Source organism: Scyliorhinus torazame, chromosome 5 (genome assembly GCF_047496885.1).
Source record: "Scyliorhinus torazame isolate Kashiwa2021f chromosome 5, sScyTor2.1, whole genome shotgun sequence".
Classification (NCBI taxonomy): domain Eukaryota; kingdom Metazoa; phylum Chordata; class Chondrichthyes; order Carcharhiniformes; family Scyliorhinidae; genus Scyliorhinus; species Scyliorhinus torazame.
The window spans coordinates 303745082-303817170 of NC_092711.1; positions in this window are offsets into that span (position 1 = coordinate 303745082).

The window sequence follows — 72089 nt, forward strand, 5'->3', positions numbered from 1 at the left end:
GAGCGTGTGTGAGTGTGTGTACGTGGACTTCGAGCGTGTGTGAGTGTGTGTACATGGACTTTAAGCATGTGTGAGTGTGTGTACGTGGACTTTGAGCATGTGTGAGTGTGTGTACGTGGACGTTGAGCATGTGTGTGTGTGTATGTGGACTTTGAGCGTGTGTGAGTGTGTGTACGTGGACTTTGAGTGTGTGAGTGTGTGTACGTGGACTTTGAGCGTGTGTGTGTGTGTATGTGGACTTTGAGCGTGTGTGAGTGTGTGTACGTGGACTTTGAGCGTGTGAGTGTGTGTACGTGGACTTTGAGCGTGTGTGCGTGTACGTGGACTTTGAGTGTGTGAGTGTGTGTACGTGGACTTTGAGCTTGTGTGAGTGTGTGTATGTGGACTTTGAGCGTGTGTGTGTGTGTACGTGGACTTTGAGCGTGTGTGAGTGTGTGTACGTGGACTGTGAGCATCTGTGATTGTGTGTACGTGGACTTTGAGCATGTGTGTGTGTGTATGTGGACTTTGAGCGTGTGTGAGTGTGTGTACGTGGCCTTTGAGTGTGTGAGTGTGTGTACGTGGACTTTGAGCGTGTGTGCGTGTACGTGGACTTTGAGTGTGTGAGTGTGTGTACGTGGACTTTGAGCGGGTGTGAGTGTGTGTACGTGGACTATGAGTGTGTGTGTGTGTATGTGGACTTTGAGCGTGTGTGTGAGTGTGTACATGGACTTTGAGCGTGTGTGTGAGTGTGTACCTGGATTTTGAGCGTGTGTGTGCGTGTGTACGTGGACTGTGAGCATCTGTGAGTGTGTGTACGTGGACTTTGAGCATGTGTGTATGTGGACTTTGAGCGTGTGTGAGTGTGTGTACGTGGCCTTTGAGTGTGTGAGTGTGTGTACGTGCACCTTGAGCGTGTTTGAGTGTGTGTACGTGGACTGTGAGCATCTGTGAGTGTGTGTACGTGGACTTTGAGCATGTGTGTGTGTATGTGGACTTTGACCGTGTGTGAGTGTGTGTACGTGGCCTTTGACTGTGTGAGTGTGTGTACGTGGACTTTGAGCGTGTGTGCGTGTACGTGGACTTTGAGTGTGTGAGTGTGTGTACGTGGACTTTGAGCGTGTGTGTGTGTGTACGTGGACTTTTAGTGTGTTTGTGTGTGTGTACGTGGACTTTGAGCGTGTGAGTGTGTGTACGTGGACTTTGTGCGTGTGAGTGTGTGTATGTGGACTTTGAGCATGTGAGTGTGTGTATGTGGACTTTGAGCGTGTGTGCGTGTACGTGGACTTTGAGTGTGTGAGTGTGTGTATGTGGACTTTGAGCGTGTGTGAGTGTGTGTACGTGGACTTTGAGCGTGTGTGTGAGTGTGTATGTGGATTTTGAGCGTGTGTGTGAGTGTGTGTGTGGACTTTGAGCGTGTGTGAGCGTGTGTACGTGGACTTTGAGCGTGTGTGTGTGTACGTGGACTTTGAGCGTGTGTGAGTGTGTATACATGGACTTTGAGCGTGTGAGTGTGTGTATGTGGACTTTGAGTGTGAGTGTGTGGATGTGGAATTTTAGCATGTGAGTGTGTGCATGTGGACTTTGAGCGTGTGTGTGTGTGTGTGTATGTGGACTTTGAGCGTGTGTGAGTGTGTGTATGTGGACTTTGAGCGTGTGTGCGTGTACGTGGACTTTGAGTGTGTGAGTGTGTGTATGTGGAATTTGAGAGTGTGTGTGTGTGCATGTGGACTTTGAGCGTGTGTGAGTGTGTGTACGTGGACTTTGAGCGTGTGTGTGTGTGTATGTGGGCTTTGAGTGTGTGTGTGTACGTGGAATTTGAGTGTGTATGTGGACTTTGATATCGTGTGTGAGTGTGTGTACGTGGACTTTGAGCGTGTGTGAGTGTGTGTACGTGGACCTTGAGCGTGTGAGTGTGTGTACGTGGACTTTGAGCGTGTGTGTGTGTACGTGGAATTTGAGTGTGTATGTGGACTTTGAGCGTGTGTGAGTGTGTGTACGTGGACCTTGAGCGCGTGAGTGTGTGTACGTGGACTTTGAGCGTGTGTGTGTGTGTATGTGGGCTTTGAGTGTGTGTGTGTGTACGTGGAATTTGAGTGTGTATGTGGACTTTGAGCGTGTGTGAGTGTGTGTACGTGGACTTTGAGCGTTTGTGAGTGTGTGTACGTGGACTTTGAGTGTGTGTGAGGGTGTACGTGGACTTTGAGCGTGTGTGTGAGTGTGTATGTGGACTTTGAGCATGTGTGTGTGTGTGTACGTAGATTTTGAGCGTGTGTGTGAGTGTGTGTGTGGACTTTGAGCGTGTGTGAGCGTGTGTACGTGGACTTTGAGCGTGTGTGTGTGTACGTGGACTTTGAGCATGTGAGTGTGTGTACGGGGACTTTGAGCGTGTGTGAGTGTGTATACATGGACTTTGAGCGTGTGTGTGAGGGTGTGTATGTGGACTTTGAGCGTGTGTGAGTGTGTACGTGGACTTTGAGCGTGGGTGAGGGTGTACGTGGACGTTGAGCGTGTGTGTGAGTGTGTATGTGGACTTTGAGCATGTGTGTGTGTGTGTACGTGGATTTTGAGCGTGTGTGTGTGTGTGTGTGGACTTTGAGCGTGTGTGAGCGTGTGTACGTGGACTTTGAGCGTGTGTGTGTGTACGTGGACTTTGAGCGTGTGTGAGTGTGTGTACGTGGACTTTGAGCGTGTGTGAGTGTGTGTACATGGACTTTGGATGTGTGTGCGTACGTGGACTTTGAGCGTGTGAGTGTGTGTACGTGGACTTTGAGTGTGTGTGTGTGTATGTGGACTTTGAGTGTGAGTGTGTGTATGTGGACTTTTAGCATGTGAGTGTGTGCATGTGGACTTTGAGCGTGTGTGAGTGTGTGTATGGGGACTTTGAGCCTGTGTGCGTGTGGACTTTGAGCGTGTGTGAGTGTGTGTACGTGGACTTTGAGCGTGTGTGAGTGTGTGTACGTGGACTTTGAGCGTGTGAGTATGTGTACGTGGACTTTGAGTGTGTGTGAGTGTGTGTACGTGGACTTTGAGCATGTGTGAGTGTGTGTACGTGGACTTTGAGCATGTGTGTGTGTGTATGTGGACTTTGAGCGTGTGTGAGTGTGTGTACGTGGACTTTAAGTGTGTGAGTGTGTGTACGTGGACTTTGAGCGTGTGTGCGTGTACGTGGACTTTGAGTCTGTGAGTGTGTGTACGGGGACTTTGAGCGTGTGTGCGTGTACGTGGACTTTGAGTGTGTGAGTGTGTGTACGGGGACTTTGAGCGTGTGTGTGTGTGTATGTGGAATTTGAGCGTGTGTGTATGTGGACTTTGAGCGTGTGTGAGTGTGTGTACGTGGACTTTGAGCGTGTGTGAGTGTGTGTACGTGGACTTTGAGCGTGTGAGTGTGTGTACGTGGACTTTGAGCATGTGTGAGTGTGTGTACGTGGACTTTGAGCATGTGTGAGTGTGTGTATGTGGACTTTGAGTGAGTGTGAGTGTGTACCTGGACTTTGAGCGTGTGTGAGTGTGTGTACGTGGACTTTGAGCGTGTGTGAGTGTGTGTACGTGGACTTTGAGTGTGTGAGTGTCTGGACGTGGACTTTGAGCATGTGTGAGTGTGTGTACGTGGACTTTGAGCATGTGTGTGTGTGTATGTGGACTTTGAGCGTGTGTGAGTGTGTGTACGTGGACTTTGAGCGTGTATGTGAGTGTGTGTATGTGGACTTTGTGCGTGTGTGAGTGTGTACGTGGACTTTGAGCGTGTGTGTGTGGACTTTGAGCGTGTGTGTGTGTGTACGTGGACTTTGAGCGTGTGTGAGTGTGTGTGGACTTTGAGCGTGTGTGAGTGTGTGTACGTGGACTTTGAGCGTGTGTGTGAGTGTGTACGTGGACTTTGAGTGTGTGTGTGAGTGTGTACGTGGACTTTGAATGTGAGTGCGTGCGAATGTCAGTGCAGATTTTGTGATTTTACTTACGTCAGCTTAATGTCAAAGTTAAACACAAGGATACCTGTCCAATTTATTCATTCATGATCACAGCATGTAAACAGTTAAGTACTCACTGAATTGGGAAATATCCTTTTTAAATAACCAAACTGTTGCAGTCAAATGGGGAGAGGGGAAAGAGGAGAGACATTCGACCCCTCTTCACCCGGTGCTAACCCCTGCTACAACCTCTGTGCTATTATTATTAAATTACTCAGTCACTTTACAGGACTGCTGAATTGGAGGATAAACATTTATAAACACAGTCACTACAGCACAATTTGGATTAATGCAACACAGGTGCTGTGCAACACAGTGCAATGGAAAGAAAACTCAACTCAAGTAAAAAAAAACGGTAAACACTACTGCATTATCTTTCCATCAGCTCAGAACCCTTTTGATAAGTTCCTAATAAATTTAATCAATACATATTTGTGTAATGTTTTGTCAGGAGCTAAGCTTCCCTCTCATTTACTGCTTTGGCAAACAAATGGTTTTGAAAATGAAGTCCACACAATTTAAATTCAAATTACCTGCATGTAAGCGTTTCGAAGTGCTAAATTAATGTGTCAGAGTAATCCACTAAATATATTTGGATTATCCTAGTTAAGGGTACTCATCCATATCTGATTATGTTTGATCCACTGTAAAGATAAGTCGACATAAATTCAAATTGACATATCTGGCACATGTAAACACAGCCTTTTAAAATGTACTCACTGATTTGTACCAAATTCTGTTGCAGCTTTGCTCTAATTTATGAAATTGAAACAGAGTAGGCACATTGGTAATCATATCTCTCCTTCATTGCGATGTGGCTTCTAATTATAAAATTAGTCCATCTGTGCTCACCATCTTACTGCTGTACTCACAATACATAGCACAGTGTACATGAATGCTAGGGGGAGAGTTTTTTTGTACATCTTTTGATTTGATTTGATTTGATTTATTATTGTCACATGTATTAGTATACAGTGAAATGTATTGTATCTTGCATGCTGTACAGACAATGCATACCGTACATAGGGAAGGAAGGAGAGACTGCAGAATATAATGTTACAGTTATAGCAAGGTGTAGAGAAAAGATCAACTGAATACGAGGTAGGTCCATTCAAAAGCCTGATGGCAGTAGGGAAGAAGCTGTTCTTGAGTCGGTTGGTACGTGACCTCAAACTTTGGTATCTTTTTCCTGACGGAAGAAGGTGGAAGAGAATATGTCCGGGGTGCGTGGGGTCCTTAATTATGCTGGCTGCCATTCGGGCAGCACAGTGGCACAGTGGTTAGCACTGCAGTCTCACGACACCGAGGTCCCAAGTTCTATCCCGGCTCTGGGTCACTGTCCGTGTGGAGTTTGCACATTCTCTCCGTGTTTGCGTGGGTTTCTCCCCCACAACCCAAAGATGTGCAAAGTAGGTGGATTGAACACACTAAATTTCCCCTTAATTGGAAAAAATGAATTGGGTACTCTAAATTTTTATTTTTTTTAAATTCTGGCTGCCTTTCTGAGGCAGCGGGAAGTATAGACAGAGTCAATGGATGGAAGGCTGGTTTGCAAGATGGCCTGGGCTACATTCACAACCTTTTGTAGTTTCCTGTGGTCTTGGGCAGTGCAGGCTCCATACAACCAGAAAGAATGCTTTCTATGGTGCATCTGTAGAAGTTGGTGAGAGTCGTAGCTGACATGCCAAATTTCCTTAGTCTTCTGAGAAAGTAGAGTCGTTGGTGGGCTTTCTTAACTATAGTGTCGGCATGGGGGACCAGGACAGGCTGTTGGTGACCTGTACACCTAAAAACTTGAAGATCTCGACCCTTTCTACTTCGTTCCCATTGATGCAGACAGGGGCATGTTCTCCACTACGCTTCCTGAAGTCGATGACAATCTCCTTCGATTTGTTCACATTGAGGGAGAGATTATTGTCGTCGCACCAGTTCACCAGATTCTCTATCTCATTCCTGTACTCTGTCTCATCATTGTTTGAAATCCGACCCACTACGGTGGTGTCATCAGCAAATTTGAAAATCGAGTTGGAGACAAATTTGGCCACAGTCATAGATGTATAAGGATTATAGTAGGGGGCTGAGGACACAGCCTTGTGGGGCACCGGTGTTGAGGATGATCGTGGAGGAGGTGTTGTTGCCTATTTTTACTGATTGTGGCCAGTGGGTTAGAAAGTTCAGGATCCAGTCGCAGAGGCAGGAGCCGAGGCCAAGGCCATGTTGTTTGGAGATGAGTTTCGTAGGAATGATGGTGTTGACGGCTGAGCTGTAGTTGATAAATAGGAGTCTGACGTAGGTGTCTTTGTTATCTAAGTGTTCCAGGGTAGAGTGCAGGTCATGGAGATGGCGTCTGCTGTGGACCTGTTGCAGCAGTAGGCAAACTGTAGTGGACCAAGGCAATCCGGGAGGCTGGAGTTGATTCGTGCCATAACTAACCTTTCGAAGCACTTCATGATGATGGATGTCAGAGCCACTGGACGATAGTCATTAAGGCACGATTCTTGACTTTTTTTGGTACAGGGATGATGGTCGTCTTCTTGAAGCAGATGGGGACCTCAGATTGTTGTAAAGAGAGGTTGAAGATGTCTGCGAATACCCCTGCCAGCTGATCCGTGCAAGACCTGAGTGCTCGTCCGGGTACCCCATCCTGGCCAGTGGCTTTCCGTGGGTTGACCTTCGAGAAGGCTGCTCTCACGTCTGCAATGGTGATCTCAGATACAAGTTCATCCACGGCTTCTGGGGTGGAGGGCTCGCTCTCACTGACCTCTTGCTCAAAGCGCGCATAGAATGCGTTGAGCTCATCAGGGAGGGGTGCGTTGGAGCCGACGATTTTACATGCCTTCATCTTGTAGCCCATTTTGTCTTGCAGACCTTGCCATAGACGGCGGGGGTCCGTGTGGCGAGCCTGGGACTCGAGCTTGGTCCGGGACTGTCTTTTGGCATTTTGGATGGATCTCCTTAGATCATATCTGGCTTTCTTGTAGAGGTCAGGGTCGCCTGGCTTGAACGCTTCAGTCCTAGACTTCAGCAAGCAGTGAATATCCCTGTTCATCCAGGGTTTCCGGTTGGGAAACACACAGATTTGCTTCTTTGGCACACAGTCTTCTACACACTTACTAATGAAGTCAGTTACTGTAGTAACGTACTCGTTCAGGCTGGTCGCAGAGTTTTTAAATACTGACCAGTCCACTGACTCGAAGCAGTCCCGTAGGAGATCATCCGATTGCTCAGTTTGCTCAGGAGACAATCGTCCCAGTGCTATTTTTAAAAATTCATTTACGGGGTGTGGGCATCGCTGGTTAGACCAGCATTTATCGCCCATCCCTAGTTGCCCATCAGAAGGTGCTGGTGAGTTGAATTCTTGAACCGCTGCAGTCTTTCAGGTGCAGGTACACCCACTGTGCTGTTAGGGAGGGAGTTCCAGGATGTTGCCGCAGCGACAGCGAAGGAGCGGCGGCGATATATTTCCAAGTCAGGGTGGTGAGAGACTTGGAGGGGAATCTCCAGCTGGCGGGTTTCCCATCTGTCGACTGCTCTTGTCCTTCTAGATGGCAGTGTATGTCCTGCTTTTGGAAAACAGGAACATTTATGTGGTGAATGTATTCACCAAAGTATGAACTGTCTGCATAGTGCTGTGACCTATGTCCTGGAAATGATGATACGGTCTACTTCCAGGTACTGTACTGCAACCCCGGTGGGCTCCGCCTCTGGCTCCGCCCTCACCGGTGCAATATATAGACCGGCCACCTGTGGGTGGCACTCATTTGTACAGCCGACACTGGCAGGCGAGTTCATGGATAATAAAACCTAATGTTCACTCGTTCTGACGGTCTCACAGTGAATTGACGGTATAACAATTTAGCAAGAGGATTTTCAGAACACTGTTGCTTCACAGTGCCAGAGACCCGGGTTCGATTCCCGGATTGGGTCATTGTCTGTTCTCCCCGTGTCTGCGTGGGTTTCCTCCGGGTGCTCCGGTTTCGTCCCACAGTCCAAAGACGTGCGGGTTAGGTGGATTGGTCATGTTAAATTGCCCCACAGTGCCCAAACATTAGGTGGGGTTGCTGGGTTGCGGGGACGGGGTGGGGGTGTGGGCTTGGGTAGGGTGCTCTTTCGGGGGCCGGTGTAGACTCGATGGGCCGGGTGGCCTCCTTCTGCACTGTAAAGTCTATGATTCTATGATAACTCCTGCATCCATCTGGAGTAATTTTGTAAATCATGTGAATCTCTTTAATTGGGATTTTGGTGATTAATGTTGTACCTAGCATCTGAACCAACCCATGAATTAGAAGTAAGTAATGGTTTCCAGGGATGGTCGCCTTGGCTGAAAATTTGGAAAATTCTGATGAGGCGACATACTCTTGGGGGCATATTTTCCCATCCCAAATTGGAATGGAATGGGGGCAGGATGGTCCAAAAACTAAATGGTGCAGGCGGCCTGCCGGTCCGCCACCTCCGTCCCTGACTCTGCCGACGTCCATGAGCGGGCAGTGGGAGGAAGAGCTTGGGGGCGAGGCAGGAAAGTGAAGTCACCCGTCACGCTAATTCGGCGCCTTCAGGTCACTCGGGAATTTGTTAAAACAAGATTTAGGAGCAGGGATCGACCATTTGGCCCGTCAAGCCGGCTCTGCCATTCAGTCCCGTCGTGGGCTCCAGCTCCATTTTAACACCCGCTCCCCATATCCCCTCATTCCCCCAGTCACCAACAATCTGCCTGTCTCACAGCTTCAACCGTATTCAACACGGGAGCAGCCCCAATCCTCTGGGATAGAGAATTCCAAAGATACACAACACTTTGAGTGAAGTAATTTCTCCCAAATGATTGGCCCCTTATCCGGAGACAGAGGGCGGGATTCCCCGGCATTCTCCATCTCGCCAGCCGGCCAATGGGGCTTCCCATTGTGGACAGCCCCATGCCGTCGGGAAACCCCAAGGTGGGGGGGGGGTGGGGGGGGGGGGGGGGTTGTTTTGAACTTCGTGAAGCCAATCAGCTCCAGCCCAGCACCACTGCAGGTTTTATTTGAGTTTTTAAAATTACAGAGGGACCCACCTTTCCCTATCCTATCCTGAGTTCCAGCTCCAAAGAAGATGATCCTATTTTCTTCTCCCCCCCCCCCCCCCCCCTCAAAAGACCAGGCGGCGACCACAGCAATGGCGAGAACGTGATCCGCCAATCCCTGGTGTCCGACCTCCGGCCCTGTACCCCCAGCCACGAGTCGGGCCCCCCGACTCTGTGACAATCCCACTCCCCGGGCAGGCTGTAAACAGGGGCGGAAACGCAATACGGGATCGATCTCTTCTCCCGGTTCCCATCAACAATGTGAAACTCCGGCCTCGCATAACTGCTCTCGGGTTACTGCTCATTGTATTTTGCACCAATTTTCCTCATGTGACAATCAATCAATCAGCCGAGCAGACAGCACGGTCGGAAACTGACGTCACCAAATCGCATTTGCCAGAGGAGAAGGCTGAAGTGAGATTTGAGTCTAATCAGTTTCCCGGGGTGGGGGAGGTGTCTCGTAGAAACCGTAGCAACGTTATGCTGCCGAAAGATGCCAATCAGCCCATCATGGCCGCGACAACCAAAAGGAGAAAGAAAAAAGAAACGAGCCGCTCATTTTAATCCCACATTCCTGGCTTGACGTCTTGCAGGTTACAACGTTTCAGATGCAGGTCCAGGTACCTTTCAAATGAGTTGAACGTTTCTGCCTCGACCAACCAACTGAGTGAATTCCAGACACCCCCCACCCTCTGGGTGAGAAGGTTGTTTCTCCCGTCCTCTCTAATCTTTCTAACAATCACCTTAAATCGATGCCCCTGGTAATTTACCCCTCACCTAGGGGAAACAAGTCTTTCCTGTCCTACCCAGTCTAGCCCCCTTATAAAAAACACTACGAGGGCGATTCTCCCAAATGGAGCCCAAGTGTTCGCGCCGTCGTGAACGCCTTCGCGTTTCACGACGGCGCGAAACGGACACGGGGACGAGGGCCAGCACGGCGCTGGAGCGGTTCACGCCGCTCCAGCGTCCATTCCCGGCGCCAAATGGGCACTGTGCCAACCCGCGGATGCGCAGTTGGGCCGCGCCAACCTGCGCATGCGCGGGGGACGGCTTCAGCGCACCGGCCCCAACTCAACATGGCGTAACGGTATTCAGGAGTTGGGCGAGCCAGAAAGTAGGCCCGGGGGGGGGGGGAGGCCGGCCCGCCGATCGGTGGGCCCCGATCGCGGGCCAGACCCCATCGAGGCCCCCCCCCCCCCCCCGGTGAACGACCGCTTTTCCTCCCCCCCAGAGGCCACCCCCCGACCCTTCGCGCAGAGTTCCAGCCGGCAGCGACTAGGGGTGAATGTCACCGGCAGGACTCTGTCGTATCGACGCAGCCGCTCGGCCCATCCGGGCCAGAGAATTGGCGGCCCCGCCGATTCCAGCGGCCGGCGCCGCGTCAAACGCGCCGGTGCAAATGGCGCCGATTCTCCGCACCCCGGAGAATCCCGCGCCGGCGTCGTGGCATGGTTGTGCCGATTTCCGGCCCGGCGCGGGACTCAGAGAATCGCCCCGTAGTTGTCTTACTTTAATATCCTACAATGGATTGGATTCACATTGCGACGACCATTAATTTGTGCCCTTCGTCTCCTGGAGGTTGGAGAAAGGTAGAGAAAGAAAAGGGCTAGCCTCCTGCCCCTCCTAACTCCCTCACTTACCCAGCCCACAGTAATTACACTCCGAACCAGCTGCACGCCAAATAATTAAAATAGAAATTGTCCAGTAGAACAATTAAAGTAAATGTTTGCTGCAAAAGGTAAATAAAGAAAATGGTGAGGTGCTTAAACACTGCCACTTGATATTGTTACAGTCACCTCTGTATTTGGACAGTGAGCCAAAAGACATCCAGTAAAAGGGAGAGGTGACCTCATTAATGTCAACCAAAATCATTGAGCGCTGAATTGGCAACATCAAAATCTATCGTTATGTCTTTCAAATTCGGCTAAGGCAGGATGTGGCCTTAAACCCGATCCAAATTAATGGGACAAATGTCTTGCTCCGACCATAAAAAAGTGTCAAATGAGCTTAGGTGGTTTCAAGCCAATTCCAAATGGGCAGAGGTGCAGTAAAATGGCCAATTACTCAGCACCAATTGGCATTAAATTGGCTTTCCTTTCAGAAAGGCTACGGCAGACTGCCATTGGAAATGGAAAAAGAACATTGCACTGTTGCTGCAACGGGTGGAGTTCGAGGTTTGGGTTAAAACACATTCATTTTGTGCTGAATCCAATCCATTCTTATGTCGAACGCAGCAAGTGTTTTGGTCCCTGGTGCTTACACCCCACAATTTAAACACAGAAAGATCTATTGACTTCGACATTAATAGCACCAATATTGACTGCAAGTGCGTGTGTGTTTCTTGTTTGTTTTATCTACCATTAATTGATCAGAGGACTTCATCTGTGGCTGTTAAAGACCAACCTCACATGATAATTTAAGGAGAGAGCCAAGAAGATTAAATGACCAACAGCTGAGTAAAAGTATATTTGTGCATTGGATTAAACAGGATTACAGGGGAGAATGATTAGAACGAAGAGGAGTGCCGATGTCTACAGATACCTCAGCAGGCTGACGAGAATTTCGCTAATCCCTAGCTCTGCCAGCCCCTCACCATGCCCCCCCCGCCCAGCCTTTCCAGGACCACAGGTGGCCCTTCCTTCACTCCCCGCCCCATGCAAATGACAACGGGTTGCAGTCCTGATGGATTTGCCTCATGTTAAGGCTGCCAACTCCTTTACCCTGGGTCGTTATGCATGTTCAAGGTGGATTTTTAATCAGGGAATCAAGGGTTATGGGGATAAGGTGGGAAAGTGCAGTCGAGGGCTATCATATCAGATCAGGCATGATCTCATTCAGATGGGCTGAATGGCCTACCTCTGCTCATAGGTTTTATTTCATAGAATTCCTACAGTGTAGAAGGAGACCATTTGGCCCATTGAGTCTGCACTCACCCTCTGAAAGAGCACCCCACCGAGGCACAATCCCCCGCCCTATGCCAACCTAACCTTTGGACACGAGGGTGCAATTTAGCAAGGCCAGTCCCCCTAAGTTGCACATTTTTGCACTGTGGGAGGAAACCGGAGCACACGGAGGAAACCCACGCAGACATGGGAGGAAGTGCAAACACCACACAGTCACTGAGATTGATATTGAACCCGGGTCCTTGCTGCTGCGAAGCAGTGCTAACCACTGTGCAACTGTGCCACCCTTATGGGCTTCAGGAAATGAAGATTAATCCCCAGGGTATCTCGGAGAGCAATTTAGGAAAAGGTTGCCACCCTTCAAAAAGATTAATCGTGTTTTTAATTTTCTTTCAGCACTTTAGTTTATTTGTTATAGAAATGTTGGAGATGGAGAATCGGTTGTTGGGCTGAGCATTGAGGCCAATTGGAGGTTGAAAGTCAGGCGACAAAACCTCGTGGAGTACCCCCAACAAGAGTTGGCAACCCTATTGCCAGGAGGACTGTTATAGTCGGCCGAAAGAGGTGACATTAACAGACCCGAGCTGTCCCCGTCAAGGAAACCGCCCTTCCCTCTATTCTACCCCACCCTGTGAATGTCCCTGCCAAGGACAAGTGTGCAAAGCTCTTCTGTAGCAGTAGCATGTATTATCTAAAGAAAGTACTATAGCAGCACATTACTACATCAATATCTCTTCCTTCCGTGACCTCTACCTATAAGAAGCACAAGCAGCGATGTTTTGGGAACACATTCACCTTTCATTTCCCCATCAAGTCACGCAGCATCATCACCTGGGACATGCATCACCATTCCTTCAGCTATATCTTGCAATTCCCTACCTAACACCACCGTGAAGCTATATACAGTACCGAGAGTGTCCCTGTACTTTCAAAGGCAACATTCCTTCTAATCTCTTTACCTAGTGCGCAGGTCATTTCTTTAAGTCCATGCCTCCCCTTGGGCGGCACGGTGGCGCAGTGGTTAGCACTGCTGCCTACGGCGCTGAGGTCCCAGGTTCGTTTCCGGCCCCGGGTCACTGTCTGTGTGGAGTTTGCACATTCTCACCGTGTCTGCGTGGGTCTCACCCCCACAAAACCCAAAGATGTGCAGGGTGGGTGGATTGGCCACGTTAAATTACCCCTTAATTGGGAAAAAAAATAATTGGGTACTCTAAATTTTTTTTAACGTGACATTTTTTTGGGCAATGGCCGTGCGTGTGTGGTCATTTAAAGTTGCTTGCTACGTGTATGTGGCATGTGTGGAAACTTTCAGGTATCTGCATGTCCGCATGGCCCCACAGCTTAAAGGGAAGATTGGTCGGAGGAAACGTGGAACAGAGACCCATCTGATCTCTCAGGTGGACATGAAAGTTACCATGGCACTACTTAAAATAAGGCCAAGGGATGTTCGCCCTCACGTCCTGGTCAATATTTATCCATCGACTAACATCACGAAAGCAGAGTACATGGTCATTATCACATTGTGAAAGCTTGTGCACAAATTGGCTGCTGTGTCTCCCACATTACAGCAATGACTACACATCATAAATACTTCATTTGTTGTAAAGCACTTTGGGATGTCCTGAGATCATGAAATGCTTTCTTTATTTCTTTCTTATGTGGAAACACCAACACTAGAAGGATTGCACTTGTTCGAGAAAGTGGCCTACCATCGCCTTATCAGCAAAATTAAAGATGGACAATAAATATTGGGTTTTCCAAGAATAATTTTTTTAGAAGTTAATACACTTTGAATATGGCTTTGTTTTTACCAGTACTAAAAGGACTGAAAATTGAGTATTGCTGAATAAAGAGACAGGCTGTCAAAGCTTTTCATCTTGCACTCATCACGACAGATACACAAGAATACCAAATCTCAAAGGGAGCAACAATTTACCAATTCCTGTCTTCAATAAGGACACGGGTAGTGCGCACCGAGTAAAATGAAGAAGTTTGATTTATTTACAACACCGATGTATACAATAACTTTACAATAACAATATATACACTACCCGGTTGACCCTTTCTGGTCAGTGCCTTACTGGCCGACCTTTTATACAATGCTAATTGGAGATCCCCTGCCCATGAACAGGGGAGCTCGTAATCTGTGAGAACCACGGGGAAGATAATCATTTCCACCCGTGGGATATTACATTATCCAATCTCTGTATGTTTCAGTTTCCTCTGGACAAACAGTAAGGCAATAGTTCTGAAGGATCCCCTTTCAAATGGATTAGTCATTTTGCATTGTTCGTCTAAACTATAAATTTATACAATATTCATAACACCTGAGCAAACTTGTACTTTTCCATCTTTCCTGAGAGTTTGAGTAGGAGGAACCACCTAAGTATTTCGCACTAAATCGCTGGCTTTGAAAGCAGACCGAGGCAGGCCAGCAGCACGGTTCGATTCCCGTACCAGCCTCCCCGAACAGGCGCCGGAATGTGGCGACTAGGGGCTTTTCGCAGTAACTTCATTTGAAGCCTACTTGTGACAATAAACGATTTTCATTTCACCTGTTTCTTGTACAAGGCTGAAACCTTCTGGTGCCCAGCACAAGCCTTGGTAACTGTGGATTGACCTGGGACCTTTGTTTAATTCTTGACCTTCCTCCATGCACGCTCTGAGGTGAGACAGGTAAACCCACTCTGCGTTATGCATGTACTTCCCTCACTCCTTTCCTAGCTCTCCGTTCATGTCACGCCCACCTCCAGTTGCACTGTTCTCAACCACATCACCGACCCCTGGAAAGTCTCCTCAGACGGCCAGGATCGGCAGACCCCAGATTAAGGAACAGCACAGCAAGGGATTTGTTGACAACTCTGCGCGAATCAACAATAAATACAACCTGGATTTCTATAGTGCGTTTAACCTAGCAAAGCATCCCCAAGCTGAGGATACTAAAACTGACTGTTGCAAAGTTGGGATTCTACCTTGTGGTGGGTTCTCCCGAAGCAGAACCCTGAATGAAATCATGTTCACGTTCAATTTGAAGATGGTCTGGGACCAAGTACTTGACGTTAAAGGTTATGTTTCACCTTAAGTAAGCTGATTGTAGCAATTCATATGTTTTCAAACGATTTGTAGAACTAACAAAGAACCAAAGTGAGAGCACAAAGATAATGTATGAACCACAGCAGGTAGTTGTGACTCTCAGTTTCCACGAGCCCTACATTCATACTAACATACGAGGTAGGAGCAGGAGTAGACCACTCGGCCCCTCGAGCCTGCTCCGCCATTCAATAAGATCATGCTGACCTGTTTGTGTTTCGAATTCCACACTTCCATCCAACCCCCTGATGACCTTTGATTCCCTTGCCGAACAAGAATCTATCTTCCTCCACCTCAAAAATATTTGCCTCTACCCCCTTATGAGACAGAGTTCCAAAGTCACAAACCGTCTGAGAGAAAAAAATAATCTCCTCCTTTATGTCTGAAAAGGGCAACCCCTAATTTTAAAACTGTGCCCCCTTGTTTTGGACTCACCCACAAGAGGAAACATCCAGATCCACCTTGTTGAGACCTTTCAAAGTCACCCCTCTGTGATGAATGATAACTGTATAATTGTACCTTTAATGTGATGATCCCTTTAAGACCGGGTTTGGAACCCAGGGGGACTCCGCCTTTGGCTCCACCCCCCCAGGGAACTATATAAGGTAATGTTCAGTGGACAGCGTGCAGTGAGCACACTTCTCGGCAGTTATCTGGGGCGAAATTCTCCGGAAACGGCGCGATGTCCGCCGACTGGCAGCCAAAACGGCGCAAATCAGACGGACATTGCGCCGCCCCAAAGGTGCGGAATGCTTCGCATCTTTGGGAGCCGAGCCCCAACATTGAGGGGCTAGGTCGGCGGCGGAGGAATTTCCGCCCCGCCAGCTGGTGGAAAAGGCCTTTGGTGCCCCGCCAGCTGGCGCGGAAATGACATCTCCGGGCGGCGCATGCGCGGGAGCGTCAGCGGCCGCTGACAGTTTTCCACGCATGCGCAGTGGAGGGAGTCTCTTCCGCCTCCGCCATGGTGGAGACCATGGCGGAGGCGGAAGGGAAAGAGTGCCTCCACGGCACAGGCCCGCCCACGGATCAGTGGGCCCCGATCGCGGGTCAGGCCACCGTGGGGGCACCCCCCGGGCCAGATCGCCCCGTGCCCCCCCCAGGACCCCGGAGCCCGCCCGCGCTGCCTTGTCCTGCCGGTAAGGTAGGTGGTTCAATTTACGCCGGCGGGACAGGCATTTTAGCGGCGGGACTTCGGCCCATCCGGGCCGGAGAATCGAGCGGGGGGGCCCGCCAACCGGCGCGGCGTGATTCTCCGGTGCCGGAGACTTTGGCAACCGGCGGGGGTGGGATTCACGCCAAGCCCCGGCGATTCTCCGACCCGGCGGGGGGTCGGAGAATTTCGCCCCTGGTTCTCTGCTAATTAAAGCCTTTGAATTATCAATCATCTCTCTCGAGTCGTAATTGAGGGTATCTCACCCTCACTCTCCTGAAAGAAGCCCAGTCTGTCCAGCTTTTCCTCGTAATTGGGAACTGCCTGTGGTCCCAGCATTGGCCAAGCTTCCTGCCTGGCTACCAGGAATACAGAGCTGCGGGTCATTTGATTGGCCAGCAGCTTGCTGAGGCGGGACTTGCCGGCCTGGGATGGGGGGGTGGGGGGAGGGCATAAATCCGCCTCCAGCCTATTAACGACTAATTGACTGTTTAACGATTAGGCCTGTTGTTCTTCAGATGGGAGGACACACAGGAAACCTTTAAGGCAAGACGGATAGAGGGGACAGCACTCAGGCAATTTGATCACTCCAGGTATCAATCTAACAACCCTCCTGTAAATTGCCGCCGATTGATTCACATCCTTCATTAACTAAGGTGACTCAAACTACATGAATTTCATAGCATTTACAGTGCAGAAGGAGGCCATTCGGCCCATCGAGTCTGCACCGGCTCTTGGAAAGAGCACCCTACCCAAGGTCAACACCTCCACCCTGTCCCCATAACCCAGCAACCCCACCCAACACTAAGGGCAATTTTGGACACTAAGGGGCAATTTATCATGGCCAATCCACCTAACCTGCACATCTTTGGAATGTGCGAGGAAACCGGAGCACCCGGAGGAATCCCACGCACACACGGGGAGGATGTGCAGACTCCGCACAGACAGTGACCCAAGCCTGTTTTTGTTTTTAAAAACAAAAATTTGTTTTTATTGTTCATATTGCAACAACCTGCATTTACATGGAGCCCCTCATGAGCAGGGGACTGAAGCATTTTCCAATAAAGGTGAAGCAGATGATCAGGAAACACGGCGAGAGGCAGGGGAAATGGGGCGATGAGGAGGGCCAATCTGAAGGGGCTTTTGAAAGCAGAGAGCATCGCTCACAGGGTAAAGGCAAGCAACAAACTGCAGACGCTGGAACGCTGAAATAAAACCAGAAAATGCTGGCAGAGCACAGGAGATCCGACAGCATCGGACTTGAGGGGTTAACTCTGTTTCTCGCTCCAGGGAGGCTGCCAGCTCTTGGGTTTTGCCGACGTTTCGTTTTTGGGAACTGGGTTGTGAGTTGCGGAGGGTAGAGTTGGAGGGTGCTGAATGGTCCGAAAAGAAAGAGCGAGATAGTCAAATCAAAGATGGCGTTGGGGAGCGAAAGGTTGGACAAAATCGTTGATCCAGCAGAGCTTGAGCAGGATCATGAAGCAATTTGGAAACCAGGATGAGGCTTTCACCTCAGCGAGGGGAGCCGATGGAGGTTGGGAGGGGCTGCTGTGGTCATTGGGGGGGGGGGGTGCATGGGGGAGGGGGGGAGGAGTCTAGGCATTAAAGTGGGCAAGGATCCAGACTGCAGGGTTTAGGATGCGTGGCGGGTTGGGAGCTTTTTTGGCAAATTTGAGGCCTGACACAAAAGCATGATGAGAATGTAGACAGCAGAAGGGAATAGATAAGGGAAGAGTTGGGAAATAGTCCTGCCACATTCAGCCGTGAATAGTGGTGGATAATTAAACAACTCACTGGAGGGGTTGACAGGCGGTCGTCCCGCCTCAGGCTAGGGGGCCTCTCCATCAAGAGTTACACCACACCCACCCAAGGCAGACACAGATGAAGATGTTGGCGCGCAGTTACGCCTGGTGGCCAGGAATAGACAAAGCCATTGAAAAGCTGATACAACAGTGCCACCCTTGCCAAATTGTTGCTGCCTTCCACCACACTTCACCCTTGGGAATGGCCAGGTCACCCGGGACGAGGGTCCCCGTGGCTTATGCGGGTCTGTTTTAGGGCAAGGTGTTTGTGGTGCTGGTGGATGTCACCCACAGTGGCTAACGGTCCAAGAGATGGGGACCACTACCTCTTGGCCAAGGTAAAGGCTTTGCGCCATGTTTGCCATTCATAGGAAGCCAAGGCAATCTTTTTGGACAATGGCAACTGGCGATAGTTTCCAGCGTTTTGTAAGAGCAAATGGCATACGACACACAAGGACAGCCCCCTAACACCCAACGTTGAATGGTGTGGCTGAGCAGGCCATTCAAACTTTCAAGAACTCCATGAAAAATCAGCCAGATAAACTACTTCGCCAGAGGTTGGCTAAATTTTTTTGCTGCTGTACAGCCCAACCCTCCAGTCAACTATGGGGGTCACACCAGCTGACCTGCTCATGGGCCAATGGTTGAGAACCCGATTAGATCTTGTATTTCCACATTTGGCTGGGAGGGTGAAGATACGTCAAGTCTCTCAGAGGAGTCAATGGCGAGAGCCAGAAAGAGGACAAGTCATTCGGGTGGGAGAGCCGTTTTTGGTCCGGAGTTTCGCAGCAGGTTTGATGGTGGGGGGGTATGGTGGCACAGTGGTTTGCACTGCTTCCTTGCAGTCCAAAGGTGCGCAGGTTAGGTAGATTGGCCATGCTAAATTGCCCCTTAGTGTCCAAAGGTTAGGTAGGATTATGGGGTTCCTGGGACAGGGTGGGCAGTAGGCCTAGGTAGTGTACCCTTTCAGATAGTCAGTGCAGGCTCGATGGACTGAATGGTCTCCTTCTGCTCTGTAAGGATTCTATGATCCTATGGTTGTGGCCTGGGTGTGGCCAATATCTTATGTGGTCGATGTTAACGGGATGACCGTTAAGAAGCACGTCACAAACCTGAGGAGCCGAGGGCTGGTGACCCCCAGCACGGAGTTGACAAGTCCGACAATACTCCTGAAACTCGGTCCAGCCAAGGGGAGTCAGGGGCTCCCACTTCTGTTCAACTAGTTGCATCTGTCGAGTCGGTGAGGCTAATTCGCACGCTGTGGAAGTGATCCTGACTGAGCCGACATCCACTATTGACCACCAGATCATCCAAAGGAGTGCCTCTGGCTGGTCTTATCTCCACCTATCACAGGCCCCCTATCCAGCCCCACCATTCCGTGCCCTCCCTCAGTACAGTATAAATCTGATCCTATTTCCAGTTCTCTCCAGCCGTGACAAAGGGTCATCCAGACTCGAAACGTTGGCTCCCTTCTCTCTCCACAGATGCTGTCAGACCTGCTGAGATTGCCCAGTATTTCCTGTTTTTGTTCCATTGACCTTGTTACCGGCTCAGGGCCAATTGCGCAAACCCTGGCCAATGAGGAGTTTGCGCGGGCCCAGGGAGAAGGACGCGTGGAGCAGGGAGCTGAAGAGTAAGATCTGTGCCTTTCATCAGTAGACCCCTTTGTTAACCACTGGAAACCTTGTGTATGTCTCGAGCCACCGCAATGATGGAGGGTAGATCATTGATGAAGCAGCTGAAGAAGGTTGGGCCAAGGGCACTACCCTGACTAACCGCTGGCGTGATGTCCCGAAACTGCAATGATTGTCCAACAACCACACGCATCTTCCTTTGTGCTAACTATCAATCCTACCTGTGAAGAATTGTCCCCCTGATTCCAACTTGCTTCAATTTTGCCAGGGCTCGTTGCTGTCCAGGGAAGTCACTCTTACTTCACTCCTTGAGTTCAGCTCTTTTGTCCATGTTTGGACCAAGGCTGTAATGAGGTCAGGAGCTGAGTGACCCCAGCAGGACCCAAACTGAATGTCAGTCAGCAGGTTATTGCTGAGTGAGTGTGGGTGATGGCACGGTCAATGACCCCTTCCATCACTTAGCTGATGATGGAGAGTGGACTGATTGGGCAATATGTGGCTGGATTGGATTTGTGAATAGGGCGTACCGGGACAACCTTCTACATTGTTGGGTAAATGCCATATTGTAGGTGTACTGGAACAGCTTGACTCGGGCTGCGGCTAGGACTTCCGTCTTATTGGCAGCATGATGTCAGGGCCCTTAGCCTTTGCAGTATCCAGTGCCTTCAGCTGTTTGTTGATACCACATGGATGAATCAAATTGATTTACCTCTGTCTATTACTGCTTCCGCTGTTTGTGATGCAAGTAAGCCTGTGTTGCAGCTTCACCAGGTTGACACCTCATTTTAAGGTATGCCAGGTACTGCCCCTGGCATGCCCTCCTGCACACTTCATTGAACCAGGGTTGATCCCCTGGCATGATGGTAATGGTAGAGTGGGGGATATGCCGGGCCATGAGGTTATAGATTGTGGTTGAGTACAATTCTGCTGATGGTCCATAGCGCCTCATGGATGCTCAGATTCGAGCTGCTAGATCTATTCTGAATCTATCCCATTTAGCACGTTGGTGCTGAAGACTTCACAGGAATTGAGGTGAATAAAAAGTTTTAGGTGCACAAGTTGATCTAAAGTGCATAGACTAATTGCAACTCTGACCAATGCACTCTCAGAACTGCTGATGAGGCAGACGTCAAATTGGGCGCATATATTTAGTGGCCTTATGGACTTTTTTTTAAAAGAATTGTACAACAATGCAACCTTTTTATTCTCTTACAACAATTTCCTAATTGTGCCACATGGGAACACATAAAGGCAGAAGACTGGACAAAATGCACAGCAGTCGAACACCAGCAATATATAAAAGTTCTGACAAAGTCATTCATACTTTGCCAAGCAATGTTCTGCTCAGATGGTGGAGCCCTGTAAACTGCCAATAAAATAATTAATTTGCTAATCTTTTTTTGATCAGCTCATGAAATTGGTTCATTTATCATTTTAAATGCAAGGAAAAAACAATGAACAAAAACATATATTTAGCACAGTAGTGATCAGACTGCTAAACTAAGCTTTGGATTGGCTGTGATTACTCTCCTTAGTATTTAAAAAGCTCCAATTCTGTTGGGGCAACAAGCAGTAACTGGTGGAGCTGTGCGTCATTTTTGTTTCAGGGATGTTTGCGTGGCCCCATGCCATTTTTCAACAAAAGTTGTGCCCCTGCCTCCTCTGGTTTGCTAAACAAGGAACCTTTACACAATGATCAGGATTTTGCTTGGGCGAGGTCTGCACTTGGGCCAGTTTGGGTGTGGATACATTTTCCAATTCCCTTTCCCAGTTTAAACCCCCAATCGGTCATTTACCGTTGTTTTCAATTCTGTCCCTGTCAGGCGGATTAGGTACATTTAGCAAAAGATTTAGCCCGCATGCGGAGCACCACTTTCCAAAGTTAAAACCCATTCCTCAAACACGGCCCCACACCCCCAGATCTGCTAGAGCATCCCAAATCCAACACTTATCTTGATGTTGTCTAGAAATGTCCGGGCATTCCACTGACACTTGCATCTAAGGCAGTAATAGAACATAGAACATACAGAAGGAGGCCATTCGGCCCATCGAGTCTGCACCGACCCACTTAAGCCCTCACTTCCACCCTATCCCCATAACCCAACAATCCCTCCTAACCTTTTTGGTCACTTAGGACAATTTATCATGGCCAATCCACGTCTTTGGACTGTGGGAGGAAACCAGAGCACCCGCAGGAAACCCACGTAAACACGGGGAGAACGTGCAGACTCCGCACAGACAGTGACCCAGCGAGGAATCGAACCTGGGACCCTGGCATTGTGAAGCCACAGTGCTGTCCACTTGTGCTACCGTGCTGCCCACCAGTGAGCATAGCCTCTAAAACTGAGCGCTGGTAACCAAACTTCAATCAAATCCACATCTATTGACAGTCGCTCTCTGTCGACAGATATTCAACCAAATCTCAATTCATTGCAGCAGGTTTACCAAAAAATTTAGATGAAACTCTCCGACCTTCTCGAGCCCAGCGAATAAATGGCCACTGAGGCTGTATTAGCCCATCATGAGGAACAGGCACTGTCAATCATAGAATCATGGAATCCCTACAGTGCAGAAGGAGGTCATTCAGCCCATCAAGTCTGCACAGATCCCCTGAAAGAGCATCCTACCCAGGCCCACTCCTTAACCCCGGAACCCTGTAACCGCACCTAACCTTTTGGACAGTAAGGGGAAATTTAGCATGGTCAATCCACCTAACCTGCACATCTTTGGACTGTGGGAGGAAACCGGAGCACTCAGAGGACACCCATGCAGATACGGAGAGAAAGTGCAAACTCCACACAGACTGTGGCCCAAGGTCTGAATTGAACCTGGAGTCCTGGTGCTGTGAGGCAGCAGTGCTAACCACTGTGCCACCCTATCATTGGAATAAACTGGTAATTAGGGAGGGGGCGTAATACTGGATACACATTTGTCAGCACATTTTCTTGTGACGCCATGAATTCTACAATTTTTCCACCAGCCAGAGGTTCCCTCATAAGAGATCAATAAAGTAGATGTTTCAGAGGGCATGCTGAGCATGCTAATGCTGCTTAACAATCATGCCTTGCCCTCCAGAAGTTGCAAGTGGGGAAACAGGAGAGGGGGATGAGGAGGGCCAAGGGTCCTTTCCACCTGTGGCTGCAGTGGCTGTCACTTGCTCAGTCTGCCATTCAACCTGTCCTCTTGCGCTCAGCGACTGAGAGATGGTCCCTATACAGAGAGCATAGCTGATGCTGGTTGGCTGCCCCAGGATGTACAGTTTAAAGCGGGGTTAGCCGGGGCGTCCACTGCCCTGATACGTGCCAACATCTGAGATGCTTTAATATCACCATCCTTAATTTTGTAAGACTGTGGGTAAAGGATACCTCACTCCAGGAGTGATTTCGCACACAATAAGGATATGGTAAAACCAACACAGGATTAAAATGTCTTTAACATTTAACATTCACAAGAAAATAGCTTAAAATGATCCCTTAAATATTGCTAATCAATACAGTGACACAATAAACCTTAACTGCTATCATTATTTCCCCTTAAACAACAAAACCATCTCCGATCCCAATCCACTTTTGAATACAGTTAGCATTCAGGAATACTTGCTGTTCAGAGATGCCTTTTGAGATGATTTGCAAAGACAGACCTGAACCCTGTCAGAATAATGCAGAAACTCTGGTTGTATTTCCTCAGAAACCTCTCAGCTCACCTTCCAGCTACAAACTAAAACTCTCTGAAAACCCTTAACACATGACTGCTTCAACCCCTGGCTCCTTCCATTAGCCACATCATCTTAGTAACTGAACACAATGGGAGCATTTCAGCAGCCTTGACGTGCCCAACTCGGGTGTCAGAACCAGGCCGGTGAATCTCGCGATGGCCTATCATGAGATTTGCGCTGCTTGAAACGTCTCGTGAAATTGAACAAAATCTCATGAGACGTCGTGATCTGGATCTGCATATTTAAATGAGCCATTAGGCGGGATTCTCCCGGTGCCAGGACCTAACAGCCGCACTTGGGAGATCCCGCTAGGGCACTGTTTAGTCATGGTTTCTACAAATATGGACCAGTCATAACGGCACCTGGGGGTGGGGATGGGGGGGGGGTTCCTAGAAGCGGATTGGAAAAATCGGGACAGCCTCCCAAAATGGCGCCCCGATCTGCGAGGAGCCTTTCTTGCTGGGCTGACCAGCAGGAAATAACTCTAGTGTGGTCTCGGTGGGGAAACCCCTCCCCCGAGGCTTTGGGCCCGTTTAATGGGGTATTGCTTGCCACTTCAGCCGCCGAGAGATACCGCATGAGACGGGCCCAAAACGGGACATAGAATTCTTCTGGTTGAATCGCGCCCATTGTCTCTAATTAACGAGTCCACGGGGACCCTCTTATTATAAATAAAATTGCATTAGCCCAAACTTTTTACGATGCTTTAATTGCACCTCTGGCTCCCAAAAAACCTAACTATCTTTCACACCAGGATTTTTAAAAACATGACCGCAGCAGTCATACACACGCTAACCCAGGCCTTTAACCCTGACCGCACCAAACAATTGATCTGAAATTCCTACATTCGTCACAGAAGGTTCAGAGATGGTTTAACAGAGGTGTTTAAAATCTTGAAGGATTTGAAATGAGGAAATAGGATGAACTGTTTGCAATGGCAGGAGGGTGACTAACCAGAGGGCACAGACTTACAGTGATTGGCAGAAGAAGCAGAGGTGACGTACGGAAGCAGTTTTTGCACAGTGAGCGGTGGTGACCTGCAATTCGGGTGGTGGAAGCAGCTTCAATAGTAAAATTCAAAAGGGAATTAGATCAATACTTTTCGGGGGGGAAAACATTACAATGCTAAGGGGAAAAGAGCAGTAGATGGAATTAACTGGATAATTCAGGATCGGTGAATCACCTCTTTCTATTCTTCATCAATGCGTAATTCTAATTCTGCTCCAATGAAATTCAGGTAAGTCGATCAATTTGGAGCCACTGGGTAAAACATTGCCAATCTTCGAGAATAATTGCTGTGGTTGACACCAATTGGATAGCGCTGTATGAAGACAACTCCCTGGATCTTGTTGCTTCAATGAGGTCAATTGACCTGGTGACCAGAATCCTGCTCCCAGTGTCAGAGGAGTGGTTGAAATCTCGAGGGGCAGTAGAAACATCCCATCAGCTCCATGTGTGAGTCTGCGTGGGCTTCGCCCCCACAATCCAAAAAGATGGGCAGGGTAGGTGGATTGGCCACGCTAAATTGTCCCTTAATTGGAAAAAAATAATTGGGTACCCTAAATTTTTTTTTTTTAATCGAAAGGGTTTGTTTCGAATCGCTAGCTTTCGGAGCACTGCTCCCTCCTCAGGTGAATCACCTGGGGAGGCAGCAGTGCTCCGAGGGCTAGTGATTTGAAACAAACCTGTTGATTAAAAAAAAGCTCCATGTGTGAACCACCAGCTTCTCTGGGGAAGCCTTCTGCTATTCAGGACCCGTGTCCACCCATGGGCTTGGGATCCCCGAGAAAAGGACCAACCATCCCAATGGGCTGGATTTTACAGGATGTCACCGCCCCTGCCTCCCAGCTCAAGAGTCGGAGAGGAGGACCTCATCTCCCATCCCGAGCTGCCCTGCAATAGTTTAACTCTGGGAGGAGATGTAATTGCTTTAAGGCGAGACCTCTGCCCCTATTTCGGCAGGAGGCCCTGCATTAGAGAGCTTCTGGTCAATAGGAATGGTCAGCAGCTCCTTAGTCCCAGCAGTGTCAGACAGGAGCGCTGGACTCCAGGCAGGCCCACCATGCCAAACAGCCTCGGTAATACTGGGCCCACGGATCGCAGTGAGGTGGTGTGGGGTGGGGGCCGGAATCAAGGCCCCTGGAGGGGGTTAAAAAGGAGTGGGCGAGGGAAGGGTGAGAGGGGGACCTCGAGAAAGAGTGCCTTGAATTGGCCCAGGGGACCTGGAAAGGGGTTATCTACACTCTTCCCCACCATTCGACCCCTTACTAAAGATGCTGGGCTTCAAGCATGATGTGGGCCTCCCCACATCGGGGGGGGGGGGGGGGGTGGCGGGGTGGAAACTACTGGTGGGAGTGGGATGAGGCCCTTAATTAGCCGTTAAATGATGACTTACGGGCCTCAAGGACGAGCAGGCCACTCAATTCCTTTCCTGCCCCCATAAAATATCAACCTGGCTGGGGGTAGGCAGCAGGCAGGTCACCCACAGGATTTTATGAGACCCTGCCTTTGGGTTAATCCCAGAGCTGAAGGGGTTGGATTACGAGGAGAGGTTGAGTAGACTGGGACTGTACTCGTTGGAATTTAGAAGGATGAGGGGTGATTTTATAGGATCATATAAGATTATGAAGGGAATAGATAGGATAGATGCGGGCAGGTTGTTTCCACTGGCGGGTGAAAGCAGAACTAGGGGGCATAGCCTCAAAATAAGGGGAAGTAAATTTAGGACTGAGTTTAGGAGGAACTTCTTCACCCAAAGGGTTGTGAATCTATGGAATTCCTTGTCCAGTGAAGCAGTAGCGGCTCCTTCATTAAATGTTTTTAAGATAAAGATAGATAGTTTTTTGAAGAATAAAGGGATTAAGGGTTATGGTGTTCGGGCCGGAAAGTGGAGCTGAGTCCACAAAAGATCAGCCATGATCTCATTGAATGGTGGAGCAGGCTCGAGGGGCCAGATGGCCTACTCCTGCTCCTAGTTCTTATGATAGGGTGGAGGTGTTGACCTTGGGTAGGGTGCTCTTTCCAAGAGCCGGTGCAGACTCGATGGACCGAATGGCCTCCTTCTGCACTGTAAATTCTATGAAACAGTTGGTGGGAGGGGCTGTAAAATCCAGGCTGTTGTTGTTTGGAGCAACCGTCAACAATCCAGAGCCCAGGTCCTTGGCTGACACAGAGAAGAAGTGTTAGAATAGGGAGGACATAACGTATCACAATCAGAATGGGTGAACCTGGCAAGGAAACCTTGAATCACTGGAGTTCTTTATGCTGATTGTTGTGTTTTGTGGCATTAGGCTTTGATGTTCAGGCTCCTGATTACGATGTTCAGGCTACTTATGAGGAGCAAAGATTTTTATTTAGACCAAAAGACAGGCTGGTGAGATTGAAAGGGTTAAGCCCTCAAACGATAAGCATATATGAAGATGTCCAGGACGTGTTTGCCTCTTGGCTGTCTGCCAGCTCTAACCACTCCGCCTGCTCCATGTTAGCCTGTGCTTCACCCATTAGCAGTGCTCTCACCTCCAGATCATCTTGGGCTCTAGCCTCCACTGACCCTTCCAGGGAGCTGACCACACAACCTGGGCTGATGCTTCAATGCGGCAGTGTGTTAACATAAAAGGCCTGGTGCCGCTATGTTTGCGAGACCTTGCTGTGCGCAAATAGGCTGCTGTACTTGCCTGCAAACCAATAACGAGTACATTTCAATAGCAATTAGTTGGTTGCAAAGTGCATTTGGATCATTCTGAACATGTGAATGTTGCTATATAAATACATCTCTTTTTCCCCCTTTCCTCATAGGCCTGGCCTTTCTCATCCGCTGCGGCATCGTCAATCTATCTGGAATCCTCCAGGACACCTAGCAGAAAGTTATGAAGCACGCAGAATGCTGTCGCAAAACATGAAGCAGTTTTTGATGCAAACAGCAAGGAGCTATCCTTTAAATGCCCCAGTGGCTTGCTCAGTCCTCACACTAAAGGCTTGCTTCTTTGTAGCAGGTCTCCATCGCACTGGTGCCCCTCCAAAGTGGTGTGGTGGGTCCCCCTTGTCAACCGGTGACCATTGTACCCCCCCCGTCCCTGCTCAAGTGGAGCTGCAACACTGGACTGGCGATGTATAAAAGCATCAGGACAGATCCCAGCACATCATGAATTGATATGCAGGAAACTGTGGTTATCATTGCACATGACCTTCACATGACAGCTGATGTCTATGCTGATTCATATTTGTGAAGTGCTGTGCAACATGGGCGCGATCAATAGTTCTCACAACCCTGGGGAATCTAGTGACTTGAAAGGATAATATTGTCCGTTCAGTCGTCTGTCTGGAACCACTGTCAAAGTATACAATCTGGCACAGAGGCTGACTTGTTTTACACATGAATGCAGTGCAAATGATCTAATCTGGCACAAGACCCCAGTGGCTCTGTGGAGTGGGTCAGCCGGGTAAGAGGTCAGAGCTGTAATAGTCACTTTCCCTGCCGCAGACAGGGCTGTTCATGCTGCAGACCTTGAGTTGAGATATGGCTGACACGTTGACCAGAGCCTTGCCAAGGCTCCGTGACTAAAGCTCAGACTCTGAGGGAAAGATCACCAGCTTGTCTTGGAAAAAGCTTCCCCGCCGAGATGCAGCCTCCGAGACGTGTACCACCAGGATTCCTGTTACCATAGGTTCATAAGACGTAGGCCATTCGACCCACTGAGCCTGCACCGCCATTCAATGAGATCATGGCTGATCTGAAATGATAAACCTCCACTCCACTTCCCCACCTTACCCCATAACCCTCGATTCCCTGACTGATTAAAAATCTGTCTACTGCAGCAAGTTGGCACAGTGGTTAGCACTGCTGCCTCACAGCGCCGAGGACCCAGGTTCGATCCCAGCCCCTGGTCACCGTCCGTGTGGAGTTTGCACATTCTCCCCGTGTCTGCGTGGGTTTCGCCCCCACAACCCAAAGATGTGCAGGGTAGGTGGATTGACCACGCTAAATTGCCCCTTAATTGGAAAAAAATAATTGGGTACTCTAAATTTTTCTTTTTTTAAATCTGTTTATCCTGGCCTTAAACATAATTAATGACGCAGCCTCTTCAACTCCCTGCGGCGAAGATTTCCACAGATTCACTACCTTTTGAGAGAAGAAGCTTCTCCACATCTCTGCCTTAAATTGGCGGCCTCTTACTCTGAGATTATGCCTCTGGTCCTAGGCCAGGCCATAAGATCTCCTCTGGTGCTGTCCGATGATCTAACTTCCCTTCCAACCTCTTGCTGCTCCTCTCATTTTAACATGCATATCATGTCAAAGGCAATCCCCATTGGGAAGCCTGGTGTACAACCTTCAGATAAGTGCTCCTGATTCCCTCTCAGTGCAAACCATTCCATTGGCATTAGCAAATGTAGGCGAAGACTTATTGAGTAAAACAGCACAAGAATTATTTAGGCACTTGCAAGTAGCAATATCTGGAAAAGCCATCTGACTTTCAAAACTTTCCTTTAAACACTTCTTTAATGACTAGATCCTGGTTACTGTACTTATTGTATATTGTCTGAAATGGTGGACGGTAGGACATCCCATCAGAACTCAGTGATTTACGTATCTAACTTGGAAGCTGACAGAATTCTGGCTTGGCGCTCTGGAGGAAGAAGCTAAATTGATCTGGAGTCTGGCGCAAATCCCTGCTTCCCCCATTGCTCCCGCAAAGACGCAAATACCAACTTCCACCCTCATCCAACCCAGGAACTTTGGGATCTAGCATTCAGGTAAGCTACACAAACCGCATTGGATTTGCCTCGGATAACTGGAGATTTGCACCCGAATCTGTCTGTCGATGCAGGACATTCATTGGAATTTTACTCTTAATAGCTGGGTTGGGTCTAACCTACTGAAGTTAGAGTGATCTAGGATGTGGGTGAAATACTCCAAAATCTGGCTGCATAATGTTATTTGGTTTTGGTTCAACTCACCCCCAGGGCTAAATTCAACACCTTTTTTTCAAATCGCAAAGTGCATCTATCACTCACGTGCAGGATGCATGGATTTGGATGATCTATTCAGAGGATTAAGGGAAAGACATTTGACAAATGCTTGCATAAATAAAATAAATAATCTTTATTGTCACAAGTAGGCTTACATTAACGCTGCAATGAAGTTACTTCGAAAAGCCCCTAGGTGCCACATTCCGGTGACTGTTCAAGTACACAGAGGGAGAATTCAATTGAACCCGTTCTGCTGGCCTTGTTCTGCATCACAAATCAGATACAGCATAAGTAGAATTCGCGCCAACCGTATCAATGTGAATTTATGTTCCAATTTCCTCCATTGCTTATTCCCCTGTGCCGGACGCAGAATTGCAGAGTTAAACAAGCGCAAGTATAACGGCAGCAATTGGAGGAACATTTCAGGTAATTGCCATTTGCACCCTCAGAATCTTCTGCCTCGATGCTCCTCCTCATAGAGTCATAGAACTTACAGTGCAGAAGGAGACCATTCGGCCCATCGAGTCTGCACCGGCTCTTGGAAAGAGCACGCTACCCAAGCCCACACCTCCACCTATCCCCGTAACCCTGCAACCCCATCTAACCTAAGGGCAATTTAGCATGGCCAATCCACCTAATCTGCACATCTTTGGACTGTAGGAGAAAACCTGAGCACCCGGAGGAATCCCACGCAGACACGGGGAGAACGTGCAGACTCCGCACAGACAGTGACCCAAGCCAGGAATCAAACCTGGAACCCTGGTGCTGTGAAGCCATAGTGCTAACCACTATGCTACCGTGCTGCCCCTTCTATTATTGTTGTGCAGATAAGGAATGCACCCATTGGGAAGGTCTTTTCCATTGCAAAAATATACTTTGTTCATGAAATATCTAAAAGAGCTTAACAAAACATTTCAACATGGTCAGTACAGAAAGTGTAATGATATTCAGATTCTCAACGTAGATCATGTTGTGTTCTGAGGTGTTTCAATACAATTGTGATCATAGAATCTCAACAGTGCAGAAGGAGGCCATTTGGCCCATTGAGTCTGCACCGCCACTGTAAAAGAGCACCCTATCTAGGCCCACTTCCCCGCCTTATCCCAATAACCTCTAATCTAATCTGCTTGTCCCTGGACACTAAGGGACAATTTAGCATGGCCAATCCACCTAACCTGCACATCTTTGGAGTGTGGGAAGAAACTGGAGCAGCCGGAGGAAATCCATGCCGACACAGGGAGAATGTGGAAACTCCATGCTGATACATGTACTATTCATCATATACATTCAATGTCAGTCATACAGACAGTGAGGGTCTAGACAATTCCCAGCCCCTCGATTCACTATGGCTGCAAGGTCTTAGACAGTGACCTTTCCCCATTGAGCCTCTGTGGCGGCTACCCCAAGCATTAGTGATAAAAAGAGACATTTTTTGTCAAAGTTTTCTTCTTGCACTCATCAAAGCATTCTTGCGAATGTACTGATGAGTGTAAGGTGGAAAACTTTGACACAAATATCTCTTTCTTCAGCAATGATAAACTGTGCTGACAGGCAGTGATCAGACAATGGGAGTGAGCTTCTATTTCAGTGAAGAATCAAAGTAGTTCGGCACAGCGGTCAGCCAGGAACATGACCGCATCTACAGGATTGATATTTCAGCACCCACTAGTTCTTCATAGATTCCTAGATGTTTACCGCACGGAGTGAGTCCATCGTGGTCCTGTTGGTCAACAAATCCCAGCCCATAGCCCTGGAGGTGATAGCAGTGCACGTGAATAAATACATAAATACGTATTAAATGTTACAAGAGTTTCTGTATCAATCGCCCTTTCGGGCAGTGAGTCCCAGACTCTCATCACCTCTGGGTAAAAATGTTTGCCCTCAACTCCCTGCTTAGCCCTCTACTTCTTACTTTAAATCTATGTCCCCTGGTTAATGACCCCACTACTAATAGAAAAAAGTGCCTTCTTATCCACCCTACCCATGTCCCTCGTACTCTTAAACACCCCTATCAGGTCCCCTCTCAATCGTCATTGCTCCAAGGAAAACAACCTGAGCCTACCCAATCTCTCCTCATAGCTCAGTCCCTCCAGCCCAGGCAGCATCCTGGTAAATGTCCTCTGCACCCTTTCCAATGTAAAAGTGTGTTCGAAGTGAAACTGCCAAACATTGTCATATTTAAATTAAAATTGAAAAATAAAATAATCCTTTTTATTTCTATTTATGAAAAAATGATCTTAAAGCTGGAGGCCACAGCATGTTTCCCTAAATCTTTATTTTCAATCTTTTCCTCCTAAATCAAAGATAATTCCTTAAATCACAGTTGGTCAGGTTGCTATTTGGATACTTTAACTATTTGCACCCTTTCCCCTTATTGCCTCTATTCTGATCTGCTAAAGCCACTGTTAAGATAGCAGAGAGGAACTTGCAGTGAAGGCATTGGCATTCTGTACGATAACATAGCCGATAGCAATTCCAACCCTCTTACTTCTGTGGCCAGTCTTGTGCATTCAAGGGGACATGAGCATAACTAATATAGAAAAAGAAGGAGCATTTGCCAGCCATGCTCCTTACGAAAAGTGATCCTGAATAATAGTCCATGGAGAGAGGAATAGGCCATTCAGTTCCAGGGGCTTGTGTCACCATTCAATTAGATCATGGCTGACATCCCTCAATTCCATTTATCTGCCTCCTTTGCATGTCCCTAGATATCCTGACCTAACAAAAATCTATTGAACTCAGTCTTAAAAGCTTCAACAACAGCAATTTATATTTATCTAGCACTATTAACATCACAAAGCATCCCAAGAATCAGTTGGCCTCCTGGCATCAACAGCTGATTGAGGGGGAGAGAGTAGCAGATTTCAACTCCCATTCATGTGAAGGTGTGTTTCCTGATTTCACTGCTGAATGGCTTGGTTTTAGTTTTAAGATCATGCCCCTTCTTCAGGATTCTCTCACAAGCAAAAGTAAGTTGGCACAATCAACCTTATATATGTTAATATGTTAATATTGCATAAATGTTTTAATAATTTTGAAAACTTTGATTAGATCTCCTTTCAATCCTGTACATAATGTCACTGAGCTTAATCCAGAGGCCCAGGTTAATGTTCTGGGGCATGGGTTCTAATTCTCACAGGGCGGTTGGAGGAATTTGGATTCAATTAATTAATGTGGAATATAAAGCTACCTTCAGTAATAATAATCTTTACTTTTCGTCACCAGCAGGCTTATATTAACACTGCAATGAAATAATGGTGGTCATGGGCTACCACTGATTTTTGGAAAAACCCATCTGGTTCACTAATGCAGGGACCAAAATTGTAGGTTGTGACCTGCGGGTGGGTATCGGGAAGGTCACTGAGCAATAGAAGCACCCAATGGTTGTGACTGGTTTTTAAATGGAACGATGCAGTCTTCTGACCAGAACCGGCGGCAGAGAGTAGGTCACGCGCCCAACATGTACACTAACATCACACGCCCTGTACATCCATGCTTTTGGCGTGAAATCACGGAGGAAAGGTTCCTCCATTTTCTAGCTGTTCCAAGCAAGGCAACAGGACTGTGAAGAACCGAAGATGGATTGTTTTAAACAAAGAAAAAAATGAAATCACGAACAAAACAGTGTTAAGATGATTTATTGAGGTATGGCTTTGTTAATTGTGCTAATACAAATCAGATGCAAAGCCCATGTGTATTGTACGCAGGAAGGTACTGGCAAATGAGTGTTTAAAACCCTCAAAACTTCAAAGACATTTGAAGACTAAGCATGACGAGTTTGAGGGCAAACCTCTTGATTTTTTTCAAAGAATGCAGCGAGAACTTAAAATCATCAGCTGAAGTCCTTAGCAGAAGTGTAATATTGAATAACAAAGCAAGTGAGAGCATGAGAACCAAGCAGGCCCACTTGTCGCATTAAAGGTAAGTGAATATGGTGTGTCACGAAGGTCGGCTGGTGTGGGTCGCGCAGGTTGGCCGGCGTGGGTCCTGAAGGTCAGCCGGTTGGAAAAGTGAATCCCGGGGAAAAAAGTTTGAAAAACGCTGCACTGGTGGAAGGAAATCTGCCATCCTTACCCGGTCTGGCCTACATGTGATTCTGGACCCATAGCAATGAGGTTGGCTCTTAGCTGCCCTCTGAAGCAGCCCAGCAAACCACTAAGTTCAAGGGTAATTATAGGATGGGCAACAAATGATGGTGCAGCCAATGATGCCCACATCCCATGAATGAATAAAACAAATGGAGGGAACAGTATTTATGAAAATGCTCCTCAATATTTGAACGCTTTTCGCTCTGATATCATTCTGAAATGGATGCTCCACCGGCCTGGTGAGTCCATGTTGGGTTTGAGTGAAACTGTCTCTACCTTCAGTTTTTTTCACTGCTCACCTTTTGAGTGGGCATATCCACGGCACACACCAGGGCAACCCGAGATTTTAAAAGAAAAAAAAGGCAAGACAAAAGCTGCAATGCTGCAAAATGCTCAGCAGGTTAAGGTAACGTCTGAGGAGAGTACAAATGTCGGCTTGCTGACCCTCTCGGATTGCCCTGAAGTCTCCAAGATTTAAAGCTTAACCTCCCAGACTCTGCTATTAGTAAACCCGGGGGGAGAAATCAGTATGTCATCAAACAAAGTGGTGGTGTTCCCCCCCCCCCCCACCATTTTCTATGAATGTTTATGTTTATTACTTATGAAAATATTGGGGATAGGAAAATAAGTTTTTCCCTTGAAGTGAAAATTGGGGCGGGGGGGGAGCAGTCTATATTGAGGTCGTGTGATGATCTCTCCAGTAATGTGTCTGATCAGGGGCGGGATTCTCTGATACTGGGGCTAAGTATTGACGCCGTCGTAAACGTCGGCCTGTTTTACGATGGCGTCATCTGGCCCCTAGGATCAGCGGTCCTACGCCGCACAGGGGGCCAGCACGGCACTGGAGAGCCTCACGCTGCTCCAGCTGCCGATACGGACGTCAGAACGGCCGGCGCGAGTTTGCGCATGTGCGTGGGTTGCCGACTCCGCGTCGGCCCCGACACAACATGGCAAAGACCTACAGGGGTCTGGCGTGGACGAACATAGGCCCCCTCCGGGATAAGCCGACCCGTCGATCAGTAGGCTCCGATCGCGGGCCAGGCCCACCATGGAGGCCACCCCGGAGTCGGATCCCCCCCCCCAAATCAGGGCGCCCCCCGTAGCCAGAACGCCGAGGTCCCGCCGGGTAGGACCACACGGGAACAACGCGGTGGGACTTGGCCAAACTCGGCGGGCACTCGGCCCATTGCGTGGGGAGAATGGGCGGGGGGCCCTGTTGAGTGGCCCCCTACCGGCGCCACGTGACCGTGAATCCTGTACCCTGTCTACCATGGAAGAGAAAACTTTGTTCATTTGAAAAAAAGACAATCTGAGAACGCCAGTGCAGAGCTCCGCACATTTGTGGCTTCAGTCACTGGCCCTTTGCTGAATTAACCAATCTCAGGCAACAACTTGTCTTTGCATAACAACTGTAACACGTTAAAATGTCCCAGGGTGCTTCACTGCAGTGCTCCTAAACAAAGTTTAACAACAGAGCCACAGAAACTGATATTTGAATGAGAACCCAAAAGTTTCACCAAGAGAAGCACACTCTCAGGAACTTCTTACAAATTAAATGATTCGCAAAAGCCAACGAATTTGTGTGAGAGAATTGGAATGAGTCCACAGTGGATTAATAATATGTCCTTTCCAGAATTCGGCCTTTGGCATTCTCTTTGTGTTTTCAAGGAATGAACAGCTTCTTTTTTTAGCTGAAACAAATAAACCTCTTGTTTCGTGGTAAACAATATCCCGTCTCCAAATGTATTTTTGGAACCAGGTGTGACAGATCAGAATACTCAAACCATAAGCCGCCCATTGAAGCTGGTTTGTGCTCACCAGAACGCAAAGCCCAGCGGCTGGAATTGGGGCACCTCTCCTCTTGTTCTCTCTGGAATAAAGCCATTTGTTTGAAAGAGTCATGTGCCAAAGACATTAGCAGCCTTCACACCTTGGTGGGTAATGGGATAATGACAGGTAATTGCTGTGTTTCCGATCTCGCTCCTTCTTGCATTCTAATTTTCTTATGAAAACAGCCCGAAGTTACCAAGCGCTCTGGTGCACATTGACATTTCAAGCATGCGTCCACTTTTCAGCTAATTTGTAATCACCATCTCTGCCAGGTTCATAGCTTTTTATAAGCTCATGAGTTCATAAGATCTAGGGGCAGAATTAGGCCATTTGGCCCATCGAGTCTGCTCCGCCATTCGATCATGGCTGATCTCATCCTGGCCTTAACTCCACCGCCCTGCCCGTTCTCCATAACCCTGTTCCCGGGCTGTACATTTCTTTGTTCTTTTAGAAGATTGTAGTTTAGTCGGGCAGCATGGTCGGAACGGGCTTGGAGGGCCGAAGGGCCTGTTCCCGGGCTGTACATTTCTTTGTTCTTTGTTCATCCCATCACCAATTAAAAATCCGTCTCACTCTTCCTTAAACTTACTGTCCCAGCATCCACTGCACCCTGGGGTAGCGAATTCCACAGGTTCACGACCCTTTCGGAGAAGTAGTTTCTCCTCAACTCGGTTTTAAATTTGCTACCTCTTATCCTGAGACTATGACCTCTCCTAGAATGACCCACAAGAGGAAACATCTGCTCCATGTCTACTTTTTGACTCCATCTTGAAGTCTCTGTCCCAATGCTGCTTCATCCAAATCAGGGTACAACCCTTGTGCCTGAATGGTGAAGCCCGATATTGGGCCTCTAGACTCCTTTACTTGGAGCTGGTGAGCTGCGCAGAGCTGCTGCTGGTTTGTAGCTGGTCAGACACTAAACCCAGGGATTCCTACAGTTCCAGCAAATTGGTCTCATTGGCGACCTCATAAATAGGGCCCAAACCATTTGCTCACTCTGCAGGCTTGATTCTGAAATAGGGCACATCAAATTCATCTTGGAGGACAATGGTTACCCTGCTCAGAGGCGGGATTCTCGGTGGTGCGTCGTTCGCTGGTGGTGAGATTCTCTGTTCCCATTGAATTCCCAATGGGAATTCCCATTGAAGCCACCCCATGCCCCCAGGAAACTGGCGGGGGGGGGGGGGGTGCGTGCCCCCAGGACCAGAGGATCTCGCCGCCTGCGAACGGCAGGAGAATTCTCCCCTAGATCATTGCTCGCTGAAGAATATCGCACAAACTCAAGAATAGCCCTAACGCCACCATTTTCAGCCATGAAAAGTGTCCATTCTACCTTGGATTATTCTGGAAGGGTACGGTATCTCAAAGAATTTGGGCAACAGGTGAAGATATCTGTTTCACCCTGCTACCAAGAAGTAGCAAATTTAGTGGTGTTCATCACTAACGAGATGCTGCTATCAAGCCAGAAAGATGTTCTGCCAATCACACATGTGAGTAATGTGTATGAATTTCAGTATAGGAGTGATGTCAGGTATGTAGGCCATATGTTTTAACATTATATCACACAGCATACCCATTCGGCTGTTTGGCAAAGTACTGACCGTTCCCAACCAGCCCATGTTTGCGAAACTCAAAACACTGAGCGGAATTTAATGGAAAAGTTTTGAAGTTCATTTGTGGCGGGTTTTGCAGGGACCTTCCCGTCGGCTTTGCCATCGGGTTCCCCACGTCTATCAAGCGAGACTTAGGGCAGGATTTACTCACCACCCCGCCGTGTATTCTTTTGGGCGGAGGCGTCCCGCCAGCAGGATTTACCGACCCTGTCATTGTCGATGGGATTTCCTGGCGACTGTACCCGTGTCGCCGGGAACCCCGTGGGCCGGCATGGGACCGGAATATCGCGCCGGTGTGACAGCCGGTATACCACGCCGTTCGTCATCTTTTTGGGTCCTGTGGAGATTCTCTCCGGTTTAGTCCACACTTCGTACCTGCCCTGCACCTCCTCACTCTTCATAACCCCCCTACCCTCCTTTCATGGGCATGGCCCCCCTTGGGCACTGACCCTTGGCAGTGCCATCCTGGCACCCGGGCACCCTTGCACTGCCACCCTAGCAGTGCTCCAGCCAGCTTAGCAGTGCTACCCGGGAACCTTGGCAGGGGCAGGGTGGCAGTGCTAAGATGCCAGCTGGGCATTCCAGGGCAAAGGCCCTGCACTATCTCTGACCAGCCAGGGACTACTGAGGGCCCGGGAACCCCACCGGGTGCCGTTCTGCCTGGACCATGTTTGTGTGGACAAGTACTGTACTGCGCCTAGCTGCGGCTTCACTGGAGAGGTTGGTCGATCCGGGGTAAGTAAGTCTTAAGTAGGTTTGAAACTTACTTAGGCACATGCCGTTTGGCCACGTCCCTTTTGGGCAGGATTCTGATTTTGACGTCTTGCAAGGTGTAAAGGCTGCCGGGAAGCCCATGGAAGGCCTCTCCCAGGATCCACTGGGCGCATTGTGCGCTCGCCCAAGTGCAACGCAGCCAGTAGAGCGCGCCCAACGTGTCCAACATTAAATGTGATTCCGCGTTTGGACAACATTTGCTCAATGAACCTTACTGTGCTAAGAATTACATTGACAACCAATTCTGGATTATCAGTTGGGCTCACAGTGTCGCTCAGTAAGTTTGCTGAAACTTACATATATTCACACACAGGGCCTTGTCCTTTGCAGGCAAAAGAAGTATGCACATGTGTTGTGTCGTTTTCAACTGAGGATTGGTTCGGGGAAAGCCATTCCGAAGTTCATTCTCCAGGGCAATCACGGTCTCCTTGACCAATCAGAGTTGACCTGTCCAGTTTGAAATTAAACAAAGCCTGGCAGTTAACTGTCAGTTGTCAGTTACTGGTGTATTCTCCATGGCAACGCCTCTACCAATCAGAGTCCACGTGCAAACAAATCAGCACTGGCTTCTCATGCAGTTTAATCTGTTCCCTTTCTAATTTAGTATTCTTGTCAATTGCCCTGATGAGTGCATGAAGAAAAGCTTCAACAGCACTTCTCTTTTTTCAGCAGTATTGTTTTGTTTGGGGAAGCTTCCTATGCACAAATATGTTGGTCCATTTTCTAGATTCCAATACTGATAACCGTAAAGCGCTTTGGGGCATCGTAAGTGTATGAAAGGCACTATATAAATGTAGGATCTTTCTTTAATTATCTGACAGGTTTCTCAGAGGTATATCACTGGCAACATTTTTGCCATTCATCATTTGGCTACTAAAGCAATCCATTTTTTTGTTTCATAACTAAATCAAGAATTCTCTTTTGACCCCAACTTTCTCCCTCCAAAGCCCTGGAGACTGATTCACACTGGGGCAGAGTTATGGGTTTCTAAAGGCTGCAAGTCCCACAGTATCTCACCCGCTGTGCCAACGAGACTTTCCGTAAGCCGGCTGGTTCTAAGGCCGGGATTTTCTGACCCCCTGCGGCGGGTTCCCTGCGAGGCATAAAATGCTGCAGACTTCGGTAGCACCAGAAGTTCCTGTTGGCGGCCAGTATGAAGCAGCGCCCACCACGAGAAAACAGGCTGAGACAGGTGTGGGTGTGTGTGGCGGGAGGGGGGGTAAGACGATCACAGCCAAGTTCAGTCTTGGCTTTATCCAATTTCCTCAAACATGAGCTTTCCTAAAGGAAGGGCCATTTGATGGCAAGGTGAAATCCGTGGGCAGTTTTCCTCTTCCCAACTAGGGGTTGGATGGGGGATGCAATGGGTCCACAAATGGAGTCCACTGCTTTCTGTTCGAGCTGGTTAGTTAGCTCAGTGCTGGTCACAGACCAAACTGGTATCCAACGCAGAATAGAAGTTTTGTTCAGGTGCCACAGGAAGGTGCACGGGTTCAGGATGAAGGTCCAAGATCGTGTAGCATTATTCAAAGAAGATCGGGGGAGTGTTCTCTTGGTTCTCTGGCCAATGTTCCTTCCTGAATCGGTTACTGGGCTCATTTCATTGCTGCTGGTGAGAGGGGTGCAGCTTGCCTGTTGTGTTGCTCTGCATATTGCAGCCATTTCATTTTAAAGTGATGCATTGTTTTGGGTCAGTCTGAGAAAGGGGATGATAATGTGTTGTTTGAATCTTCTGCTTTGCTGCGTTTGGGTACAATCATAATCATCAGCATTCTCAAAAGTAACTTTATTCCCGAAAATGGAATGCAAGGCCGAGCGACTGGCGATGGCGCAGGCAAGTGCGGGATCAGGTGGAAGGCCTGTTCTTCTCAGCTTGGGTCCAGTGTGGGGACCATGAATTGGATTCAATTTAAATTGTTTTCTTGAGCAAGCAAAGAGATGGATTGGAGGGCGCATTGTCTTTGTAACTGAGAAAGGAATAAACTTAGAAAGTGAAAATCATCTTCCCGGCAGTTTTACAGTGAGGCCAGTCATCGTCCAAGGAGTTTATCCATTAACTTTGAAAGGTTCAGCAAACTTCCTCTCGGTATGAACTTATCTGCCCTCTTACAGGATGCGTGAGATCCCATTCCATTGTCTTAAAGGAGGAAAGTGGAGCTCTCCGCAGCGCCCTGATCAATACTGATCCCTCAGTCAATGTCACAAAAAACAGAGAATCCCATCATGATCACATTGCTGTTTGTGGAATCTTGCTGTGTGCAACTCGCTGCCATATTTCCTACGTTGCAACATTGACCAATACTGAAGAAGTATTTCATTGGCTGTAAAGCGCTTTGTGACATGCTGCAGTTGTGAAAGGCGCTATAGAAATGCACACCCTTTGTTCAAAACAATTTTTCCCCCAAATCGACGTCGGAACACACAGCGGCTCAGCGCATTTGTGCTGCCCCCTGCCGTGGTGTGAATAATATTTGTTCAAAAGCAGGGTCGGCTGTTTAATTGTGAGGTTAATGGCTAAGATCCACGCAACAGGTTAAATAGGGATCCATCGAAGCCCTTTAACGGGCATGGAACATTGGTAAAAATAGCAGCGGAATCCTCCAGGCTGGTGTTGAATGTTCCCTGTCTACCCTATGGTGTCAGTCGCTTTCTGACTGACACCATAGGATAGCCCTCCCCCGGCTGCATGTGCACAGGGACTGTCAATAGGAGCTCCTCGCTGGAAACAGGGAGGAGAAATTAAAACACAAAGCACTTCAGCAAAGCTTCCTTGCAAACCAATGCAAATTGTGAACCCAGTGGTGTGCATCTTGCTTGAAATACCTGTCTCTTCAGTTGGGGTTAATCAGTAAAAGAGAGACGGGATGGGGAACTTTGATCTCTGATAACAGTCATGCAACCGCATCGTGTGTTTTATTTTTTAAATGGCGAAAAAGCCTTTGGTTAAAAAGGTCTCTTTTGAAAAGATGACACTTTGTTTCGCGACCGTGAATAGCCCGGCTTCTGATGTGCCATTACTGTTGTTTTATTACCTGTGCCCTTATGAGTAAGCCAATGGATCAAGGATTCATTTTCATTTGGTAAGAGTTCTTTCTGGGTTAGTCATGTGGAATACAATGAACAGTAGAACTCACTTGTTTCCCCCTCTGGTATTTTCTGTGGGTTTTCTTTGAGCAGGTGCAGACCCCTACCACTGTCATTTTTTTCTCTCTGTGAGGACGATTGTGGTCCCAGTTAGCGCAAAGAATAAGCCACATTGTGCCTGCTGGCTGTGTGTTTTCAGTAACGTGTACACAATGAGGACAATGGGGTAGTGTCTCCCTCTCTTGTGGCCCTTCCAGCTTCCAAGCGTGTTGCTAAAAATGGTTTTTAATTCTTCTCATTAGCTTTTCCCTTGAACTCGTTTGGCGTTTCTGCCACTTTGCGAAGTAAGGGGTGGTTAATTGTTTCTGTCGCAGCCCTTCTGACATACATTGAAACTTTTAGAGAATTCTTGTGCCTTTCCACGCCGATCACCTCCTGTTTCACAGTATCACCATTTGTGGAATTATTTCAGTTAAGCTTAACCGTAACAATGGGATTGTCCAGGCAGTAACTCATTCCACTTATTATTAATATTTAAAAGCAACGTTAGTGGCCAAGTTTACTTTAAGCTGCAAAAGATCAGCAGTTTAATAATGGAGGATTTATTTACAATGATTTTCAGTGGGTGTGTAGGTCCAGGCAGCAGACTGCGCTGCACTGCATTGACTCAATAGCTTTCCTTCTATTTATGAACACTCTATGGGTTCTCCCAACCCTCCGAAACAGGGGCATCTTGTCTGTGCCTGTACAACAGGCTCTTGTTACAAAACAAGCAGCTGTGAAAGCCTGAAGCACTGGAGTAATAATGAGCCAGAGTTGAAACTAGAGTTAAAGCTGGCCCTCTGAAAAAAAAACTCCGATTGCAAAAAAAAAATACTTTAAAAGTACCTGGTTTCCTCATCCAAATCACTTCCTAAATAAGAAATACATTTTGTATTCAGTCGCCTTCTTTCATAAACATTCCCGCAGAAAGAAACACAAAAGAATCGGCATAGAAGGACTCTCGCCTGCCACCAACTAGCCATCACCCTTGAATCTCCACTAAACCTCCCACCTCTTACCTTGAATCCATATCCGCTATGTATTAACCCCCTCAAGCGGAAGAGGGCCTTCCTAGACACTTTATCTAGCCCTCTTAATTAAAAATAAAATTATTAATTTTTTTTTTTAAGAGTACCCAATTCATTAAGGAGCAATTTAGCGTGGCCAATCCACCTACCCTGCTCATCTTTGGGTTGTGGGGGCGAGACCCACACAAACACGGGAGAATGTGCAAACTCCACACGGATAGTGACCCAGAGCCGGGATCGAACCTGGGACCTCGGCTCCATGAGGCAGCAGGGCTAACCCACTGCGCCACCGTGCTGCCCTTACCCCTCTTAATTTGATCAAATTCAAATCGGTTTTTTTCTCAGTGGAAATGAAACAGAGTCCCGTGTCGGGCGTGTTTAGCCGGGAGTTTCCCGGCGCTAGCAGTACCGAGAACGACCCCGCTATTAAACGCGACTCTGCTTTTTTTCTGGGCCTCGGCGAGGAACGCCATATTTAGTCCCATTTCCTGCACTAACGAGCTCCACTCGCCAGTGCAGGAAGAGATCGAATTTAATCCTTGATCTTTAGACCTCCCTGAGGCACGATCAATTTGGCTGGAGACGAAGTTGAATTCAAACTGAGGCTTTATTAGCATCTGAAGTGTGGCCTCCCACAGCAGCTGACGAAATGGCTGCGAGCTGAAGGCCACGCATATTTATAACCCGGCTCCTGGGCGGAGCTAGCACGCAGGGGCCCAGGTGAACCTGTAGTGCAGGTTCTACCGTACAACACTTAATATAGGAACACAGTAGTTTACCACACTCCCAACCCGGCCTCTGGACGCCCCCAACTCACCAATAAGAGAGTCATTGAGCCCCCGCACACTACTTCATGAGGGCACCCCAGGGCCCGATCCCTGGCATCATGCCACCTGTGCACCTTGGCACTGCCAGCCTGGCATCCTGGCAGTGCCCCTATCAGCCTGGCAGTGCCACATGGTGTTACTAATTGTGTTTCTCTTTATTTGGCTCTGAATATGGGGGCCAATATTGTCGCCTTCCTTAATTCTAATTACGTTTCTCTCTAGAGTCGCCAGGTACCTCTCGATACCGCCACAAGGTTCAAAACCGAATACTGATCAAAGACTCGATACACCAGTTAGTTAGTTCAAAGTCAAATGCTTATTTATTTACACACACAGTTTTTTAAAAAAATATGTTTATTCAAATTTTTCAACAAATTTTCAACAAAACCCCCCTCCCCAACAAAAAGAAAGAAACAAGAACACAACAATCAGAAATTATACATTGGATTTCCCCCATATACAATAACCCCCCATATAACATTTAATAACACAAATAGGGAAAAAAAACCCACCTTCACCCAAACGTCATCCCAAAGGACCCCCCCCCCCAACCCTTGGGCTGCTGCTGACCTCCTCCTAGCGCTCCGCGAGATAGTCTAGGAACGGTTGCCACCGCCTGAAGAACCCCTGCGCAGACCCTCTCAAGGCAAACTTTATCCTCTCCAGTTTGATGAACCCTGCCATGTCATTGATGCAAGCTTCCACACTAGGGGGCTTCGCATCTTTCCATAGTAGCAAAATCCTCCGCCGGGCTACCAATGATGCAAAGGCCAGAATACCGGCCTCTTTCGCCTCCTGCACTCCCGGCTCGTCCGATACCCCAAACAATGCCAATCCCCAGCTTGGCTTGACCCGGGTGTTCACCACTTTAGACATAGTCCTCGCAAAACCCATCCAGCGCCGGGCACGACCAGAACATATGGATGTGATTTGCTGAGCTCCCCGAGCACCTCCCACATCTGTCCTCCCCCCCCAAAGAACCTACTCAACCTCGCCCCTGTCATATGCGCTCTGTGAGTAACTTTGAACTGTATTAGACTGAGCCTGGCGCAAGAGGAGGAAGAATTAACCCTACTCAGGGCATCAGCCCACAGATCTTCATCCAGCTCCTCCTCCCACTTGCCCTTTAACTCCTCCACCGAGGCCTCCTCCTCTTCCTTCAGCTCCTGGTAATTCGCCGAAACCTTGCCTTCTCCAACCCATACACCCGAAATCACCCTGTCCTGAATCTCACGTGCCGGAAGCAGCGGGAATTCCCTCACCTGCCACCTCACAAACGCCCTCACTTGCATGTACCTGAAAGCGTTTCCCGGGGGTAGCCCAAACTTCTCCTCCAGCGCCCCTAGACTCGCAAACGTCCCATCGATGAACAGGTCTCCCATTCTTCTAATCCCTGCCCGATGCCAGCTCCGAAATCCCCCATCCATCCTTCCCGGGATGAACCGACGATTCTCCCGAATCGGTGACCAAACCGAGGCTCCCACCTCGCCCCTGTGTCGCCTCCACTGCCCCCAGATCTTCAGCGTCGCCGCCACCACCGGACTCGTGGTGTACCTTGTCGGCGAGAGCGGCAGCGGTGCCGTCACCAGCGCCCTCAGGCTCATGCCCACACAGGACGCCATCTCTAGACTCTTCCACATCACCCCCTCGCCCTCCATTACCCACTTACGGATCATCGCCACATTGGCTACCCAATAATAGCCACCCAAATTCGGCAGCACCAGCCCCCCCCCCTGTCCCTGCTACGCTCCAGGAACAGTCTCTTCACCCTCGGGGTCTTATTCGCCCACACAAATCCCATGCTGCTCCTGCTTACCCGTTTGAAAAAGGCCTTTGGGATCATAATGGGAAGGCACTGGAACACAAAGAGAAACCTCGGGAGGACCGTCATTTTGAACGACTGCACCCTACCCGCTAGTGAGAGTGGCAGCATATCCCATCTTTTAAAATCCTCCTATTCTGCTCCACCAACCGTGTCAAATTGAGCTTGTGCAGGGCCCCCCAACTCCTAGGTACATGGATCCCTGGGTACCGAAAGCTCCTTTCCGCCCTCTTCAGCGGTCGCTCTCTATCCCCCTTCCCTGGTCCCCTGAATGCACCACAAAGAGCTCACTCTTCCCTACGTTGAGTTTATACCCCGAAAAGTCCCCAAACTCCCTAAGGATCCGCATGACCTCCGCCATCCCCTCCACTGGATCCGCCACATACAACAGGTCATCAGCATACAACGACACCCGGTGTTCCTCTCCCCCCCCGGGCCAGTCCCCTCCATTTCCTGGACTCCCTCAGTGCCATGGCGAGCGGCTCAATTGCCAGTGCAAACAACAAGGGGTTGTGCTCGTTCCTCGGTACAGCCGAAAGTACTCCGACCTCCGCCGGTTCGTAGCCACACTCGCCACTGGGGCTCTATGTAGCAGCCTGATCCAGCTGATGAACCCCTCCCCGAACCCAAACCTCCACAACACTTCCCAAAGATACTCCCACTCCACCCGATCAAAGGCCTTCTCCGCGTCCATAGCTGCCACTACCTCCGCTTCCCCCTCCACCGAGGGCATCATAATCACATTGAGGAGCCTCCGCACATTTGTATTTAGCTGCCTACCCTTCACAAATCCCGTCTGGTCCTCATGAATCACCCCCGGGACACAGTCCTCAATTCTCGTAGCCAACACCTTCGCCAGCAACTTAGCGTCAACATTGAGGAACGAGATCGGTTTATACGACCCACATTTACACACACAGTTAAATATAATCATTCACAAAAAGTACAGACTAAACTATCACTACTGCTAAAGCCTATACTTAGTTTTGGGCGCCCACTCAGTCAGAGGAACAATGGCCGTTGTTCGGTTCTGAGTCTGCTGGGGTGGAGCTGGTACAGGGGAACAGCTAAGGTCGTCTGTCTGGTAGCGTGCGTTGACCTTGGACTTACTTGTTCTGATGTTGCTGTTGGGCAGGCCTCTCCTCGGTGAGAGCCGGAGCCAAGAGAGCGATTCTCTCTTGGGGGATCCTTCTTATATCCAAAAGGGGCTTTGCACGCTTTTGGGCGGGCCTTGAACTTGGCCCCAATTAATTGGGCCGTTTCTCAATCGTTCCAATCGATTTCTTCCAATAAAGGGGTGGGTGCCCTGATGGCTGAGCGTGTCCTAGGTGGCCGTTGGCCTGCTTTCTTCTGGTCTCCTCTGGCGCCGGGGTGTCTGCCATAGTATCGTTTACTTAAATGTTACTCTCCGGAGATGGCCCATTAGTATGCTGATGGGTTTGCAGTTTTGGTCTTGTCTGGGAGCCGCGGCTCTAATCAACAGACAAACCCTGAACCTGCCTGTTTTCTCAGTATTGTCCATTTTCCCTGCAATCTTTGCAAAGTGTCCATTTTGTAATCGGGAAGTGGCCATCCCAGATGGCTACAATGGGTACGCTGCTTTTGTTAGATCTCGCGAGACATGACGAGGTCGCGTCCCGAGTCGGGCGCGGGGGCGCCGATCGACGGCTCCCATGGGGCTGGATTCTCCGGACCGCCGTCTGAGTGAACCTCTGTGGTGTGCCCTTGCCAACAACGGGATTCTCCGTTCCGGCCATCTGCCACTGGGATTTCCCTTTCCCACAGGCATGGGTGTGATGCTGGCACAACAGAGAATCCTGCCCACAATCCTTCCTCATAACCAAACATCCTTCAGCCCAGGCAACATCCTCATCAATCTGCTCCGTTCCTCTCCATCGCAATCACATTTTTTCTACGGTGCAGTGACTAGAACTACACACAGCACTCCAGCTGTGGCCTAATTAGTGTTTTATACAGTTCCAGCATAACCTCCCAAACTCTTATATTCTATGCTCCGGCTAATAAAGACAAGTATTCCACTGCCTTCTCGAGAACCTTGTCCAGAGGGATCTGTGGACATGCACTCCAACTTCTGTTCTCTACGCTTCTCACTAACCTGTCATCCGTTGTGTATGCTTTACCTTGTTAGCCTTCCCCAAATGCATTAGCTAGCACATTTTTGGACAACACCATTTGGCACTGTTCCACCCACCTGCCCGATCCATTGATACCTTCCTATAGTTTACATCTTTCCTTTTTACTATCGACTACACAACCCAAAAAGCGGGAAAGATCGAAACCAGACAGGTTTAAGTGCAGTGAAAAATTGGAGATAGGTCCCAAAGTTCTCATAGAACTATAACAAAACTCAGCATGCCACCATGTCACAATAGGGGCTGGATTTGCACGGGTGCCGTTGCCCCCACTCCCCCAGCTAAAATGTGGTTGGTGAGCCCACCCAGATCCAGTCCGGCAGTAATTTGACACTGGGAACAGTTTTATTTGTGTTACGGCAGGACGTCTGCCCCTATCTCGTGAGGAAGTCTCACTTTAAAAAGCTGTCAACCAATTGATCCTCTGGCAGCTCTATAGTTGCAGCAGCTCCAGGTTGGAGTAATGGCCAATGCTGGGGTTACAACCAGTCCCGATGAATAGGAGCCCAGACTCAACAGGAAGTCCGGGGTATTGCCCTGGACAGGTTGCAGGCTGGGTGAGGGAGGGGTGGTTGCCTGGTTTGAGAGGCCAGGGGAAGGGTAAATGGGGAAGTATGGTCTTGGGTGGCATGGCTGTGCCTCCAATGTGCCCAGAGGACCTGCAAAGGAGGTTTCCCTCCACTTGCCCTATAGCAGCCTGCGCAGCGCAGCTAAAGCTGCTGGTTTCCCACAAGACATGGGCCTCCCCCCGCCATGTGTAAAACTCCAGCTTGCCTCAGTAGTCCCAAGGGCAGGTGAACTGTCCAACGTCTCCATTGTCACCTGGTAGCAGGTAGGAAGGCCCCTCCCACCTTCAAACCCACAGGGAAGCATAAAATACAGCCCGGAGAGTTATGAGGTTGGATCACAAAAGCATGGTCAACACGGTAGGTTGAAGATGCGTCTTAAAGGAGAAAAGCACGATTGAAAGATAGAAAGGAGCAGGGAAGGGAATCCCAGAGATTGGAGCCTAGACAACTGAAGCACGGCCAACAATGGCGGGGCAATTATAATTGGGAATGCCCAAAAGGGTAGAAAGTAGATTAGTGCAGATGCCTACAAATTGGTGCAGATATCTTAGATGGTTGTAGGTCTTGAGGAGGTTACAGAGCTGGGGAGAGGGAGGGATTTGAAAACCAGCATAAAAATGTTTAAATCTAGGCGTTGCTTTACCTGGAGCGAATGTCGGTTAGCGAACACAGGGGTGAAAGGGAATGGGTCAAGGCATGGGCAACAGGGTTTTAGATGGCCTGAAGTTTACAGATGGTAGAATGTGAGAGACCATCCAGGAGTGCATTGGAATAGTTGAGATCGCGAAGGCATGGCTGAAAGTTTCAGCAGAACTGGGATCGAAACTGCAAAGAAACAAACTAACCGAGAGGCCTAATTCCTTCACATTGCCTTGGTTGCAACAAAACGTTTCACAGTTAGTCCCCCGAACTGCATTATGGCATAATGAATGTCTCAGCAGCTAATCTGAGTTCAACTGAATTAAAACCTTGTATTTACTCTTGGGATCTGCGGATGGACTTCCATGTCAAACACTGACTCGATGCATTCAGAGTGTCATGGAGAAGGTTTCCTAGTTTATGCTTTCCTCTACCTTTTTGCAAACAGCTTCCTTCAAACAACACCATCTCTCTGCTTCTTTTCCCAGCAATAGGTGCTCAGCGTTTTGCCTTGCAAAGCAGGTACACCTTACTTTAATCAAGAATGTGCAAGGGAAACTTTGTCCCACGGTGAAGAATTTGAATATACCATCATCTGACTGCGCCAAACTCTGCTTTCATTATTCTGCTTTGTGACAAGGATGATCGGCAATCTGTTACTCGATCCTGAAATCAACACACATCACAAAAGCTGCAGCTGCTATGTCTGAACTAAACAAGGGAGTGCGGAACAACGGTAACCTGTCTGAGAACACCAAACTGTGGACCGCCAGCGCACTGCTCTACTTCAGTGAGTCCTGGGCAACATCAGGAGGAAAGGCTACACAGTTTCCACCTTTGCTGCCTTCGACATATCACCGGCATCTCTTGCAGGAGGAGATTACAGAGCTTTGTGGGGGGGGGGGGGGGGGGGGGGGGCGGTAATTCCATCACCGTTGCTTGTTAGTTCAGAACTTGAATATTGCTGAAAGGAAGCAGGCCATACAGCCCATCGAGTCTGCACTGATCCTCCAAAAGAGCACTCTACCCAGGTCCACTTCCCTGCCACCCCACCCTATCTCCACAATTCCGTAACCTGACCTGCACATCACTGGACACTAAGGAGCAATTTAGCATGTCCAATCCACCTAACCCGCGCATCTTTGGACTGTGGGAGGAAACCGGAGGACCCGGAAGGAAACCCACGCACACACCGGGAGAACGTATAAATTCCACACAGACAGTGACCCGAGCCGGAATCGAACCCGGGTTCCTGGCACTGTGAGGCAGCAGTGCTAACCACTGTGCTACCATGCCACCCAAATGTTACAGCAGTGTTCAAAAAAATCAGTATAGGGATAAACCCAGCAGCTACAGGCCAGTCATTTTAACCTTGATAGTGGGGAAGCTTCTCAAGGCGATAATTCGAAATAAAATTAATAGTCACTTGGGCAAAACGGGTTAATTAAGGAAAGGCTGGAATTTTAAAGGAAAATTGTGCTTAACTATCTTGCCGGAAGAGGTGGCAGAGAGGGTTGATGCGGGTGATGCTGCTGGTATAGTATACATGGACTAATAGTGGTATATGGGTATCATGTCACGGCCATTATGGAAACGTGGCTGCAGAGTGATCAAGACTGGGAACTGAATATTCAAGGATATTCAATATTCAGGAAGGACAGGCAAAAAGGAAAAGCAGGTGGTGTTGTGCTGATAGTAGGAGATGGAATTATTACAATCGAAAGGAAGGATCTCAGATTGGAAGAACAAAATGTGGAATTTGTTTGGTTGGAGCTAAGAAACAGCAAGGGGCAGCAAACATTGGGCGGAGTTGTTTATAGGCTACCAAACAGTCGTGGTAGTTAGTGTGGACAGAGTATTAATCAGATGATTAGAGAAGCATGTAACGTGGGCAATACTACAATCATGGGTGACTTCAATCTGCGTATAGGCTGGGTAAATCTAATGAGCATTAATACTGTTCAGGATGGGTTTCTGGAATGTGTTAGGGATGGTTTTCTTGAGCAGGATGTTGAGGAGCTGACTAGAGAACAGGCTATTTTATATCTGGTATTGTGCAACAAGAAAGGGCTAATTCTTCTTTGGTGAACTCTTGTTAACGAGTATGATTATCTGCCTAAGAAACTCCGTGTCACTGGTCATGGGTTCTGTGGGTCCATTCGTGGCCGATGAGCCCGATCCTAGAGCCGCATATTCGACCGCACTCTTGGTCGGTGATTCGGGGGACGGGGCGAGTCCTTGGACTCTAGATTATTGGGATTCTTTTCTCAGGCTCCTTTTCCGGACCACCTCTTGCCATCAGGTATCCTTGAAGAATTGTGTCCTTTCGATCAGGAGGTTTCTCCAAGTTGGTCTGTTCTGAGCAAGGGTCTCCCAGCCATTGACGTCTATGTTGCATTTCTTTAGGTAAGCCTTCATGGTGTCTTTTAAGCACTTTCTTTGTCCTCCTTTTGTTCAGGAGCCTTCCTTGAGCTCGGTGAAGAAGAGTTGCTACAGCAGTCGGGGCTCTGGCATGCTAAGCACATGGCTGGCCCAATGGAGTTGTTTTCGGATGACCATTGCCTCGATGCTGGTTCACTTGGCTCCTTCAAGGATGCTGATGTTAGTAAGCCTGTCTTCCTAGCTGATGCAGAGATTCCATTTCAGACAGCATTGATGGTACCTCTCCTGGTATCTGTAGCCGTACTGAAGACTTGGGAAGATGACTGCCTTGTACATAAGGATCTTGGTGTCAGCACAAATGTCATGGCCATCAAATACTCTCGTCCTTAAGCATCTGAGGGAGGCGCTCATGGATTGAATACGTTGTTGGAACTCCACATCGATGTCAGTCTTTGATGAGAGGTAGCTCCCCAGGTATAGTTCCACAGTTAGTAAGGTTTCTCCGTTGATCTGGATAGAGGGAGAGACCAGATCTTGCCCTATGACGGGTTGGTAAAGCGTTTGAGTCTCCTTGAGGTTGAGGCTGAGACCAATTCTTTGGTATGGTTCTGCGAAGGTGTTAAGCATGATTGGAGATTCTCTTCTGAGGGAGGGGAGATGGCAATGTCATCCGCATACTGAAGTTCCATGCGCAGTGTCAATGTCGTTTACTTCTTGGATTTCAACCAGCAGAGGTTGAAAAGGTTTCCATCCACCCTGTAGATGATGTCCACTTGACTGGGAAGCTTGTTCTTGACAAGGTGAAGGATAGTGGCAATGACAACGGAGAAATGGGTGGGGGCAATGACTCATCTCTGCTTGACGTTGAAGATTTCTGTCCTATTGCCGTCGGTGAGAATTATCACTGCCATCTTGTCATGGAAGAGTTGGAGGATGTTGATGAATTTCTCTGGACAGCCGGCCTTTGATAGGGTCTTCCATAGCACTTCCAATTGACTGAGTCAGATCAATGACAGCCATTTGGAGTGGTTGATGTTGCTCCTGGCATTTCTCTTAAAGTTGTAAGGGCTGATAAATAACCTTCATGCAAAAGAATCTACGTGGATGAGTGACCACAATATGATGGAATTTTACACTCCATTTGAAGGTGAGGTAATTCAATTTGAAATCAGGGTGTTAAATTTGAATAAAAGGAAATTATGAAAGTATGAGGGACAAATTGGCTGAGGTGGATTGGGAAAACACATTAAAAGGTGTGACGGTACAGAGGCGATAGATAGTCTTTAAATAAATATTGCATAGTTTATAGCAACTATACATTCCTTCAAGGCACAAAACCCAAAAAGGAAAGTCAGTCAACCATGGTTAACAAAGGAAGTTCAGGATTGTATAAGATTTAAAAAGGCCTATCAAGGTGCCAGAAGCAGTAGCCTGAGGGTTGCGAAGATTTTAGAATACAGCAAAGGAGGACCCAGAAACGGATAAAGAAAGGACGAATAGAATGTGAATGTAAACTAGCCAAAACGGTAAACGACGGTAAAAGCTTCTACCAGTATGTGAAAAGGAAATGTTTGGCTAAGACGATGTGGACCTATTACTGGCAGAGTCAGGAGAATGGAGAAATGGCAGAGAAACTGAATAATTACTTTGTGTCTGTCTTTACTGAGGAACGTACAAGAAATCTCCCAGAATTAGAGAGCTGAGGGACGAGGGACAATGAGGAATTGAAGGAAAGGAGATTTAGTATTGGAGAAATTAATGCAAATAAATGAAGGTTGTTAAGTCCGCAGGACTAGATATTCTACATCCCATAGTGTAGAAAGTATCATCTTCCAAAATTCTATAAATTCTGGAATGGTTCCTGAAGATTGGAAGGTAGCAAATGTCATCTCCCCATTTAGGAAGGAGAGGGAGAGAAAGCAGGGAATTATTGATTTGTTAGCCTTACATCAGTGGTAAGGGAAATGCTGGCACGTATTATAAAGGATGTGATAAATGGACACGTGGATAATAAGGATTGATTGGGTGTAGTCAACATGGATTTATGAATGGGAAATCATGGCCGGGATTCTCCGAGCCACCAGGCCGCAATCGCGCTCGGCGCGGGGGCGGAGAATGGAGCGTCAGACCCGCGATCGGGTCTGCCGCCTTCGCGCGATTCTCTGGGGACCGGAGAATCGCCGCCAATCGCGTGCGCGCGGTCGACGCATCGCCGGTCGGGTGCCATTGAAAGAGCCCCTCGTGGCGATCCTCCACCACTCGGAGTGGCAGCGGCGGACACAGTCGGAGTGGTGGGGTCGGCCGCCCTGGTGGGGGCGGGGGTATCCGTCACCGGGGGGGGGGGGGGGGGGGGCCTCCAGGACGCCCAGGCTCGTGATCAGGGGCCACCGATTGGCGGGCGCGCGCAATTTGGGAGGGTCTATATTGTTGGGGCCGGCCCGTTGTGTGGGTCCACCATGTTGCACAGGGCCGCCGCATGCATGGCGGACCCGCGACCGGATGTGCAGGACCCCGAATCGGCAGCTGGAGCTGCGTGGCCCTTTCTCCAGGAAAGTCCAGAGTGATTCGCGCCCGCTTTCTCGCAGGCATGAGTGTACCTACACCGCAGGGACTGCAGCAGTTCAAGAAGGCAGCTCACCACCACCTTCTGAAGGGCAACTAGGGATGGGCAATAAACGCTGGCCTGACCAGCGACACCCATATCCTGTAAATGAATTTTTAAAAAATCTACACTTACCATTTAAGAAATAATCATTAGCAGAGAATTCCGCCCCGTGTTTGACGAACCTGTTGGAGTTTTTTTGAGGATGTTACCAACAGAATTGATAAAGGAGAATTGGTGAACATTTGGATTTTCAGAAGGCTTTTGATAAATTCCCCCTCAGGAGATTGGTTAGCAATATACTGGGATGCATTAAGGATTGGTTAACAGGCAGAAAACAGAGTTGAAATAAACATGTCATTTTTATATTGGCAGGCTGTGACCAGTGGGGTACCAGGGTTAGTACTTGGGACCCAGCTGTTCATAATATATATCAATGATTTGGATGTGGGGACCAAATGTAATTTTTGCCAATGATACAACGCTAGGTGGGAATGTGTGTTGTGAGGAAGATGCAAGGCAGCTTCAAGAAGATTTGGACAGGCTTACTGAGTGGGCAAGAACATGGCAATGGAATATATTGTGGAAAAATTAGGTTTATCCACTTTGATAGAAGGAACAGATTATTTCTTAAATGGTAAGTGTAGATTGTTTTTAAATTCATTTACGGGATGTGGGTGTCGCTGGCTAGGGCAGCATTTATTGCCCATCCCTAGTTGCCCTTCAGAAGCTGCTGGTGAGTTGCCTTCTTGAACCGCTGCAGTCCTTCAGGTGTAGGTACACCCACTGTGCTGTTAGAGAGGGAGTTCCAGGACGTTGCCCCAGCGACAGTGAAGGAGCGGCGATATATTTCCTAGACAGGGTGGTGAGTGGCATGGAGCGGAACCCCCAGACGGTGGGGTACCCAGGTATCTGCTGCTCTTGTCCTTCTAGATGACAGTGGTCATGGGTTTGGCAGGTGTTGTCTAAGGAACCTTGGTGAGTTACTGCAGTGCATCTTGTGGATGATACACACGGCTGCTACTGTTCGTCAGTGGTGGAGGGTTTGAATGTTTGTGTAAGGGGGAGCAATCAAGCGGGCTGCTTTGTCCTGGATGGTGTTGAGCTTCTTGAGTGTTGTTGGAGCTGCACTCATCCAGGCAAGTGTGGAGTATTCCATTACACTCCTGACTTGTGCCTTGTAGATGGAGAACAGGCTTTGGCGAGTCAGGAGGTGAATTACTTGCCGTAGAATTCCTAGTCTTTGACCGACTCTGGTAGCCACAGTATTAATATGGCTAGTCCAGTTCAGTTTCTGATCAATGGTAACTCCCAGGATGTCGATTGTGGGGGATTTGGCAATGTTAATGTTGTCATCAGTAAGTCACTGAAGGCTAACATGCAGGTGTAGAAGTTATTAGGAAGGCTATTGGTATGTTAGCCTTTATCGCAAGAGCATTTGAATACAGGAGTAGTGAGCCCTGCTTCAATTGTATAGGAGTTTGGTTAGATCGCATCTGGAGTACTGTGTGCTGTTTTAGTCCCCTTACCTCGGGAAATATATTATTGCCATAGAGGGTGTGCAGCAAAGGTTCACCAGACTTGTTCCGGGGTTGGCGGGACTGTCCGAGAAAGACAGATTGGACAAACTGGGCCTGTATGCTCTAGAGTTTCGAAGATGAGAAGTGATCTCATTAAAACCTACAAAATACTTAAAGGGATAGACAGGGTAGATTTCAGGTAAGATACTTCCCTTCGTTGGGGAGTCCAGAACCAGGGGGCACAATTTCAAAATAAGGGAGAAGTCACTTAGGACCAAGATGAGGAGAAATCTTTTCACTCACAGGGTTGTAAACCTTTGGAATTCAGTCACTGAACATGTTTAATGTAGAGATTGACAGATTTCTAAACACCAATGGCGTGAAGGGATATGGAGTTAGCGTGTGGAAAAAGGCACTGAAGTAGATGATCAGCCATGATCATATTGAATGGGAGAGCAGGCTCGATGGGCTGAATGGCCAACTCCTGCTCCCACGTTCCTATAGATTGGAGAAATGTGAGGTTATTCATTTTGGCGAATTAAAAGTGGTGCATATATTGTTACTTAGAAACAGGAGTAGGAAATCTAGCCCCGTGAGCCTGTTCACAAGGAATGTATAACCCAGACTTGATGTGAGGAATGTATAATTTAATGATGTGAAAATAGAATATCTCAAACTAAAAATGTGCAATCCAAGAGTGATTTGCAGAACTATGGCACAGGAGTGAAGGGAAGAATGTATAATCTGGTAGTGCTTTGTGGGATGTTAATGGTTTGAGACATGTACCAAGGTGGTAAAATGCAGATAGAAAGTGCACATAAAGAAGGTATGACCTTCGATTGCTGTAATGTTTAACTCACCTGTCCAAGGGAAGGCTTCAGAAGTGCCAATCCAATTTATATTTTAGTAATCTGCCCCTCACAAATATTTAGTCTCTGTACTAATGTGGTGTTTGTAAATACTTTTGAATCATGACAGCAATCAAATTTTGGGGATAGCACATGAGGCTACAGCCTCCCTTATTCCTGACTTTAAGCATGCTACAAGAATGGGTAAATTTGTCATATGGTCTGAATGAGTGATCAGCCCTGTCTTTCCTGTTTACAGCATCCTGCCCTTCAGCTCCCCGCTATAACCAATTAAATTATCCCCTGATCTGTTTGCGGTGAACGAATAAAAGGCAGAATCCTGTTTTGATATTTGACAAAGGCTGCCTCATATCGGCAATGGGGTGAAATGGGTTGATTTGGGTCTAATTTTATCCGCAAAGTTCTTTTCCTGCTTTTGTTTCTTGTGTCTGTTTTAATTGCATTCCAACCAGCCTTATCATCGTTTATATGACCCGAAGGCATTGGGCTGCGTGGTAATGGATGTTTTTGTAATGAGGCCCAATGGTTATCACAGCCTATAAGAATCTTGGTGTAGGAGGGCTTGCAGTTAATCTTGGGATTTTTATGCGTTGATTTGTCTGCTACATTCTTTATATAACTTTGATCACTCACTGCTTGGGTAGCCACTAATGTACAGTAAGAAACCAGTTCTAATCGAGATGCCGTTTGCTGGCTAGTCTGGGGAAGTCGTTTATGATAACATTCCTTTTTTAATGACATATTTTGTTATTTTCGACTGCATGTCTCCATCTACAATTTAACGTAACATTCTGTTCCTCTGTTCATATATTCTGTAAATGCGGAAATGAGATATTCTTTTCGCTCCGGTACAGAGCGAATAAGATCCATCGGAACAAAATCACCTATCAGATGTTTCAATTACAGGTCTGTTTTTCCTTAAGACCTCTTGATTCATTTTGCCAGGCGCTGTCCTAAAAGATTAAAGAGTGTTAAATGCCAGAGCTGGTGAAGGAGAGTAGGGAAAACAATCTTTACTCAGTCTAACAATTATTTACAAGGTGAAACATTACAAATAGACCTCCCGGCTCACCTACCCCCAGCGTCCTTTTATATCTGATCAAGTGACTTAATGCCCTCCACCTGCATCTAACTAAAGGCCACGAGCTGTCCTGGGGCCTGCAAATGACCAGTTAGGCACCGCACAACAATGGCCTGCCCTCTAAATGATCTGATAGTCCCCACCCCATAGAGACTAAAAGAAAGACGTGCACTTCTTTAGCACCTTCCCCGTCCTCAGCATGCCCCAGGTGCTTCATGGCCAATGAGGTGCAGTCACAATGTAAGAGGCACAAACAGCCAATTTGTGCACAGTAAGCTCCCACAAACCTCAGCGCGATAATGACCATGTGACCTGTTTGCTAAATTGTTGGCCATCACACCGGGGAAATAGTACCCTGGGATCTTTTACATTCACCCGAGAGGATGAGTGGATCCAGATGTTATTCCTGCCCCAAATACCCTTGTTGCACTCCCTGTGGTGTCAGCCTAGATATTGCACATATGTCCTGGTGCTGTGGCATTGAATCATCGGTGGGAAAGATGCATTGGGGTGTGATATAATGTCAACCTGCCCCGATATCATGTCAATCTGAGGCCCTGTCAGTTTGGGTGGATGTGAAAGATCCCATGACACTGTTTAGAAGAAAAGTAGGGGAGTTTTCCCAAGAGTCCTGGCTAATATTTATCCCTCAAACCACATCACTCAAACAGACAATCTGGATGTTGCTGTTAATGGGAGATGGCTGCGCGCAAATTGCCTATTGGTTTCCCACTTACGACAGGGGTTGCACTTCAGAAGTATTTAATTTGCCGAAAATCATCTTGGAATGTCTTAAGGTTGTGAGAGGCGCTATACAAATTCATCTCTTTTTATTTCATTCCATGGTAGCAATGGAGCAAAGCAGCAGGGGGAGTGCCGCCCAAGAGGTTTCCTGCAGCTTCATTTCAGCGCGTGAATAGTATAAAACCACAAAGTAATAAAGGCAAGAGGCATCAGTATGTTTGCAGATATCTCCCTCTTCTAATGTTTGGGATTATGTACAACACTGCACTGGTTGACAGCCTCGCAAAGTGAAAAGCGCAGAACGTGCACCTCACACACTGTGTGGACCTTCAACACTGATGCAGAAATGTCTCCGCTTTGTAATCTGATGCCATGGTAGCAGTGCATTTTTTCCCCCCCAGTTAATAGTCGCTCTGGGCTCTTCAGATTTGGTTGTCTGCTGTTAATGTTTTGTAGCTGAGTTCATATCAGTGATCAGCAGCTGTAGCTTTACACACTGTGCAATGGCTGTCTCTCTTTCCACTTGAGTCAGCAACAAGTGGGTCAAGTGCCAATAGTTATATTACTGTGAGAGTAAAAGTCAGCCCAAACTCCCATGGTAAAAATCCTAATCCGCATAACGGTTTTTTTTTAAGAGGAGAGTTAAAGCAGCAACTTCCACCGTGACCATGTTCGAGGGTCTTTGTGGGTGGGGTGATGAGGGGGTAGATTGAAGTGAAAAACAAAGCGACACTTTGTTCCTTATCTTTTCTGATATTTTACTTCCATTTGCTTTCAGATTGGAAAGCAGCAGCTTGGTGGCTTAACCCAATCCTTTAATTTCCTAATTTCTTAGGAGCAATTAATATCTTTTAGGTGAACAAACTACTTAAGGTCGAATTTAATTTTCTTTCACAGTGACATTTACTTAACATGGTCCTGCGTTTGAACTGATTGCTCTGACACATGGGTCATTCCTGGCACACATTCAATTACGGGCAACATTTTCTTCTTGTCCCATTTATTTTTCTCTGTCGCCTTTTCCAGTCTCCATGGTCACTGGGAGGATGGAAAAGAGCCTGTGAAAAACACCAGGGAATTTTGTGGCCAGCGACTGCTGACCAAGGGATAACAGTGTTATCGAACCAGAAACTGCTCTCTATTAGTAATAATGTTACAATCATTCAGCACCTCACCCGCTCTCTCATTAAGGTTCATAAGTCCATCAGTGGCCGGTATAGGTGGCAAAATGGTCAGCACTGCTGCCTCACAGCGCGAGGGACCCGGGTTCAATTCTGGCCTTGGGTCACTGTCTGTGTGGAGTTTGAACGTTCTCCCCGTGACTGTGTGGGTTTCCACCGGGTGCTCCGGATCCTCCCACAAGTCCATAGATGTGCGGGTTAGGCGGATTGGCCATGATAAAATTGCCCCTTAGTGTCCAGGGATGTGCAGGTTAGGTGGAATTAGGGTGGGATGGACGGGATAGTGGCCAAGGGTGGAGTGCTCTTTCGAAGGGTCAGTGTAGGCATGATGGGCTGAATGGCATCCTTGTGCACTGGATGAATTCTATGCGATGAACTCCCTTGTGCAGATACAATATGGTTATACAGCAGCCATTTTGCACACAGCAAATATCCCACCTGGATTTATGAGATGAACGTTCACTCAATCTATTTCTGTGGTGTGGGCTGAGGGAGGAATGTTGGCCCAGGACAGGAAGAACTCCCTGTGCTTCTTCAAAGCGTGCCAGAAGTTGTTCACGATGTGAGGGACATGTTACATAGATCTTTCATGGCCAACACAACCTTTGATTTAATGTCTCACTTAAGGGCGGCACTTCTGTCGATGCAGCACACCTTCACAACTGGAAAAATGTCAGCCAAGGATTACTGCTTGAACCTGCTGACTCAGGGCTGAGAGCAGGAGCAACTGAGCCAAACGGGTGGATTAGAACTAGAATTTACAGGGGTTAGCTGGGGCCCAGTGGTAGAACACTCACCTGGACGTCAGTGGAGACCAGAGCGCAATATGGAAGCTGACACTCCCGAGTGCAGGGCTGGGCAAGACCTGAGCTGTTGGACATGCTGCCTTTGGGACCACATCTGTTCTCTCAGATGGACAGAAAAGATACCATTTTACTATTTCGAAGAACAACAGGGGGCGGGGGGGGGGGGGGGGGGGGAATCTCTCCAGTATCCTCTCCAATTGTTATCCCTCAACTAACACACTAAGAGAGATTACCGAGTCATTGTCCAATTGCCGGTTCTGGGAGCTTGCTGTGCGTGAATTGACTTCCATCATTCCTTCTTTACAGCAGCGGTTACACATGAAGAAATACATCATTGGCTGCACAGCTCTCAGATTGTGAATGGTGTTCTAAAAATGAAAATCTTCCTTGAAATATGCAGCTCAGAAATATGTCGATATGTCAGCTGGAAGGCAAACTCATGACATGATGGACTCCCTTGTGTTTATTCACAGATCCCTGGGGTCCAGAAAATCCAGTTTACAGATTTATAGATTGAAACATGCCAGAAAATCCCAGTATCTTTCCTTTCTGTCGCATTATCGAGGTCCATCAGGAAGAAATCAGGAAAGGTATCAGAGCTTGAAGGGCCTTTTTGGCCTTCTGGTCTCTGCTGGTCAGTCACTGCATACTGAGGATGTGCTACACCTAATGAATGAAGGGGTTCCCTCAGGTTTCCTGTCCCAACACAAGTCTGCATCGCAAAGTTCATTGGGGCCCAGAAACAAGCAATGCTCCTCTCTGCTGTCATTGGGCGTCCTGGATAGTTAGCTTGCAAAGGGTTCTGGAGTGAGCCCTATAACCAGGCCTGTCCAGCCAATTTGACACCTCCGAGAGTGTTGAGAGGGTGTTAGCAGGTGGAAATGGCCCAACCTACCTCATTAACCTCCTAATGCTGCTCAGCTACATCATCCATAAACTCTGCTGCCTGTATCCAAAGTTGCACCAAGTCCTGTTCACATAACGCCCCTGCACTTGCTAACCAACATTGGTTCCCTGTCTACTGTACTATAAAGGTCTGGCAAATATAAGTGTAGTTGTGCCCACATAGCGGGCTGAATTTTATTTGCTCCCAGTGTGCTTGTTTGCCATGGGGAGCACGTAAATTGGGGTGGGCGCTCATCCCCCCACCTAGCAAAGACCAAGATTTGACATTTCCGTGACCCTAAAGCATAGCACTAAAATGGAGGAGTCTCCAGCCAATCGATTCAAGCAGCCATTGTTTAAAATATTTACGGCTAACCATGAGTGCAATTGCAGCGGGGGTCCGCTAAAACCAGCAAGCCCGGATAAACCCTTTGTCTTCAAACAAACAGTGGCGCCATCTTGAATTTCAGCAACTTCTTAAAGCAGAACCTACACTTTAATGACCATAGATTAGAAATCCAGGCAGCTCGGTGGCACAATGGTTAGACATGCTGCCTCATGGTGCCGAGGATCTGCGTTTGATCCCAGCCCCGGGTCCCTGTCCGTGTGGAGTTTGCACATTCTCCCCGTGTCTGCATGGGTCTCGCCCCCACAACCCAAAAGATGTGCAAGGTAGGTGGATTAGCCACGATAAATTGCCCCTTCATGGGAAATAAATTTAAAGGTAGATTAGAAATCCACTTTTCCAGATAAATATGGACTTATCGAAGGCCGAGATTAATCACATGATTGGAGACAGGAGAAAATATTCCTTAGATACATGATTGCTTCAGCTCTGGATAAAAAGTTAGAAGCTGAACAATTTAACACACCGCTTTATTCAGTAGGCCCAATAGAAGATGTCGATATTATTGGATAAGTAATTGATCTGCTAAATTTGAATAAGTACTAAAATAAATGAATGTTTATTTTAACCTAAGAAGCAACAAAATCCTCGAAAGGGCTATATTTAATAAGTGCGTCCAGCAGCCAGGAAAACCTGTCAACTCATTCATTAATGATGTTGTCATGAGAGAGTACTTTTAAGACATGGATGTTTAAGCAATGTACCGTTAAGAAAACAGTGATGTCAGAGAGTGGGTGGGGCTGAGGTCAGGTCAGCCATTTTGCAGTTTAGCTTTGCAGGTTTTTAGTTTCAGTTTAAAAAGCAGTGGGTGGGTGTCTGTGTGTGTCGAGAGAGCTGCAAGAAGAAAGTAAGGTGCTGGAGCTGAAATCAACCAAGCTAATATATCTCTGCCATTCTACAGAAAATATATATATCCTTTAACCTGATGTGATACTGTTTAAAGGTGTTAAGTCTCTTGGAAGTTTGAAGGAATATTTTAAGGAATTATTTACTGTTGCAATATTTTCTGAGTTATCTTTGAAGTAAGGGGTGTTAAGAGATCCAATGTTTATTTAAGATGTTAAGTTGAGTTCATGGAATAAACAGTGTTTTGTGTTTACAAACCCACGTGTCCATAATTGTAATCCCACACCTAGGGGAGAAGCTGTGTGAAAGGAAAAACAACAAATCCATTAAAGGGAGAGGTTGGTTGAACTCCATGATACATTTTGGGGTTCTGAAAATGCCTCGCCCACAACAATTGGGGGCTCGAGGGGGATAAAAGTCTATCTATTGGATTGGCTTTTGTGAACTTAAAGACAGTGAAGGATTGTTGCTTTTCCGGTGTGGTATTTTAGGTTAAGTGGGGAGAGTGTTGTGAACAATGGCTCTTTCAGAGGCTCAGAAGTTTTTGGGGGTGGTGAATGTTACATGTAGTACCTTACGGACAGAAATGAAAAGCAGACTGTTAGATTTGGCAAGAACATTGCAGTTAACATTACCTGATAAAATGCAAAAAGATGAGGTAATTATGGTGGTGGTTAAGCATTTAAAGTTGCCTGAGATAGAGTTTGACTCATTGGAAATGGCAAAAGTTCAGTTGCAAATTAAACAAATGGAACATGAGAAAGAACTAAAGCGACTGAAATACGAAAGTGAGAGAGAGGAAAAAGAAAGGGAAAGAGAGAGAGAGGAAAAAGAAACAGAAAGAGAGAGAGAGGAAAAAGAAAGAGAAAGAGAGAGAGAGGAAAAAGAAAGAGAAAGAGAGAGAGAGGAAAAAGAAAAGGAGAGAGAAGAAAGGAGAAAAGAAAGAATAGTCCTAGCAGAACAAAAAGCAAGGGAGATACAGATCAGGGAAAAAGATAAAGAGAGGGAGTTTGAACTTCAGAAAATGGCTGACCTGACCTCAGCCCCACCCACTCTCTGACATCACTGTTTTCTTAAAGGTACATTGCTTAAACATCTATGTCTTAAAAGTACTCTCACATGACAATGTGAACAGGATGGCAAACGTCTGCGAATATGGAGATCTTTTTCAGAGATAGAATAGCTGTAGGTACTGCGGATGACACACTCTTGGACATCTGAAAAGCGAAGGAAGATCCAAGTCTTGAGAAAGCTATCCAGAGTGTTGGGCAGCCTCATTTTAAAAACATTTTAAGAGAAGGAAGTAAACCATGGCACAAAACAAACTGCACGGTCCGGTTAGTTACACAGCACAAAAACAGGGAGACACCAGGCCAAAGAACAAAGAACAAAGAAAAGTACAGCACAGGAACAGGCCCTTCGGCCCTCCAAGCCTGTGCCGACCATGCTGCCCGTTGAAACTAAAATCTTCTACACGTCCTGGGTCCGTATCCTTCTATTCCTATCCTATTCATGTATTTGTCAAGATGCCCCTTAAATGTCACTATCGTCCCTGCTTCCACCACCTCCTCCAGCAGCGGGTTCCAGGCACCCACTACCCTCTGTGTAAAAAACTTGCCACTTTCATCTCCTCTAAACCTTGCCCCTCGCACCTTAAACCTATGCCCCTTCGTAATTGACCCCTCTACCCTGGGAAAAAGTCTCTGACTATCCACTCTGTCTATGCCCCTCATAATTATGTAGACCTCTGTCTGGTCGCCCCGCAACCTCCTTCGTTCCGGTGAGAACAAACCGAGTTTATTCAACCTCTCCTCATAGCTAATGCCCTCCATACCAGGCAACATCCTGGTAAGTCTCTTCTGCACCCTCTCTAAAGCCTCCACATCCTTCTGGTAGTGTGGCGACGAGAATTGAACACTATACTCCAAGTGTGGCCTAACTAAGGTTCTATACAGCTGCAACATGACTTGCCAATTTTTATACTCAATGCCCAGGCCAATGAAGGCAAGCATGCCGTATGCCTTCTTGACTACCTTCTCCACCTGTGTTGCCCATTTCAGTGACCCGTGGACCTGTACACCAAGATCTCTCTGGCTGTCAATACTCTTGAGGATTCTACCATTCACTGTATATTCCTTACCTGAATTAGACCTACCAAAATGCATTACCTCACACTTGTCCGGATTAAACTCCATCTGCCACCTCTCCGCCCAAGTCTCCAAATGATCTAAATCCTGCTGTATCCTCTGACAGTCCTCATCACTATCCGCAATTCCACCAACCTTTGTGTCGTCCGCAAACTTACTAATCAGACCAGTTACATTTTCCTCCAAATCATTGATATATCCTGCGAACAGCAACGGTCCCAGCACTGATCTCTGCGGAACACCACTAGTCATAACCCTCCAATCAGAAAAGCACCCTTCCATTGCTACCCTCTGCCTTCTATGACCTTGCCAGTTCTGTATCCATCTTGCCAGTTCACCTCTGATCCCGTGTGACTTCGCCTTTTGTACTAGTCTACCATGAGGGACATTGTCAAAGGCCTTACTGAAGTCCATATCGATAACATCCACTGCCCTACCTGCATCAATCATCATTGTGACCTCCTCGACAAACTCTATCAAGTTAGTGAGACACAACCTCCCCTTCACAAAACCGTGCTGCCTCTCGCTAATACGACCCCTTGCTTCCAAATGGGAGTAAATTCTGTCTCGAAGAATTCTCTCCAGTAATTTCCCTACCATTGACGTAAGGCTCACCGGCCTGTAGTTCCCTGGGAGGTAATGTCCCAACCAACCAGTAAAGCGACCATGCCAATGCTGGGGAGGGAAACGGCCCCACAGGTGAGATTGATGTTTTCAATGTAACAGAATTAATAAAAAGCTTTAAATTCAAGATGGCACCATCTTTTACCCACGTTTGCGATTTTGGCAATGCCACTCACACTCAGGCTTGCAAAGATTTTAAACAATGGCTGGGGACTTCTCTGTTTCAGCACCATGCTTGAGCATCACTAAAGTGTTGCATCTTTGCCAATGGTAGTCTGTAAAGCAATTCTCTGGGTGGCAGTCTTCCAAATCGAACCTCAGCGACGTGAGGCAACTGGCATTAATTTCTAAATGGGAAATCATGTTTAACTAACTTGCTGGAATAATTTGAGGTGGTCGGGCCACGCCAAAAGGTGTGATTTTTGCCCCGCCGGCTGGCGGGAAAGGCCTTTGGCGCCACGCCAGCATGCGCTGAAAGAACTTCGCCGGGCGACGCATGCGCCTCCGCCATGGTGGAGACCATGGTGAAGGCGGATGAAAAATAGTGCCCCCACGGCACAGGCCCGCCCGCCGATCGGTGGGCCCCGATCGCGGGCTAGGCCACGGTGGGGGCACCCCCCGGGGCCAGATCGCCCCCCGCCACCCCCCCAACCCCCCCCAGGGCCCAGGAGCCCACCCGCGCCGTCTGCTCCCGCCGGTAAGGTAGCTGGTTTAATCCACGCCGGCTGGCGAGAGTTGACAGCGGCGGGACTTCGGCCCATCGCGGGCCGGAGAATCGCCGGGGGGAGCCCGCCGACCGGCGCGGCGCGACCCCCGCCCCCGCCAAATCTCTGGTGGTGGAGAATTCGGGACACGGCGGGGGCAGGATTCATGCCAGCTCCCGGCGATTCTCCGACCCGGTGGGGGGGTCGGAGAATCGCGCCCGTGGATCTTGGTGTGCAGGGGACGATTTCAAAATTTGTGGATGACATAAAATTTTGAAATATTGTAAACTATGAAGAGGACAGTGTAGAACTTCAAAAGGACATAGACAAGTTGGTGGAGTGGACAGACAGGTGACTGATGAAGTTCAATGCAGTGAAGTGTGAGGTGATGCATTTTGGTCGGAAGATCATTGAGAGACGATATAAAATTAGGAGTAAAATTCTTCAATGATTGCAGGAGCAGAGGGTGAATTATGCGCAGATCATTAAAGGTGACACGATAGGTGGAGAAAGCAGATAATAAAGCAGATATTATTCTGGGCTTCATTAATAGGAGCATAGAGTACAAGAGCAAGGAGGTTATGCTGAACTTATACAAGGCACTAGTTAGACTCAGCTGGAATATTGTGCACAGTTCTGGGCGCCACACTGTAGGAAGGATATGAATGCACGTGAATGGAGAGAATGCAGAAGAGGTTTACGAGAATGGTTCCAGATGAGAAACTTCAGTTATGAGGATGGACTGGAGAGGTTGGTACTGTTCTCCTTGGAGGGAAGAAGGCTGAGAGAGCCTTTGATAGAGATGTTCAAAATCATGAGGGAGCTGGAAAAAGTCCCTGCTCATAAAAGGTTCAAAAACTAGAGGGCCCAGATTTAAAGTGATTTATAAAAGAAGCAAATGTGATGTGAGAAAAAAACGTTTCCACGTGAGTCTTTCTGGTCCAGAATGCACGGCCTTGAAGTGTGGTGGAGGCAGGTTCAATCGAGGCATTCAAGGGGGCATCAGATGAATAGAAACATAGAATTTATCATAGAATTTACAGTGCAGAAGGAGGCCATTCGGCCCATCGAGTCTGCACCGGCTCTTGGAAAGAGCACCCTACCCAAGGTCAACACCTCCACCCTATCCCCATAACCCAGTAACCCCACCCAACACTAAGGGCAATTTTGGACACTAAGGGCAATTTATCATGGCCAATCCACCTAACCTGCACATCTTTGGACTGTGGGAGGAAACCGGAGCACTCGGAGGAAACCCACGCACACACGGGGAGGATGTGCAGACTCCGCACAGACAGTGACCCAAGCCGGAATCGAACCTGGGACCCTGGAGCTGTGAAGCAATTGTGCTATCCACAATGCGACCGTGCTGCCCCAGCCTCAGTTGTTTGTTCCCAGATCGAACATTGACAGCAACACAACAGTTTAGCTGGAGTCTGACTTGCCTGTTGTTTACGAGCGTGTTGGCATCTAATTTATTAGCACATTCTCTGTTGCCGATCCAACAACTTCACGCCAGAGATTTCTAACCTTCATCTGCTTGCAAGTAGCTTCATCTGCAGCATGCTGACTGTGTGCTTGTGGCTCTGACTTCGAATTCCGCACTCTTAGCCAAGAGAGAGTCCAGTTCTCCACGTGAATCTCTATGCATAGGAGGGGTGTCGTTTTTTCCTGACAGGTTAGCCTTGATTTTAGAGGGAGGGGAGAGATGGGTTTTGGGGTAGCGGTTCGTTCATGTTCTGTGCGTAAATGTTTGACCAGTCCCATCCAAAGCGGGACAAATCGATTGCAGGTACTAGGTGTACAGGTCCACAGGTCACTGAAAGGAGCAACACAGGTGGAGAAGGTAGTCAAGAAGGCCTACTGCATGCTTGCCTTCATTGGCCGGGGCATTGAGTATAAGAATTGGCAAGTCATGTTGCAGCTGTATAGAACCTTAGTTAGGCCACACTTGGAGTATAGTGTTCAATTCTGGTCGCCACACTACCAGAAGGATGTGGAGGCTTTAGAGAGGGTGCAGAAGAGATTTACCAGGATGTTGCCTGGTATGGAGGGCATTACCTATGCGGGGCGGTTGAATAAACTCGGTTTGTTCTCACTGGAATGATGGAGGTTGAGGGGCGACCTGATAGAGGTCTACAAAATTATGAGGGGCATAGACAGAGTGGATAGCCAGAGGCTTTTCCCCAGGGTAGAGGGGTCAATTACTAGGGGGCAGAGGTTTAAGGTGAGAGGGGCAATGTTCAGAGGAGATAGAATTTCATAGAATTTACAGTGCAGAAGGAGGCCATTCAGCCCATCGAGCCCATTGTGCTATCCACAATGCTACCGTGCTGTCGCGTACGAGGCAAGTTTTTTACACAGAGGGTAGTGGGTGCCTGGAACTCGCTGCCGGAGGAGATGGTGGAAGCAGGGGCGATAGTGACATTTAAGGGGCATCTTGACAAATACATGAATAAGATGGGAATAGAGGGACACGGACCCAGGAAGTGTAGAAGATTTTAGTTTAGACGGGCAGCATGGTTGGCACAGGCCTGGAGGGCCGAAGGGCCTGTTCCTGTGCTGTACTTTTCTTTGTTCTTTGTTCTTGTTCTTTGTTCTTTGTGCTGCCTGCCCTCCAGGCATACCCTGATGTCTCAGAATTAAGAACTTATATACCGGACAGGACTGTGGGAAAACACATGAAAAGCTAATAGGAGCATTGAAAGAAATCTTGTTACTTTTAGTTTGTTTGCAACTTTAATTTCTTGGTTCCACGCATATTGATGACTGGAGAAAAAGCTGCTTGAATAACTGCCTCGAATGTGGAGCACTGAAAAGTCCAACTGGTTTCCAATCGGTGTGGGAAGGCCGCACAGCGCAAGAACGGACGGGTTGTGTGACCAATGGCGTGGACATGGGGATCGGAGAGTTGGAGGAGGGAATGCGCGTGATGGAGCCTCCACGTAAACCTTCATGGCGAGGTGTCCACTCCAGCGAGAATGAAACCTCAGGCAGCAGGAGAGGCAGTATCGATGGCTGCAGTCAGGTAAGTGGTGAGCTCGGCGGCCGTTATGGACCCGACCGGGAAGTGGTTGCCAAGCCTGGAGCAAGGGAGATGGTGGAGTAGTGGTAATTTCAGCCAGCTAGTAATCCAGAGGCCCAGGCTAATGATCTGGGGGGGGGGGGGGGCACGGGTTTGAGTTCCCCCCCGGTGTAGCTGGTAGAATTTAAATTCAATTAATTTGTGGGGAACATAAAGCTAGGCTCAGTAATGGTGACCATGACAACTATCATCGATTGTTGTAAAAGGCCCAGCCGGTTCATTAGAGAAGGAAATCTGCCGCCCTTATCTGGTCTGGCCTACATGTGACTCCAGACCCACAGCAAAATGGTTGGCTCTAAATTGCCCTCTGAAATGGCCCAGCAAGTCACTCCGTTCAAGAGTAATTAGCAATGGGCAATAAATGCTGACCGTACCAAAGATACCCACCTTCCTTGAAAGAGAAAAAAAGAGAGGCCCTTGCTAGGCCCTGAGGGAGTATTCCTACTTTCTTTGACCGACAAGGCCATCTCAAATCAAATTTAAAAATGCACCTCCTGCGGTCCGGGATGCAGCTCGCGCGGCTACTCTGCAGTAATGGGCAAAATGGCACTGCTGCCTTTGCTTAGGCCTCGAATGAAAATCACAGACCAGGGCCCGATGGCATAGCTGGTCAAGTTACCACGATGCAGTAGTCAGCTGGTAAATCCGACGAGACAGGAATTCACCACACTGAGGTCAAAACGATTTACAGTAGGGGCAGCACGGTGGTGCAGTGGTGACACTGCTGCCTCACGGCGCTGAGGTCCCAGGTTCGATCCCAGGCTCTGGTTCACTGTCCGTGTGGAGTTTGCACATTCTCCCCGTGTTTGCGTGGGTTTCGCCCCCCACAACCCAAAGATGTGCAGGGTAGGTGATGGATTGGCCACACTAAATTGCCCCTTAATTGGAAAAAATTAATTGGGTACTCTAGATTTATAACAAAAAAAAAGATTTACAGCAAAGCGTTTCCAAGGACGAAACGATTGAAAATGTTTCTCCTCTTGCCAGGCACCTCCCCTCGCCTGAAGGTGGTGTTTCCTCACCTGTTGGCCACACAAGGTGCCAGTCAACCTGTAATACTTCATTGAGACGGTCATCATTAAAAGATGGAGTGGATGCCAGTGGGCTATTTACCTTGGGGAAGCATCACAGCTCTGTGCTCTCTTGTCTTTCCACACACATTCATTCAGCTGTACCCAGGCTCTCCCACCCCCACCCCTCAATGGCTTCGTTCCCCACGCCCCAGCTGATGTCTCCCTCCCTAAATCAGAGCTTCTCCCCGCCCCCTCACCCCCCCCCCCCCCCCTTCCCCTCCTCCACACGGCCTCTAAAACCAGCTGTTGAAGCTCATGTTCAGTTGAAAATGTCAAAATTGCAATTGACAGCATTTTGATGGGCTTGGGTGATGGAAGCAAGGTGGGTAGATTATCATAGAATTTACAGTGCAGAAGGAGGCCATTCGGCCCATCGAGTCTGCACCGGCTCTTGGAAAGCGCACCCTACCCAAGGTCAACACCTCCACCCCACAACCCAGTAACCCCACCCAACACTAAGGGCAATTTTGGACACTAAGGGCAATTTATCATGGCCAATCCACCTAACCTGCACATCTTTGGACTGTGGGAGGAAACCGGAGCACTCGGAGGAAACCCACGCACACACGGGGAGGACGTGCAGACTCCGCACAGACAGTGACCCAAGCCGGAATCGAACCTGGGACCCTGGAGCTGTGAAGCAATTGTGCTATCCACAATGCTACCGTGCTGCCCCTGGAATGAAGGTGTAAGCCAACCGTGAATGAACTTAGTGGTGGTACAGTCCTGAGGGGCTGAATGAACCCCCCTCTTGCTCTTATTCTTCTGAAAGCAACCAAACAAACCTGCAGCAGAACAGTACGTGCAATGTGCCCTCTGCTCAGAGTTGGGCCTGTTTGGATCTATTTTGAAAAACCTCATCGTGTCTGCTGCACAGGATCATTTGGCAGTTTGTGCTGGGCAGTCGCAGGGCATGCCCGGTGCTGAATGTACAATAAGAGGGGTGTTAACTGGAAGGATCTCAAAAGCAGATGTTGGTGATTCTAATGCTCTGGTGCCAGTTCGGTGATGGATGCTCCTTTACTGTAATGCGCTGGTTTGCAAACATTTCTATGTTGGGAGGCTGCGTTGTCAAGTTTGAACCCGCCTGCACCTTTGTGCAGTCAGTGTGAATTACTAATACACCCCCCCCCCCCCCCCCCGGGGCTCTCTTCAAATGCTGACACATTGCTGCAGAGTCCCTGCACCAACAGGTGGGCAGAACTTCGGTTCTGATTATGGAGACAGGAATGAAGGCTTGGAGTCTCCCAACGCTGGCCGGCCTCACTCCCAGCTGTTGTCCTGGATTGAGTGTGGAAGGGCTATCGATCCACAAGAGTCGCTAACTTATTAATTCAATTAAAAGGTTCACGAAGGCCATTGATCAGACGCCAATTGGAAATTTTCCAGTTGAATGTTGACTCCCCCACCCCTCCCCGTGACAATATGTACACTATAGTGTAAATGAAGGGTTAACAATTTGATGTGAATGCTTCCAACCACTAGATGGAGATCAAGAGCACACACATGAATCAGGTGATAACTTGATTCTGGGAGTAGGTGACTAGGTGGGATTATAGAATCTAGAGTACAGAAGGAGGCCATTCAGCCCATCGAGTCTGCACCGGCCCTTGGAAAGAGCACCCTACCCAGGCCCACAACTCCACCTTATCCCCATAACCCAATAACCCCACCCAACACTAAGGGCAATTTTGGTCACTAAGGTCAATTTAGCATGGCCAATCCACCTAACCTGCACATCTTTGGACTGTGGGAGGAAACCGGAGCACCCGGAGGAAACTCACGCAGACACGGGGAGAACGTGCAGACTCTGCACAGACAGTGACCCAAGCCGGGAATCGAACCTGGGACCCTGGAGCTGTGAAACAATTGTGCTAAACACTATGCTACCGTGCTGCCCTAATAGAGAGTAGTCATGTTTCCAGAAGCTCTATAGATAGAATGATAGTCTTAGTGTATTTTGTAATATTTGTATCTTAGTAAGTTGGTACGAATCTAGTTTAGTTGTAGTGTTAATGAATAAGCTTTGTTTGAAACATAGCTTGATGTTTTTTGTAAGACACTGCACTTCAAAGCCATCATCATCCACAAAGCAAACAACATCACCCCCCCCCCCCCCCCTCCCCACTGCGGGGTTAGGAGCATGGCAGATCCCTGGAAGTGGCCTCCCAGTGGTACATCCAGGTACCAGCCCTCCAGCTTTACTTTGAGGTCTCCTTGCACACGCATCATACCTTCTTGGCCTCAGCTGTAGTGGTGATCAGCAGCTGTGGCCAGTTCTCTTCTTTACTTTTCTAATAGTCCCCTCCCTGCAACAACAGGCCGCAGCCCTTCCCCTGTTGGAGGGCCTCCTGTTGATCCTGCAACACCATGGGCGAGATTCTCCGACCCCCCGCCGGTTCGGAGAATCGCCGGGGGCTGGCGTGAATCCCGCCCCCGCCGGTTGCCGAAGTCTCCGGCACCGGAGATTCGGCGGGGGCGGGAATCGCGCCGCGCTGGTTGGCGGGCCCCCCCGCGCGATTCTCCGGCCCAGATGGGCCGAAGTCCCGCCGCTAAAATGCCTGTCCCGCCGGCGTAGATTAAACCACTTACCTTACCGGCGGGACAAGGCGGCGGGGGCGGGCTCCGCGGTCCTGGGGGGGGGCGCGGGACGATCTGGCCCCGGGGGGTGCCCCCACGGTGGCCTGGCTCACGATCGGGGCCCACCGATCCGCGGGCGGGCCTGTGCTGTGGGGACACTCTTTCCCTTCCGCCTTCGCCACGGTCTCCACCATGGCGGAGGCAGAAGAGACTCCCTCCACTGCGCATGCGCGGGAATGCCGTTAGCGGCCGCTAACGCTCCCGCGCATGCGCCGCCCGGAGATGTCATTTCCGCGCCAGCTGGCGGGGCGGAAATTTGTCCGGCGCCGACCTAGATCCTTAAGGTTGGGGCTCGGCCCCCAAAGATGCGGAGCATTCCGCACCTTTGGGGCGGCGCGATGCCCATATGATTTGCGCCGTTTTGGGCGCCAGTCGGCTGACATCGCGCCGTTTCCGGAGAATTTCGCCCCTGGAGTCGGTTGGTTAACTTTTGTTTTTAAATTTCGAGTACCCAATTATTTTTTTCCGATTAGGGGACAATTTAGCATGTTCAATCCACCTACCCTGCACATCTTTGGGCTGTTGGGGCGAAACCCACGCAAACACGGGGAGAATGCGCAAACTCCGCACGGTCAGTGACCCAGAGCCGGGATCGAACCTGGGACCTGGGCGCCGTGAGGCAACAAAGCTGACCACTGCGTCACCATGCTGCCCTTCGGTTGGTTAATCTTAATTGGGCTACGAGTGCGCCCTCTGGTGGCTAATTGACCAGTTCTGCAAAAATCGCTATTGGGTTACTGTTCCTGAAACGGTGCAGGGTC